General features: G+C 42.4%; 1 protein-coding gene across 1 annotated transcript; it reads left to right on the top strand.

Moving 5' to 3' along the window:
- The first annotated feature begins 36155 nt into the window (after positions 1–36155).
- Positions 36156–60213, top strand: LOC147900563 (protein ROOT HAIR SPECIFIC 17-like). The gene is made up of 11 exons (XM_087376853.1): positions 36156–36186; positions 36317–37161; positions 37297–37347; positions 37460–37550; positions 40055–40131; positions 40282–40370; positions 54200–54389; positions 56014–56195; positions 56441–56543; positions 56625–56956; positions 59114–60213. Exons 2-11 carry the CDS (start codon positions 36991–36993, stop codon positions 59541–59543), a joined length of 1716 nt encoding a protein of 571 aa, XP_087232979.1. The 5' UTR covers positions 36156–36186; positions 36317–36990; the 3' UTR covers positions 59544–60213.
- The last annotated feature ends 11876 nt before the right edge of the window (positions 60214–72089 follow it).

Below are 72089 nucleotides of genomic sequence, written 5' to 3'. Positions count from 1 at the left end.
TAACCAGTGTTAAAATTATATCGTTTGCACACTAATGAACTAGTATCATTAATCGTGATGTCTCAGTCAAATGAGACATCAGCACCATATTGTTGTAGAATGAACGTGTGTTTTTGTTTTGCACCTGATGCTGTTAGCCTGTTTGCTCTTGCAAGGACACTTGATTGTGGTGGTTTCATTCTGGAAGGAACCCTTGGAAGGGGCTTTGAACGGTGCAGATGTGGGTTTTGGTCAGAAGCTTTGGTTTATAACTGTTTGAATCTCCTGTTTCCTTTTTAATTTCTGTGAATCTCAGTGCTGCTTTGGTTCCTTGTATTTGTATCTTTTCATCGGTACATAGGTTTTATCTCTTCTGAATAATTTTAAAACTTATTTCAACACCTGTGAATATTCTATTAGCATTTGTAAATCCTCTCTTATGTTTCTCCAAAGGGTAATGACCCTGAACTGCTATGCAAGGGCTGCCTAATGGAGGAAGATGGAAAGAGAGAATTGGGGAGAGAGTTTTTTGGTTTGACTCCTGGGGTTAATGCAACTGTAAACTTCGTTTTTTACCATGGTTACATGTCAAGGTTGGGCCATGCATATATATAAGATGGATCTTACATAACACCAAACTAAAGGTTGCTACTGAAGATGTAATCATAGAATTCACTTTTGTGGATAGTTCTCTAGATTTTTCTATGACAATCATTTTGCTTGCCCACAGCATTGTTGATGCTTGAAGATGCAACCTGCTCAATCTGGGTGACGAGAAGGTTTATAGTAGGTCTTGCCAGTTGGCCTGGCCCCTCAAAGTGTATCATGAATCCACCTGCAGCTGAACAGTGTGACTTATCTCATATCTGGCCTCAAGCAAGTGGGAAGGCTTCGGGTGGAAGCTGCCGTGAGGAGCTGCTGTGCAAGAGTCCTTGGCGTGGCGCTACTGTAGAAGTCAAGCGCTGCTTATTGTGAGCCCGTGTGCTCAATTGGTGCCGCTAGTGAGAGGAGTGTTGCCGTTGTAGAGGTCACAGGAGAGTTTTGGAGAGGTGGCTTGATAGAAGCACTTGTTGGAGACGGCCGTTGTGCATGTGTCCGCATATGGAGAGACAATAATCTTGGTCGTGGAAGCAGAAGTGTGGCGCCGCAAGTCGTTATAGAAGGTTTAGCTTAGGAGCTTCATCCCGTGACATAGATGGGCAGTGACCGGTTGGAGCTTTGAGGAGCTTTCGAGTTTACAGGTCATTTCTTTGTTATTGATACGAAGAGATAGATGGGCTACCGTGACCTTTAGACTATTGGAGAGGCCAATCGTCGGGCGTGTTGTTGATGGCAACTGCTGTATGGGGTTATGCCCAGACCCACAGCATCAATGGTTCACTTTACTACTTAACTTTCATCGATGACTACAACAGATATTGTTGGGTCTACTTTCTGAAAGAGAAATTTGAAGTGTTTTTCAGATTTCAAGAATTCAAAGCCATGGTAGAAAACCAGACAGACAGAAAGATCAACGTCATGAGATCAGATAGAGGTGAATACATGTCTTCAACATTCATGAACTTTTGCAGAAGCCACGGCATTCGAAGACATTTCACTTGTGCAGATAGTCCTCAGCAGAATGCAAGAGCAGAAAGGAAGAATGGGACTTTAGCAGACAGTGCTAGAGCAATGCTTAGTGAAAAGCATCTTTCGAATCAGTATTGGATAGAAGCAATAGCCACGGCAAACTATTTGCTTAATCAGCTTTCTACCGAACCGATATAGGGTATGACTCCTTATGAAGCAATCACTGGACATAAGCCACACATTGGGCATCTCCGCATATTTGGTTGCATAGCATATGCCCACATACATGATGATCATCCCAGGAAATTTTATGCGAAGTCACGCAAATGCATCATGGTTGGTTACAGTGAAGAAAGCAAAGCATACAAGTTGTATGATCCCATTAACCGCAAAGTCATTATCTCCAGAAATGTAATCTTTGATGAGGAATAAGAATGGAAAACCTCACCTACACAAGAGATAGAAGCATCGACTTCACAGTCATCTACAGAATAGGTTAATGAAGAAGAGCAAGAATTGCCAGCCAACACCCCAAGCAGAGCCACAGTAGCTCAGACGGTCTACTAGGGAAAGCAAACCTCCAACCAGATTGACATATGCTCAGAAAGGCAAAGCAATTCAGTAATAAGAGCATAGTTGGTTATTTCCACCTACCATCATGGCTACAGAAGAGCCAATGTACTTCGAAGACGCAGTAGACAAGCCAGAATGGCAAACTGCTATGAATGAAGAAATGGATGCTTTGTATAAGAATAATACTTGGGAATTATGCAACCTTCCACTAGGAAAGAAGGCCATAGCAAACAAATGGGTATACAAAGTGAAGTACAATCCAGATGGAAGTATTCAGAGATACAAAGCCAGACTAGTTGCAAAAGCATTTCCACAGCAATATGGTCAGGATTATGATGAGACTTATGCTCTAGTAGCAAAGATGGATTCCATACAGTCCTTGATATCACTAGCAACACTCAGTAGATGGAATGTGTATCAGCTCGATGTCAAGAATGCATTTCTCAATGGTTATCTAGACGAGGAAGTATAAATGCAACAACCAGTAGGTTATGTTGAACCATGAAAAGAGAATAAGGTTTGCCATCTCAAGAAAAGTCTCTACGGCTTAAAGCAAGCCCCTAGAAGTTAATACAGCAGAATCAACAAGTATTTTACTTATCTGGGATACATGAAGTCCAATGCAGATCATACTCTCTACTACAAAGTTCAAGGGGAAGACATTACTATTGCACTTTTATACATAGATGATCTGATTGTGACAGGAAGCAAGGATAACTTCATCAGAAAACTAAAACAAGACTTATCTGCAGAGTTTGGCATGAAAGATGTTGGACTTATGCACTATTGTCTTGGAATTGAGTTCTGAAGAGATTCAGACTATACCTTCATGAGTCAGCTGAAATATGGTGATAGTCTCCTGAAGAAGTTTCTTATGGCAGATTGCAAGATTGCAGCCACTCCCATGGAACAGAGTTTGAAACTTGCTAAAGATTTAAAAAAGCCTACAGTCAATGACAGATACTACAAGCAACTCATCAGATCTCTTATATATCTGACTATCACTCGACCAGATATTTGTTATGCAGTAAGCTCACTAGCACAGTTTATGGCAAATACAAAACAGTCTCACTGGAATGCAGCCAAAAGAGTATTGAGATACATAAGAGGTACAAGACAGTTTGGAATAGAATTCAGAGGAAGTCATCCACGATTGCATGGATACTGTGACAATGACTATGTCGAAGATCATGAGACCAAGAGATCGACACAAGGATATGCATTTTCCCTTGGTCAAGATGCCATATCATGGTTTTATCAAACAAACAGCCAACTATTTCTTTATCTTTGACTGAAGTAGAATCTAGGGCACTCACTACAAGTGCATGTGAAGCTATATGGCTCAGAAGACTATTGTTAGAAACAAATTACTTTGACGAGTCAAAGCCAACAACAATATACTGGTCAAAGGAACTAGGGATGGGCTAAGTGGGAGATGACACATGGCATCATTTCATGTGCCTAGGAGGGATGCTTTCCAATCTGAAAAATAAGGTGATCCCATTCTACTTCCTAGGGTCTTGTGGCTATTACCCATCCTAGTAATAATGACAAATAGATTCCTAAAGGATGTGAGGGAAAAGATGTATTATAAACAGTGCATCCCTTGAAATCGTTGATGGCCTTTGCGACGAAGAGTAAGATGTAGAACAAAGGAGAGAAATGCTCAATGTCAAAATTGAGAGTTGCATATTAAACCAATATTATGTGTGCATTTCACGATTTGTACGATACAATATGAGCTTGTAGCTTTCATTGCCACAAGAGAAGGAGAATCATTGGAGGCTTTCAACAACAACAAGAGAGAGGACGAGATGATTGCAACACAAGTGTGTATAGTTCAAGAGTGCTCCTACAATTATTTGTGTGTGGTTATTCATACACTTCATGTGTTTATATAGAGGGAGTCCATATGCTTTTGCATCGCTTAGGCCATAAGATTTTTACCAAATCCACCCTCTAGCCTAAGATGCATACTTGAAAGTGGGTACACCAAGTGCCCAAAATCTATCCAAGGCTAGGGCATTTAGAAAGATTTAGCCATCTCATAAGGGCGACCCTTTGCCTAGCACTTTCCACTTGCCCAATTTCTATATAATATAGTCATGCATGTAATATCCCTCTTTGGCATTAATGGTCATACATACAATAATAATCCATGCACTAGGGACCATTTGCCCAGTAGCAATCCAACCAACATAAAAGTTGAGGGTACTTGATGAACAAAAATTTGATAGCATCCTTTCCACCTTAGAACAAGGTTCTTATCTAGCCTTTTAGAAATCGGGGTATCGAATTTCAAGACCAAGTCCCTTTCTTTTTTCTCTTCTTTCTTCCCACTCCATTGCTGTAGCCAAGATTACCTTCGTTGATGATGAGCCTTCAAATTTTTGAGTGCCTGTTTTTAATCTTCGTGCATCTTCTCTAGATGTTGTTGTACCCTTTCCTTACAACTTGTTTCTTCATCTCTCCCCTTGACATCACTTGTTCTCAAAGTCCGTACTTCCAATTCAATAGGCCAAAGGACATCAATTTCATACACCAACTGGAATGGTAAAGGACCTCTATGTTAATAGGTAAACGACCTCTATTTCATACACCAACTAGAAAATGGAGGTGACTTGTGAAGACTTTGAAGGATGTGTTCAATAAGCTTATAAAGGAATTCATAGTTCCTTACCCCACTTCCTCTTCTGAGATGAAACCATCTTCCCAAATGCCCTGCATAACATCCCATTAACACTTTCTACCAATCCATTACACGGTGGGGATAATAAAACCTGGACTGTGTTAAGTTGATTTTGAGCTTGGTTTTCGAGCTTCCATCCTTCACTATCAAGCTCGTTCGTTGGCTGGTGGGTACCTCCAAAGGCACTCCAAATCTTGCATAAATGGTTCTAAAAAATGCCACCATAAATCCCTTATAGTTTGATGTTGCCTTCAATTCTTCCCATCAAGCGACATAGTTAGTAGCTAACAAGATGTATGTTTACCCACTAGAACTCTTAGGTAAATGCCCCACAAAATCAATTCCTCAATGCTTGAAGGCCTTGCAAAAGATTAAACCTTTTAAAGTGTTGACATTTTATGCATGTTTTACACTACTCACACACATTTTTATGAAATTCGGGTCACTAATACTGTGCTTGACAAATTTTTCTTGTAGTAAGGTCCCTAGAACATGACCCATACACTCATGACATGACTTCAAAATCCATGTTACCTCTTCGTGCTAGACTATTGTCTCACAATACAACACCAATATACAATACACCATCAATACCCACCCTATAGAGCCACTCCCCAACCAAAGTGAATGGTTTGACATTCCAGGCGAGCTTTTGTCTGCCATTTGTCTTCATGTCCAACATCTTCAAAGTAATGCCATTTGGACTAAAGAACGGGCCACCAACATTCCACAGGTATATGCATATGAGCATAGTCTTTGAACCTTATTGTCAAAGGTTCATTATAGTTTTTTTTGGTTGATGTTTTTTGCACATTCTTCTCTCGAGAGGGCCATGCCAATAAGCTAGTGTTAACCCTTGAGCGGGTAATGGGAGTTTGAATCCTGAAAAATGCCACATTGGAGTAGAGAAAAATCTTGCATAGCCATTGCATACTGGATACATGTTGTGACTAGATACTTGGTCCAATATTTCATCCTAAAAGGGAAGAGAAAAGGGATCTTTCTTGGTACAATTATTAAGAGCCTTGAAGTCATCCTCCACTTGTTTCCCTTTTTGAGACTGATCATGAGTAGGGAAACCCATTTTAAATTCTCTACTGGAAATATGAACCCAAGAGGTAGCAAATTTGGTAACTCCTTCTCTAAGACATTTGCACTAACCTTTCACAACTCCTCAATTTTTGTGCCACTCTGGCTTGCTCCGTAGTTCCAAATCTATCTTATGTTTCACAACTATCATTGCTCTCATGTCTCCATATCTTGGGAATATGTTTAGTATATCCATGATTTTTTCCTTGTCACCTTCTGTGAAGATTGGTCCAAGCATATGGGTATTCCTTCTCATTCTCTCTTGCATTTTTTCATCTAGTATTGCAACCTATTTGGCTATGTCATTTGAAGGTCCAACCTTCATCTTCTTCCTCCTCAAATTCATAATTTGTAGTTATATTACTATCGGTGGATCTAGTCAAAGAAGGCTATTCATCGCTACTAGCTTTTTCTTTCTTTGAGACTCTTTGGCTTTGGCTAGAAATGTTATAGTGAATCCATCTTCCTTGATCTTCTAATGTGAGGTTTCCAATCTTGCAATCTTGAGCAACACCTACCCTTTGAATTGATGGTCCACCAAAAATAATAGGATATCCACTTTGGTCTACCTTTGTAGGAATAACTTGAAAAGTAGAAGCAACAATGACATCATAAACATTTACCTCTCTGGATCTATGATTCTCCTCAATGCCTTGACATGAGCATTGTTAGCCAATTTTATCAAATGGAGACGACACCACATAGTTGCCCAAGCCCATTGCTCGTACCACATGCTCTTTGATGACATCTACTAAACCACCTCCATCAATATAGGCATCAATGTATGCCTTCAACAAATAGTCTAGAAACGTAAGTGCATGTGAACCACACATGATCAAGCTCATGACTTCTAGTGTAGCTGCATATCTTTACCCAATGTCTCCACCAAAAAGTATGTGTGGGAAAGTTGTACTATGAAGCATGCATCACTTGAAAGTGAAGCATGGGCCTTGAGACCAAGAGCAAGATGAAGAATAAGGAGAGAAACACTTAACGTCAAAAATTGAGAGTAGCAAAACACCACTTACATATCAACTAATATGTATGTGCACTTTCTTAACGTAAAAAATTGAGAGTAGCAAAACACCACTTACATATCAATTAATATGTGTGTGCTCTTCCATGATCAATCACTATGATTTGAGCTCGTAGCTTTCGGGTTCAAGTGGCATTTCACCTTCTTTCTTGTGGTTAGTGAAATATATGGTACTCTTTGATCCCGAAATATAATGTCCACCTTGTCCGTGTTGCTTGCCCCCCCACACCTCTCTCCAATCCCTCACCTCCTTTCCTTCTTAGCCCATTCCTTTCAGCTCGCCCATCCCTCTTACCACTTATCAATGCATTAGCCACTAGTGTACCAACTCAACAAAGGTCACATTATGCGTTCTTGATTTGCATTAGCCGCCATTTGCTCAACAAAGTTTGTGTAGCACCTTACAAAGTTTGTGCCGCTAGGAGGTTTTATGCCACAAAATCTAAGGCTAGCTCACACAGATTGACCACGTTCAATTCAATTTAATTTAGTTCAAGGTCAACCAATATTGTTCAATTCGAGCTCAACCAGAAGTATCCACTTGTATCACCCCCATCTTGACAAGGGAAAAACCCTTTGCACAACTTGGGGGTTACTTCTAGTAGTGAGGTACATAGTGTATGTTGGCCAAGGTCATGGAGTTCCCAAATTTGTTATCTCAACCATGACTAGTAGGATTTCTTATTCAACTAGTGGAGCTACTCAGATTCCCAATTCCCTATGCAAAGATGTATCATAAGGAAGGGATTGTTGCAGACCCACAAGAGAAAATGTATTACTTGCAATAGGAAATACAAGAGCTCAAGCTCCAACTTGTAGCTCTTGGAAGGAAGTTACACAACATGGAAAGTAGTGGAAAACAATAATTTATGCCAGAAGTATTATAGAAGCACAACATATCTCCACCAACACCACAATTTGTCTCTAAAATAAAGGAAATGATCACTAATTCAATAGGTTCTATCAAAGAAGATATAATTGTGGATGCTAGGAAAAAAGTAAATAAAGCTAATCCTTATATGGAGATAAAAGAATAGGAATCTAGAGTGAACAATAGAATGATCTTGCCCATTCGGAGTTTAAAATATGGCTACCTTCACGATGAAAAGGAGAAAGAAATAGATGACATAATCATGCAATATAATAGGTAGTCTTTGGCTGGAATCATGTGATTATTTCATGATTGGCTTTTGAGTTACCTTGAGTGCATGGAGTACACATGGAATTTCATGGCAAGGTGACACCACAACAGGTCATCCCTTCTACAAAGTTGATGGGCAGTGATAATTTTTGTCCTTTTGTCCATGGCCTGAGCCTATGTAGTCTTGAGAATTGGTTGAAGTCTAGTCTATTTAGTTGTAAAGTAGCTACTCAAAAGATTCACAGGAGTCCATAGATGAGTCCTGTGTCTCTTTGTAACCTGTGACAAGGCTACTAAGCATGAGCAAAGATCCATGCCATGTGATAGTTTCTAAGCAATATAGTGTCATTTTGGATACTTCGTAGTGTCGGTTCTACATTTCTATTTCATGAGACCGTTCAGGATACAACAATTCATTTTATATGTGTGAAATATCTATCACTCTCCTTGAGAGCCTATATTTCCAAGGGAAAGACTTGCTTCCACGACTTGATTTTCAGGGGGTGTATTCCTGAGTCGGTGGAAGTCTTGCCACTTTTGCAAGAACGTATAAATCGAATCTTTATTACACTCCTTTTCTTCCCCATTGAAAATTGGCAGTTTTAAGTCCTTAAGAATGTTCGATGTTTCTCTCAGTCAAGAGGTAGCCCTCTCAACTTGATTAGGAGGAATCGGTGACTTTTCAATAATAGATACCGATTGAGAATCGGCTATCTTAGTTATAGCTTCAGCTAGGGTTTTTAATGTTTCACTAATAACTCCTAACCATGTTTCTATATTTTGCGTTCGAGTTTCAAGTTTAGTGAATTCTGTATACGGAATTCCATAATCACCGTAATCAAGATCCTCCATTTCCACATTATCCTCTTGATTTTCAGTTTGCACCTCCTCATGTGTTTCCTCTCCAATTATTGCTTTTTCCTTTCTAGCCCTTTCCTCGGCCTCTCTACTCTTACCATTCCTTTTTGGAGTGGTCATTATAGAGATGTATAGTTTCCAAAAATTATAAAGTAAAGCACTTTATAACAGATAGAAAAATGTAATGCCCACGATATGGTTCTATGTACTACAGAGGCTTCCTAATGAAGCTTCCATGCCTCCTGGAGACATGGGGTGGCCTCTTATTGGAGAGATGTTGGACTTCATGAGAATATACAAAAATGATCCAGAGGCCTTCATAGAGAAACGAATCAGAAAGCATGGCCGTTCAACTAGAATGTTCGAGAGCCACTTGTTTGGCAGACCGCATATCATATCTTTCTCGCTAGAGATGAACAAGTTCGTGCTTGGACCCCGACACCGATGTATTTTCGCAAGGCTCGCCTTCACCAACTCTCATCATGCAATCATTTGTGACATATGCACAAGGGCAGCTACATAAAAACTTGAGGCGACGCTAATTTGAGGTTCTCACCCATCTTGTCGCCCTCAGGAAATGTCTTGAGTGGATGAGAGAATAGACAACAACAACTCTCAAACCCTGGGCAAAAGAAGGAACGGTGACACTTTGGCATGAGACTAAGCAAATGGCATTCAAGACAATTTGCGGTATGTTTTTGAGTATCGAACCAGTTCCTGTGATAGAGCAAATGGAGAAGGATATGGACGGGCTGATGAAGGGAATTTAAGCATATCCAATGAATCTTTTGGGCTTCAGCCACACCACAAATCAAGACAGTGTAAGAGGAGATTGACTACTGTGGTGCTTGAGTAAACTCAGTGCCACCCAAGTACTTAGCCCCTGCTAGGCACACTTTGTATTCTGCATGTGAATCCCTATGCCACATCATCAAGGGCCATTTCTTGATCAAAACTTCAACAAGCCATAACTTGGAATCCAGAAAGAATTTGCACTCGCTCCAAAAAGGAAAAGTGCTCTCTCTTTTAGCTCTACATGCTTATCATGTCAGAATCATTGTATGCAATAAGGCACTGCCATTGAAGCAAAGTAAGACCTTTGCAATGAATGCAAGTAGGCACTGCCATTGAAGCTCATGGTAAGAACTTTGCAATGAATGGTAAAGCAAAGTATGAATGCAAAAATCATGCCAAATGCACAAGTGCCTGAGATGACCATATCACAGAACATGGCATCCACACATAAAGCATTAAGGCACATGGAAGAACAAAGCATCATGCATCAAGCAAATAGAAGCAACAACCTTTCCACCTTTAGCCTATATTATTGTAATCAAACCTGACCACCTACAAGTAGCCATGCAAGCACTCAGGGGAGGTATTGACATGCAAAAACCACACTTGACCACCTTAAGTAACAAGGTATACACTAAGGGGAGGTGATGGATTTGTAACTCACATCTGACCACCTTGTAGTAGCCAATGTATCATGGCACCAAGGGGAGGTGTTGAAGAATATGGTGCCATGAGCACATGAATTAGAGACTAAGGTATGGTGCAAGAATATATTAAAGTAGCCACCTTGGGATGTGGACTACATGATGTGAAGATGTGGAGCAAGGAAATCCACTAGGAGAGATGTGGATCAGAGGAGCCCACAAGTGTTGACTATTCCAAAGGCTCTCTCTATATAAGAAGCCTATCATGTATTGTTGATATGTATATACACTCAAGATTCTCTTTATAAGTTCAAGCTAATCTATCTTGGAACCTAATTGACTTGAGTTGCATGTCATGAGCACTCTCTCCATCATGTTTACACATAGGTTCCATTCACCTTAGAGCGCTCCATCATGTACAATATCACTCTTTTGCACTAGTGGCAATGATACTCAGGACCATGTGCCAAAAAGTTTCACACACACTATGCTAAATCCATCCTAGTCCCAGGACCATGTGCCCAAAAGTTTCACACATGCTATGCCAAATCCATCCTAGTCCATCCATGCACTATGGCACTAAATAGGCTATGGCTATTAAGAAATCTATGTACAGAACTCCCATAGCCTCCACATTAGATGATTCTCTACAATACACTTCTCCTCAATTGACTAAGACTATGGATTTTGGAAGAGTTACCTCCCCAAATGAGTGGGAAAAGATATGGGTGAAGATTTTGGCAAAGTTTGAATCCAAACTAAGTCCAAACATGATGAACTTTGGAGAGGTGTTGAGCCTCATCCCTCATGACATGTGGCGATGAAGGACTAATTTTTTGACCTACATTGTTGTGATTTTGTGTGAGTGGCATATAAAATGGTGTGCCCCTTTCCCCTCTTTCCCCCTTCACCCCCCATGTGGCTTTTGGATGCTATGGGATGTGCATGGCTATGCGATAGTGTGTGGGACCCTTCTACTCAGTGCATTGTGTGTACATAGACATGTGGATTTTTGGGGTCCTAACATTGTATTAGAGCCACTCGCATCTTCCCACAACCAATATCTAATGGGAACTTGATTGTGTGGACTGTGCAATCATCAATCTATGTGTCATGCAATGTGATTCATGATGGTGCTCATTCGATGTGGCTCCTCATGGGTGCAATGTGTCTCTTTGTGATATAGCTTCACTCATGCAAATTATGGAAGTGGCTGTCCATGTGATGATTTGTGGCAAGATTAAACTTACCTTGTGATTTGTGTAGCTATGAGTGAGTGGTTTTGTGTGCTATGATGACAACAATTGTGCTCTCATTGTTGATGTTGAGTTACCACTGCTTGAAGGAATTTGGATCATGTGGTAGCATGCTTCTAGCTAGATGTATTGGTCCCACAAAATCAATTCCCCATTTTTCAAATGGTTGTTGAGTAGTAATTGTTAATAGGGGGTTGAAATCCTTGTGCTAGGGTTTGATTGTTCTTTGGCATACATCACATGATTCTACATACTTGTAAGCATCTACCCAAAGGGTTGGCCACCAATATCCTATTACAAGGATTTTTATTCCCCTACAAGAGTCCTCTTGCTATGCCTTCATGAACTTCTCTTAAGATTGGCATGATTTCATGTAGCATAACACATCTTTTGAGAATCTAATCACTGTCCATCTTGTATAGCCAACCTGCAATTAGAAAGGTTTTAAGACCTCCTAAAGAAGACTTTATCCTAAGGCCTTTTAAAGATTATGGAGGAAGAAAGAAAGAGGGGGGCCTTTTTAAAAGAATTTCAATGAAGATTCCCACGATGACTTCAGAGTCACACAAGAAGTACGCAGACTCCTCAACAAAGTATTTTCTAAATAAAGGCAAAAAGCATAGTCAGATCTAGAGACTAAGATCAAGAAGAGATTTTTGAGCCATAAAGCTACCAAGTGATGAATTGGAAAGCGCTTAGGCACAAAGGCTATTCAAGCGATACAAATTGATGACCAATGTCTTACTATGTCTGATTTCCATCTAATCAAGAGTGAGCTAAGTGATTTCTTTTCCTTATTATTTCTCATACACTTATTATCATTCACCATCCTTTGATCAAACACCTAAAGTGCATATACATCTTTTATCCATTTATATTTTCTTACATTTAGTATCATTACTCGCCTTCATCTCGCTTTATTTATACTCATTGCATCATTGAGATCAACCATAACCACCCATGCTCCAAGAGCAATTAGATGCACTTCAGGCATAATTAGTACACAAGCATGAGCATAGGGAAAGATTGGAAAGGAAACTCAAGAATAAGAAGAGGAAAGGGCATTCATTTGGTGATGAGTCATATGACTCTGATTGTGACAATGATTGTATTCTAAAAATAGTAAAAGCCACAATTAAAGCACAAAAGAAAGGGAGTAAAATAAGCAGAAAAGCTTTCACATTTCAAAAATTTGATGGCAAAAAAGATGCATGTACTGTTTTGTCCTGGATTTGTAGTTAGGTGAGGGGAGAAATTCTCTAAAAAAGGCAAAATTAAAGGTGCTACAAATCATCTAGTTGAGAGTATTGAACTTTGGTAGAATGTCACTAAACATAGGAAAAGATAACCAGACACCTGGAAGTCTTTTCAAAGGCTTATTAAGAAAGATTTCCTTCCCGTGCATTTCAAGGCAAAATCTAGGCAACAATGGGACATTTTAAAAAAATTGACAAAGAAACGATTTGTACATACACTGATAGGTTTTGGCAAACCTTGCTTCAATGACAGTCCTTAGAAAAGTGAGTGAGCAAGATCAACAAAGAAAATATGTAGCGGGTTTCAAATCCAAATTGACAGCAGCTAAGATGAATATGTTCCGCCCCCATTCACTAAACCCTACCATTTCACCTACCATGAGCTGTATGCACATGGAATTCAATGTCCCAATTCAAAGCCATCAGAATGGGAATTGTGATCAATCTCCACTTGAGAGTTTCAAAAGCGTGTTCACATTCTTTTATTGAGATGAAAGTCACCAGTAGCTTATAGAGAGGTCTTCCAATCATGGCACACCTAAGTATGAATCTTCTATAGTATTTAGCATGGCCCATGAATACTTGGACACCCTTAGCATTCTGTGGAGGGTAAAGCTCCGTGATGATCTTGATTTTGTCCATTTAGTAGCAATCTCATGTCAAGAGACTATGTGTCCCAAGACTACTCCATGTGTGATCATTTGAGAGGGTTTAAGGATATTCCATACTCCTTGGATTTCTTTAGTACATTTTCAAGGCATTTCAAGTGATCCTTTTGCCTAAGTGTATGCACAAGTCATTAAGGAAGACTTGTAGAAACTTGTTGAGAAATTCCTTGAAGGCAGTGTACATGACCCTTTGAAAAGTGGGGCATTGAATAAGCCAAATGGCATGATTTTGTATGTAAAAATTCCCCATTCTATGGAAAGGTTGAATTCGTATAATCTTGAGGTGCAATTTGTACTGCTAAACCCATCCAAGAATCTGTATGCTTATGACCCCGGTACCCATTGCAAATTTGTCTTTGTCAATGGTAGGGGGTAGTCATCTTTGATTGTGGCTGCATTAAAGTTTTTGAGATTCACAAATATTCTCAACTTCTTTTTTTTCTTTGGGATAATCACAATTTGTGATACCCAGACGGTGTGCTTGATTCATAAATGAAACCAACATCCAATAATTTTGCTAGTTCTTCACAGACATGGGTGCCATACTTTGGATTTGTCCTATAGGGTCTACATACCTTAGGCTTGGATCCTTTCCTAATTGGTATACAACTTCAGAGGAGATCCCTTTCATATCCTTATAGGATCAAGCCATGCAATCCCTATATTCCATAAACAATGCTTTTAGTTCTTTTTCTTCCACTTTAGTGAGTTGCTCACCGATGTACACAGGCTTTTCCTCTTCTCCTTCTAAGGCAAGATCCAATTTTCTAGTCTTGGCTGGTCTCTCATAAACTAGGGTTTCCCCTTATCCTTTTGTTTCCTTGATCTCTAATTTCTTGATTGGTCTAGGCATGGCTATTGTTGCATTTCCCCTTGTATAATTTTTGAAATAGTCATTCCTTAAGGCTTTGATAGCATTGTGAGGTGCTACCATGACTATTCATGCTACTGCTTGGTGTGGAGGAGTCTTGATCTATTAAATCAATACTAAGGTTGCTTTTCTTTTTTGTGTGTACTATCCAGCTCAGTCTTCATCCACACATTAGGTTTGAACTTACGAAACTTCTTGCTTTAGGAGACTGGCACTGGATTCTCAATGGGCATTTTGTTTTCATATAGTGGTGCCATGCATACACCCTCAAGGCTCTTTGCATCCCATTGTATTTTTGGTGATTCTTGCAATTGGGTGGGCTTGGTTAAGTATAAATCCACCACTCTAGCTTGCATCCTCTCAAACTCATTGAAGTGCTCCACCTTTAATAATATCCTTCTGGCATTGCACACCCTATTTCTTCTTCCTTGACCGTCTTTTGTTTGTTTTTGCTGGAGGTTTTAACTTGGGATATTCTATTGCCATTAATGTGTGAAGGATCACCAAGTCATTATCAAAGATTTGACCTTCTAATGTGGCGTTCTCCACTTCTGTTTCTAGATCCCAATCAAAATCTTCACTATAGCCTTCAATGATGGCCTCTTCAAGATCACTATCCCAATCTATGCCCGCCATGAAGATAGGTACATCCATCACCTCTAATTCTTCATCCAAAATTGGTGGTTCTAGTTGCATCATTTGTGCATCCACATCTGGCAACATTGGATGTGTTGTTTTGCAGTTGTTGATTATGGCCAATGCTTGTATCCAATTGTTGATGTCAATTTGGCTATCACCTTCTGTGGGTTTGAGTCTAAGTGATGCATGACTAGTGGCTGTGGTGGAAGAAGTGTCATCAATATTCCTGGGTATAGTGGGCTTGATTTTCCCAGTTCCCAGGTTGATTTTCACAACAATATCTCGATTCTATATTGTGATCCTATACGTACCCCAATCATGGAGTACTGATGTCTCCCGAAGCCATGGTCTTCCTAATAATATCTGGTATGCACTTGATCCTTGGAGATGATCCACCAGTATGGTGAACTTGACTCCCTCAAATTTTTTTTCCACATTGTCAACAATTCCCAATGGCTTCATTTTAGTGTAGTCGGCAAGGTGTATGTTGAATGTGGCATTCCTCATTGGTGGGAGGCCCCATTCTTCATAGAAATCCCTTGCAGGAATGCCGACTCCTGTGACTTTGTCCACTATTGCAAGCTATTCGCCAAACGCTTTATGCTCTAGGGGAATGGTTACATTTTTTATGTCATGCTAAGCACCAAATTTCATTGATATAGCCTTTTCTTCCTCTTCAGGTGGTGGGAAACACTGTACTGATTCTATCCAACCCTTGAAATTTTCCCACATGGTTAGACAATTTCTCAATGAGGTTCCAATTGGCATCGTGATGGGACAACTGATTAAAATGGCTAGGGTGGCTCCATCGAGTTGGTAATGAGTTGCATGTAGTTTCATTACTCAGGTTGGTGGTGGCTAGAGGAGTGCTTTCGATTGCTCCCTTGGCTCTTATAGCCTTGGTGACTAGTGTGTGGTAGATAGTGCACTCATTAGAGGAGTGCTTCCTATTGCTCCCTTGGCTCTTGTCGCTATTTGGAATAGAGACATGGGTCGCTTTACCATGCCACCCTTGAAAACTTTATTTAATTGTGTGGGCGTCAAATCAAGAATGGAAGCTCACAATGCTTGGTGCCCAACGAGGCTTGGGCTCACACATGGATAGGCCCTGTATGAAGTAAGACATATCATTATGATCCAATTAAAAGCATATTTTTGGTATGTATAAAGTGACATACGGATATACAAAGTGCCTAATTCCACAAATCTCTTCACAAATTCATGATGCCCGAAAGTTGATAACGATGCTAGGTTACAAAAACATATGCCCACGTGCATAAAATTGAAATGAGCATCACGTTCCCCCTAAATTTGATTGTTTGTTGATGTCACAAATGCTATGTAGTCTCCCATCATTCTTGCAATGTCGTTCTCCTTAACATCACTAATAACTATGAGGTCATTTGTTGTTTCCTTAGGTGCCCAACCACCATTGGTTCCATCCTTGTTGTGCAATGGCACCTCAATCGAAGTAGTTATTATAGCTATAATAGATATGCCAATTGTGCAATCAGCCCTCACATTTAGTGGTGATCCAATGTGGCTGAGCAATAGTCATGACTTGCATGCATGTACACAATCACCAAAACTAGCAATCGAATAGGGAGTGATATTAAATGTAGCTTCATCTTCCACGTGCACAAGAACCTATAATATTCCACCTTGCTCCATAGTATTTGCTACATTTCTAGCCTCCTAACAAAAAATATAGGACTATCCACCTTCAACTCATGGACTTCAGCATTATAAACATGTACATGTGGATTAAGAGAATAGGATGGATCAAGAGTAGTGGAGGGTTTAGGCAAGAACTCAAAATAGTGAGGCAACAATAGACAACCCAAACGATTTATGCATGTGTCTTATTTAGCATCATCTTCAACCTTTGGCTTATTTAGCATTGTCTTGTGCCTTTGCCTTTTGCTTTAATTCTTCACCTCTTCCCCTCTCACCTCAACTAATGGTAATGGGATTTTCCATATTTTTTGTTGGTAGCTTTTGGAAAGATGTAAAAGAATGGGCTCTTATGAAGCACATGAAAATGGAAATATGACAATTATAGAGTAGGATAAAGAGCAATTGGTTCACACTATGTTGTATTTCAATTGGTTCACACTATGTTGTATTTCAATATATGGTATGACGCATCCTAAGCACTGGTGATAGCTCCTTGATTTTTTAATGTTGAAATTGGTGCTTGGAATAGGTCATCACTCAAACCATGTGGAGAAGTATTTGAGTCAATCAAGCTCCCTTTCTATCTTCAGCAACTTTTTTCGTCCCTTAAATTTGGAACCCTATTCTCATATCATTTTGTTGAAGTGATCATTTACCCCATGGTATGAAGCTTTTAAAGAAGTTTTGAGGGGATGTCGCCACCTACAAGGCTTTAATATAGTATCATTCTATTGGCATGTTGAGAATATTGCTTTTGATATCCTTTCCTCTCAAACATATTACTTTAATTGACAGCAAATAAATTAGAGAAAATTAATATTATATAGTCAAATTAGTTTATAAACTTTAAATTCAAACATGCTTGTAGTAGCAAAGCTGTTTCCAATTGAGATTTGTAACTAAAACATGAGGTAAATTCATTCCTAGGAGGAAGATGATGTTGAAAGAACACCTTTCATAATTATTGATCGTACATTGTGAATTTAAATATATTATGTAAGCCTAGTTTTGCAAAGCACCTTCTTCATATGTTTTGTACTTTGAAGAGAATATCAAAATTATCTTAAGAGAATGGCTTTGTTAAGAAACATCTTTGATATTTGAATCACCAACCATGATTTATTAATACAATGATATTACATGCCTATTACATGTTAAAGCTCATACTCACAAAACAACTCCTCTCTTGCATGGATATCTCTAATGGATTGTACAATAATATACCCAAACATATCAGTGCTCAAAACATGTCGTTTGTCTTTTATCAAAAGTGGTAAACCAAGGACATAGACATACATAACATTTGTCCTATCCTTACTTAATAGAGCTATTGATGTATTCAGCCAGGTTCCCATACAACATATCTCCCATGATGTATTGCATATCCTATAACTATTGGATCTTTGAGGAGGCTATATGTCCTCAACCTTGGAAAGTAAGAGCAAATAGTAATCCAAGTATCATAACCATACTTTGGGCCAATTATACCAATAATTCATTGTTTGCTTCTATGTTTGTATGTTCAAAGAAGCCATATTAATTTGATCTTGAAATTCTAAATCTCTTCATTTCAAATTGAACACCTTTGAAGTCAAATGCAAAATCGATTGGTATTGAGAGCTTATGCTCCACAAGCCATTCATCGTCACAAGATCAAATTCAAGAATCAAACTATTCCTTACTTCTTTTGGCCAGCCATCAAACCCTGCTCATAAAGAGTTATATAAGGTTTAGAGTTAATATTTTCCAGTTATATATGGACTATCCTTGGGCAGACAAACAAGCTAGCATAATACTCAAAGAATGGCCACCTTACAAGCTTTTGCCCTTGACATTTTTTGGATTTTTCCTTATCTAGCTCACAAGCATCTCTACTTTCATTTTTGTGGTGGGAAATCCTGAAATTGCTTGAAGTAGATGAGCTAAATACTAGATTTAGAGGATAGATTCTCCACTCACTATTTGATGTAATTAGTAGGAAACTCCTCCCACTGCAAAATCTTTGAAATACCTATACTAATGATGATTCTCATATGTATCGATTCATTGCCATGATGATTATGCTGATAATGTTCCTTATGCCTCACACTTTTATCAACCAAATGAGATAAGGTAGAAGATGATATTGTTGGTCTCATTTGTCATAATCAAGATATTTGCAAATTTTTACAAGAGCGATACACCCCATACACAGACTCCCATCAATAAGCAATGTGTTAGTAGGTGTGAACTCCTTATCATTTGCCCAAATAGCAAGCAAAGGCTTAAACATGCACTCACACCTGTCTTGTCTGGTCTATATAATTTATTAAGTAAGGTGTGGAGCATTGCTCTTGGACCTTAGTTTTGTAGGATGGATATTCTTTTTGTGCAAATTACTCAACAATTCTTCTCATCTTACACACATTCTTACATAATGTGCTTGACCAAATGCCCACATGAACATGCTCAAATAATGTATCCTAGAATCAAACGCATCCATTACACAGAACGACCATTTTGTCCTTCCAACTTGTATACTCCAATGACTGCTAAAAGCTCTATTAATCAAGGAGTGAAGTTCCATTCAATTGAAGCATAAGTACTATGTTGTCACCATTGGAGAACCATGCAAGCATTCTACTGACTTGCTAGGTTTCCTCTGTGCGGTATTTCTAGATGCAATGGATTTCTTTTGTGTCATGGCATGAAAAAGTTCCATTAATTGGTGAACAGTACATATAGTCTAGGCTTAGATTTACAAACATGAGCTTAAATCTAGTCTATATCAACCACATTCACTTGCACAGTATAAGAACTTAATTTGAGCATAGATTACAAATATGAACTTAAATTTGGCTTGCTCTTTTTGTTATAAATTTTTTGTTAAAACCCGAGGGTTTTGGAACTACAATGCCACACACACATTTGGAAATAATTTATAAACTTATGATTTGGCAAGTTACTCTTATGAGAATAAGTTGTTGTTGAGATATCGAGCTCCACTCGTGATATGCCAGGGTGACCGTTGTGCATTTATGTCACCGACTTGTTAGCTGCAGATTCGGTTGGTACACCGCCCATGAATAATAGCTGGATGACAGCTATCCTTACGTACTCTAGTTCGTGGCTCAGTTAGTATGCCACCTTAGTTAGCTGAGTTTGGTTTGAGACCCACATATAGGGTTCTTCTATTTCTTTGTACTAGAGTTCTTTTGGCTTACACAACTAAGAAGAGGAAAACTATTTTCAGCCTCCACCTTTGTGTGTATTCCCCCATTGTGTATGTGAGAAAGTAGCAAGTGAGACTCCTTCCTTTTCTCCCACTATCTTCACATGGTATCAGAGCTTGGTTTGTGGTAAGGAGCTCAAGAAAGCAAACCAAGTTCGCAGTGTCCTGGTAAGAGGACCAGTGTTGCTTTCTGTTTTTCGAGTTTGGGAGCAGATCTCTGCAGGTAGCACAGCCGAAAAGTGCAAGAGTGCATTGTCTCAGATTGAGATGCCCTTTGCGGTGTGGCGAGAGGGCAATATATGCTGCAGGAAATAAGGGCAAAGCCCTTGGTGTCTTTATTTTTCTGATTTGAGGCCATTTGGGGGCCCGTTTCGGAGGCGGAAGTTCTCTGCAAGCACTGAGAAAAAGGCTCTGTTTTTGCTGTGCGAGCACTGTTCTGCAGGTCGGTGAAAAGTTGCCGCAGAAATTGCATCGTATGCATGTGTGCAGAGATATTGGGAGTTACAGAATCATCCTTGTTGCCTGTTGATGCAAAATCGTCACTAGGAAGTGACTGTGTGGTCAAATACCACTTTCGTCAATTTTGCAAATTTGCCCTTGTGAGACAGAAGCTGTGTTTTTTGTAGTGATAGAATATTTTGCAGTGTTCTGTAATGGCGTCTAATTCTCTTTCACAGATTGTCACTGAAAAGCTTGACAAGAACAACTTCCAAGCATGGAAGTTTAGAATGACGAATTTCCTTATGGGAAAATGCTATTGGGAGCTCATTACAGGAAATGAAGAAGAACCAGTTCTTCCCAATGTTCCCAATCAACAGGAAATGCAAGCATTTAAAGGATGGCATGAGAGAGCCAGAAAAGTTATGTACTGGCTGTCTATTAGTATTTCAAATTCTAAGATTGTGCATATTCAGGATGCAAGTACGCCAAAGGAGGCATGGGATACTTTGGCAAAAATGTACAGCACAAACTCGGGAGGGTCACTCATCATATGTAACCCTATCACGTGAGTTCAACAGAAGGATATTCTTTATTTCTAAAATTTACAGAAATAAATATACATAAGGGACTATTTAAAATAGTTTTAAGAAAAATTTACAGATTTGTATAGAAAAGGGGTACATTTTATTAATGAAAAATTTACAAATAAGGGATTTTAGAAATAGGCCTTGAACGCATGTGGTATAGAGGGTTTATACATAGTGACCCCCCCGAGAGCACAAATACGCAAGCCAGGAAAATGCAGCTCAAGCAGGAGTTGCACAATGTGCAGAGAGAAAATATGCGCATCAATGACTACCACATGAACGTGAAGAAAATTGCAGATGCACTTGCTTCCATTGGGTCGCCACTGGAAGATGATGATTTAGTTTCTGTGACCTTGAATGGTCTAGGAAAGGATTATGCATAGTTCCGGACATCCACTGCCATCCGTGAAAAATTTCCTGATTTTGAGGAGTTGTTTGCTCTTCTAATTTTTGAAGAGCAGAGAAATGGTGGTGCATCTTCTTCAGGAGGAACTTCAAAAGAAACTGTCTTCTACTCAAATGCTGGAAGAGGTAGAGGCAGAGGTAGAGAAGGCCGATCTGGAGGCCGTGGTAGAAATCAAAATAGAAAGCAAACTCAAGAAAACCAATCCTATGGAGGAGGACATGGTAACTCTAGAGGCAGGGGGAGCCAAAGAGGTCGTGGTGGATGGCAGAGAGGCCAAAATGCAAACAACAATGTTGAATGCTACTATTGTGGTAAAATGGGTCATATGGCTAAAGACTACTATAAAAAGCAGAATGACATTATGAATGGAAAATTGCAGCAAGGCAATTATACATCCTCTAGTAGACAAGGTGATGACAGAAATGAGCATTTATTTATGGTGCAGCACATGACCAATTCTGTGACAAGTGTAGAAGAAAGCAATGATGTGTGGTATGTTGACTCAGGTGCATCAAACCAGATGACAGGTCATGCAGAGTGGATGCCGGATGCAAGGAAAATGGAAAAACCAGGATTTGTGGAGACTGGTGATGATACTGCACATCCTATTGTGCAGATTGGTAAAATTCCTTTGTCTATGCAGGATGGGAAAAAGAAATACATGTCTGATGTATTTCATGTCCCGAATATCACCAAGAACCTGGAACCTGTTGGTCAAATGGTTGAGCAGGGCTTGCAGGTCAAATTTAATCCTCATGGATGCTTTGTTCAGGATATGAAAAATAACGGTCGCTTGATAGCAAAAGGAAAGAAGAAGGGCAAGATGTTTACGTTGGATGTGGACATGCCTAAATTGAGTGCAACAATGTTTGCACATGGGACCGGTGTAGTTGCAGATATTGATATCTGGCATAAACGCATTGGTCATGTTAATGTACAGCGACTTAAATCAATGCAAGCCCAAAATATTGTTGCAGGATTGCCTAAATTCAAGGTTGCAGAAATGCATAAGGTATGTGAAGCCTGTCAATTTGGAAAACAGGCAAGGAAACCATTTCCTAGACATGTTCAAGAGAGTAAGAAGCCATTGGAATTAATCCACTCTGATGTGTGGACTACTAAAGCTGCATCTATTGGAGACTGTCGTTATTTTTTCACTTTTATTGATGACTATAGCATAAAAGTTTGGGTGTATTTTATGAAAAAGTAAAGTGAAGTGTTTGGGCATTTCAAAGCTTTTAAAGCTATGGTTGAAAAAGAAACAGGTGTGCAAATAAAATGCCTAAGGTCAGATGGAGGGGGAGAGTACCTCTCAAATGAGTTTGCAAGGTTCCTGCAGGAGCATGGCATAAAGCAGGAATATTCATGCAGTCATACCCCACAGCAAAATGGACTTGCAGAAAGGAAAAACAGGCATATTGGAGAGGTATCTCGGGCCATGCTAAATGAAAAAGACCTACCAGATTATTATTGGGTTGAAGTAGTCGCTACAGCAGTTTACATAATGAACAAGACTCCCAGTGCAGCAATACATGGCATGATGCCAGAGGAGATGTAAAATGGTAGGAAACCAGATATTTCTCATTTGAAAATTTTTAGTTGCATTGCCTATGTTCATGTGCCAGATGAGTTGAGGTCCAAGTTGGATCCAAAAGCTGAGAAGTGCATCTTTATTGGTTATTGTTTGCAGCAGAAAGGGTATAGATGCTATAACCCCTCTACTCGTAAGTTTACAGTGAGCAGAGATGTTATTTTTGATGAGATGAGCAGTTGGGACAAACCAGTAAATGTGATTGATGATGTAGATGCACAAAATGGTAATGCTGCACAAAATTCACAGCAGCAATCACAGAATATATGTGGACCTGCAGTGTCCTCTAGCAGTGGTTCACATACTTCGCCATGGACAGGCAGATTGAGATCAGGAGAACCTCCTCAAAGCAATGCAGATAGTGGTATGCAGGTATCACAAAAAGGAAAAGAGAAGGTAGATCAGCCCATGTTTGATGTGAATGCAGGTCACTCTTATGTGGATGGTGAATCCAGTGGCTCAGAACAGGGCATTGATGATGAGTTGGGTATTCCTTCTGTTGTTACACCTGGAGTAAGGAAGACCAGGGATGTTTTGAGAGCACCTGGAAGTGAGCCTATTTTGCGTAGGTCTACTAGAGCTAGGTATCCTGTGGATAGGCTGAAATATGATGGATTTATAGCCATTCACTATGCCTATATGGTCAAAGTGATACAGGAATCAGAACCCACTTCTTTTGAGCAAGCCATGGGAAAAGCAAAATGGGAGAAAGCCATGGATGAAGAAATGGATGCCTTGGAAGCATATGCTACATGGGAATTGGTGCCTTTGCCTAAAGACAAGAATGCAATTGGCTGTAAGTGGGTTTATAAGGTGAAGCACAATGCAGATGGTTCTGTGAACAGATACAAGGCAAGATTAGTTGTCAAGGGGTATGCATAGACATATGGCATTGATTATGAAGAAACATTCAGTCCGGTTGCAAGGATGGCAACCGTAAGAGCAGTCATTGCTATGGCTGCATCAAATGGATGGTCTTTACATCAGATGGATGTAAAGAATGCCTTCTTGCATGTGGTGATTTGCAAGAAGAGGTCTTTATGGAGCAGCCACCAGGTTATGTTCATGCTGTTCATCTTGAGTTTGTTTGCAGGTTGAAGAAAGCCTTGTATGGCTTGAAGCAAGCACCTAGAGCATGGTCTGACAAGATAGGACAGTATCTTGTCACTATTGGCTTTCAGATTTTCAAGGCAGATTTCTCACTTTATGTGAGAAAAACAGAGAAAGGTATTATGATGCTTGTCATTTATGTTGATGATTTGATCATCACAGGTGATAGTGATGAAGATATCCTTCATGTGAAAATGCTATTGAAGTAGAAGTTTGAGATGAAGGATTTGGGAGAGCTGCGTTATTTCTTGGGCATTGAGGTGATTAGATCACCAAGTGGGATACGGCTCTTGCAGAGGCAGTATGGATTGGACATGCTGTCCAAATATGGGATGACAGGTTGTAAGCCTATTTCAGTTCCTTTGGAGCAGAATGTGAAGCTGAGCACAGATGCAGGTGAGCTTCTGGAAGACCCTACTATGTACAGACGCATAGTAGGAAGTTTGATTTATATGACTATTACCAGGCCAGATTTGAGCTATGCTATTGGATTGGTAAGTTAGTTTATGCAGGCTCCAAGGAAACCGCATTTGGATGCGGCTAGACGCATACTCAGGTATGTGAAGTCCACATTGCAGTATGGACTATTTTATGAGACTGGGGTTCAGATACAGTTGCATGGATACACTGATGCTGATTGGGCTGGTAGTATTTCTGATAGACGATCTACCAGTGGATATGTGTTCTCTTTTGGGAGTGCTGCAGTCACTTGGAGCAGCAAGAAACAGCCTCCTACAGTTGCCTTGTCAAGCACAGAGGCTGAGTACAGGGGTGCAGCAATGGCTGCATGTGAGGTAGCTTGGTTGCATAAGCTACTTTATGATATGCATCAGCCTACAAATGGGCCAATTGTCATTTATTGTGACAACATGAGCAGTATACACTTGGCAAATAACCCAATCTATCATGCTAGAACGAAGCACATTGAGGTGCATTATCACTATGTGCGGGAGAAGATTTTACTAGGTCTTATTGATCTAGTTTATGTCAGCACAGAGGATCAGGTAGCTGACATATTCACGAAGGCATTGGGCGCAAAGAAGCTGCGCAAGTTTAGAGACCTGCTTGGTGTGTAGGAATTGGGATGGAGCTCGAGGGGGAGTGTTGAGATATCGAGCTCCACTCATGATATGCGAGGGTGACCGTTGTGTATTTATGTCACCGACTTGTTAGCTGCAGATGCGGTTGGTACACCGCCCATGAATAATAGCTGGATGACAGCTTTCCTTATGTACTCTAGTTCGTGGCTCAATTAGTATGCCACCTTAGTTAGCTGAGTTTGGTTTGAGACCCACATATAGGGTTCTTCTATTTCTTTGTACTAGAGTTCTTTTGGCTTACACAACTAAGAAGAGGAAAGCTGTTTTCAGCCTCCACCTTTGTGTGTATTCCCCCATTGTGTATGTGAGAAAGTAGCAAGTGAGACTCCTTCCTTCTCTCCCACTATCTTCACAGTTGTATGGTTCAATTTTGTTATGTCTTACACTCTTGGATAGAAGCCAAAGAGGTCGTGGTGGATGGCAGAGAGGCCAAAATGCAAACAACAATGTTGAATGCTACTATTGTGGTAAAATGGGTCATATGGCTAAAGACTACTATAAAAAGCAGAATGACATTATGAATGGAAAATTGCAGCAAGGCAATTATGCATCCTCTAGTAGACAAGGTGATGACAGAAATGAGCATTTATTTATGGTGCAGCACATGACCAATTCTGTGACAAGTGTAGAAGAAAGCAATGATGTGTGGTATGTTGACTCAGGTGCATCAAACCAAATGACAGGTCATGCAGAGTGGATGCCGGATGCAAGGAAAATGGAAAAACCAGGATTTGTGGAGACTGGTGATGATACTGCACATCCTATTGTGCAGATTGGTAAAATTCCTTTGTCTATGCAGGATGGGAAAAAGAAATACATGTCTGATGTATTTCATGTCCCGAATATCACCAAGAACCTGGAACCTGTTGGTCAAATGGTTGAGCAGGGCTTGCAGGTCAAATTTAATCCTCATGGATGCTTTGTTCAGGATATGAAAAATAACGGTCGCTTGATAGCAAAAGGAAAGAAGAAGGGCAAGATGTTTACGTTGGATGTGGACATGCCTAAATTGAGTGCAACAATGTTTGCACATGGGACCGGTGTAGTTGCAGATATTGATATCTGGCATAAACGCATTGGTCATGTTAATGTACAGCGACTTAAATCAATGCAGGCCCAAAATATTGTTGCAGGATTGCCTAAATTCAAGGTTGCAGAAATGCATAAGGTATGTGAAGCCTGTCAATTTGGAAAACAGGCAAGGAAACCATTTCCTAGACATGTTCAAGAGAGTAAGAAGCCATTGGAATTAATCCACTCTGATGTGTGGACTACTAAAGCTGCATCTATTGGAGGCTATCGTTATTTTTTCACTTTTATTGATGACTACAGCATAAAAGTTTGGGTGTATTTTATGAAAAAGTAAAGTGAAGTGTTTGGGCATTTCAAAGCTTTTAAAGCTATGGTTGAAAAAGAAACAGGCGTGCAAATAAAATGCCTAAGGTCAGATGGAGGGGGAGAGTACCTCTCAAATGAGTTTGCAAGGTTCCTGCAGGAGCATGGCATAAAGCAGGAATATTCATGCAGTCATACCCCACAGCAAAATGGACTTGCAGAAAGGAAAAACAGGCATATTGGAGAGGTATCTCGGGCCATGCTAAATGAAAAAGACCTACCAGATTATTATTGGGTTGAAGTAGTCGCTACAGCAGTTTACATAATGAACAAGACTCCCATTGCAACAATACATGGCATGATGCCAGAGGAGATGTAAAATGGTAGGAAACCAGATATTTCTCATTTGAAAATTTTTGGTCGCATTGCCTATGTTCATGTGCCAGATGAGTTGAGGTCCAAGTTGGATCCAAAAGTTGAGAAGTGCATCTTTATTGGTTATTGTTTGCAGCAGAAAGGGTATAGATGCTATAACCCCTCTACTCGTAAGTTTACAGTGAGCAGAGATGTTATTTTTGATGAGATGAGCAGCTGGGACAAACTAGTAAATGTGATTGATGATGTAGATGCACAAAATGGTAATGCTGCACAGAATTCACAGCAGCAATCACAGAATATATGTGGACCTGCAGTGTCCTCTAGCAGTGGTTCACATACTTCGCCATGGACAGGCAGATTGAGATCAGGAGAACCTCCTCAAAGCAATGCAGATAGTGGTATGCAGGTATCACAAAAAGGAAAAGAGAAGGTAGATCAGCCCATGTTTGATGTGAATGCAGGTCACTCTTATGTGGATGGTGAATCCAGTGGCTCAGAACAGGGCATTGATGATGAGTTGGGTATTCCTTCTGTTGTTACACCTGGAGTAAGGAAGACCAGGGATGTTTTGAGAGCACCTGGAAGTGAGCCAATTTTGCGTAGGTCTACTAGAGCTAGGTATCCTGTGGATAGGCTGAAATATGATGGATTTATAGCCATTCACTATGCCTATATGGTCAAAGTGATACAGGAATCAGAACCCACTTCTTTTGAGCAAGCCATGGGAAAAGCAAAATGGGAGAAAGCCATGGATGAAGAAATGGATGCCTTGGAAGCATATGCTACATGGGAATTGGTGCCTTTGCCTAAAGACAAGAATGCAATTGGCTGTAAGTGGGTTTATAAGGTGAAGCACAATGCAGATGGTTCTGTGAACAGATACAAGGCAAGATTAGTTGTCAAGGGGTATGCATAGACATATGGCATTGATTATGAAGAAACATTCAGTCCGGTTGCAAGGATGGCAACCGTAAGAGCAGTCATTACTATGGCTGCATCAAATGGATGCTCTTTATATCAGATGGATGTAAAGAATGCCTTCTTGCATGGTGATTTGCAAGAAGAGGTCTTTATGGAGCAGCCACCAGGTTATGTTCATGCTGTTCATCTTGAGTTTGTTTGCAGGTTGAAGAAAGCCTTGTATGGCTTGAAGCAAGCACCTAGAGCATGGTCTGACAAGATAGGACAGTATCTTGTCACTATTGGCTTTCAGATTTCCAAGGCAGATTTCTCACTTTATGTGAGAAAAACAGAGAAAGGTATTATGATGCTTGTCATTTATGTTGATGATTTGATCATCACAGGTGATAGTGATGAAGATATCCTTCATGTGAAAATGCTATTGAAGTAGAAGTTTGAGATGAAGGATTTGGGAGAGCTGCGTTATTTCTTGGGCATTGAGGTGATTAGATCACCAAGTGGGATACGGCTCTTGCAGAGGCAGTATGGATTGGACATGCTGTCCAAACATGGGATGACAGGTTTTAAGCCTATTTCAGTTCCTTTGGAGCAGAATGTGAAGCTGAGCACAGATGCAGGTGAGCTTCTGGAAGACCCTACTATGTACAGACGCATAGTAGGAAGTTTGATTTATATGACTATTACCAGGCCAGATTTGAGCTATGCTATTGGATTGGTAAGTTAGTTTATGCAGGCTCCAAGGAAACCGCATTTGGATGCGGCTAGACGCATACTCAGGTATGTGAAGTCCACATTGCAGTATGGACTATTTTATGAGACTGGGGTTCAGATACAGTTGCATGGATACACTGATGCTGATTGGGCTGGTAGTATTTCTGATAGCCGATCTACCAGTGGATATGTGTTCTCTTTTGGGAGTGCTGCAGTCACTTGGAGCAGCAAGAAACAGCCTACAGTTGCCTTGTCAAGCACAGAGGCTGAGTACAGGGGTGCAGCAATGGCTGCATGTGAGGTAGCTTGGTTGCATAAGCTACTTTATGATATGCATCAGCCTACAAATGGGCCAATTGTCATTTATTGTGACAACATGAGCAGTATACACTTGGCAAATAACCCAATCTATCATGCTAGAACGAAGCACATTGAAGTGCATTATCACTATGTGCGGGAGAAGATTTTACTAGGTCTTATTGATCTAGTTTATGTCAGCACAGAGGATCAGGTAGCTGACATATTCACGAAGGCATTGGGCGCAAAGAAGCTGCGCAAGTTTAGAGACCTGCTTGGTGTGCAGGAATTGGGATGGAGCTCAAGGGGGAGTGTTGAGATATCGAGCTCCACTCGTGATATGCGAGGGTGACCGTTGTGTATTTATGTCACCGACTTGTTAGCTGCAGATGCGGTTGGTACACCGCCCATGAATAATAGCTGGATGACAGCTTTCCTTATGTACTCTAGTTCGTGGCTCAATTAGTATGCCACCTTAGTTAGCTGAGTTTGGTTTGAGACCCACATATAGGGTTCTTCTATTTCTTTGTACTAGAGTTCTTTTGGCTTACACAACTAAGAAGAGGAAAACTGTTTTCAGCCTCCACCTTTGTGTGTATTCCCCCATTGTGTATGTGAGAAAGTAGCACGTGAGACTCCTTCCTTCTCTCCCACTATCTTCACAGTTGTATGGTTCAATTTTGTTATGTCTTACACTCTTGGATAGAAGCCAAAGAGGTCGTGGTGGATGGCAGAGAGGCCAAAATGCAAACAACAATGTTGAATGCTACTATTGTGGTAAAATGGGTCATATGGCTAAAGACTACTATAAAAAGCAGAATGACATTATGAATGGAAAATTGCAGCAAGGCAATTATGCATCCTCTAGTAGACAAGGTGATGACAGAAATGAGCATTTATTTATGGTGCAGCACATGACCAATTCTGTGACAAGTGTAGAAGAAAGCAATGATGTGTGGTATGTTGACTCAGGTGCATCAAACCAAATGACAGGTCATGCAGAGTGGATGCCGGATGCAAGGAAAATGGAAAAACCAGGATTTGTGGAGACTGGTGATGATACTGCACATCCTATTGTGCAGATTGGTAAAATTCCTTTGTCTATGCAGGATGGGAAAAAGAAATACATGTCTGATGTATTTCATGTCCCGAATATCACCAAGAACCTGGAACCTGTTGGTCAAATGGTTGAGCAGGGCTTGCAGGTCAAATTTAATCCTCATGGATGCTTTGTTCAGGATATGAAAAATAACGGTCGCTTGATAGCAAAAGGAAAGAAGAAGGGCAAGATGTTTACGTTGGATGTGGACATGCCTAAATTGAGTGCAACAATGTTTGCACATGGGACCGGTGTAGTTGCAGATATTGATATTTGGCATAAACGCATTGGTCATGTTAATGTACAGCGACTTAAATCAATGCAGGCCCAAAATATTGTTGCAGGATTGCCTAAATTCAAGGTTGCAGAAATGCATAAGGTATGTGAAGCCTGTCAATTTGGAAAACAGGCAAGGAAACCATTTCCTAGACATGTTCAAGAGAGTAAGAAGCCATTGGAATTAATCCACTCTGATGTGTGGACTACTAAAGCTGCATCTATTGGAGGCTGTCGTTATTTTTTCACTTTTATTGATGACTACAGCATAAAAGTTTGGGTGTATTTTATGAAAAAGTAAAGTGAAGTGTTTGGGCATTTCAAAGCTTTTAAAGCTATGGTTGAAAAAGAAACAGGCGTGCAAATAAAATGCCTAACGTCAGATGGAGGGGGAGAGTACCTCTCAAATGAGTTTGCAAGGTTCCTGCAGGAGCATGGCATAAAGCAGGAATATTCATGCAGTCATACCCCACAGCAAAATGGACTTGCAAAAAGGAAAAACAGGCATATTGGAGAGGTATCTCGGGCCATGCTAAATGAAAAAGACCTACCAGATTATTATTGGGTTGAAGTAGTCGCTACAGCAGTTTACATAATGAACAAGACTCCCAGTGCAGCAATACATGGCATGATGCCAGAGGAGATGTAAACTGGTAGGAAACCAGATATTTCTCATTTGAAAATTTTTGGTTGCATTGCCTATGTTCATGTGCCAGATGAGTTGAGGTCCAAGTTGGATCCAAAAGCTGAGAAGTGCATCTTTATTGGTTATTGTTTGCAGCAGAAAGGGTATAGATGCTATAACCCCTCTACTCGTAAGTTTACAGTGAGCAGAGATGTTATTTTTGATGAGATGAGCAGCTGGGACAAACTAGTAAATGTGATTGATGATGTAGATGCACAAAATGGTAATGCTGCACAGAATTCACAGCAGCAATCACAGAATATATGTGGACCTACAGTGTCCTCTAGCAGTGGTTCACATACTTCGCCATGGACAGGCAGATTGAGATCAGGAGAACCTCCTCAAAGCAATGCAGATAGTGGTATGCAGGTATCACAAAAAGGAAAAGAGAAGGTAGATCAGCCCATGTTTGATGTGAATGCAGGTCACTCTTATGTAGATGGTGAATCCAGTGGCTCAGAACAGGGCATTGATGATGAGTTGGGTATTCCTTCTGTTGTTACACCTGGAGTAAGGAAGACCAGGGATGTTTTGAGAGCACCTGGAAGTGAGCCTATTTTGCGTAGGTCTACTAGAGCTAGGTATCCTGTGGATAGGCTGAAATATGATGGATTTATAGCCATTCACTATGCCTATATGGTCAAAGTGATACAGGAATCAGAACCCACTTCTTTTGAGCAAGCCATGGGAAAAGCAAAATGGGAGAAAGCCATGGATGAAGAAATGGATGCCTTGGAAGCATATGCTACATGGGAATTGGTGCCTTTGCCTAAAGACAAGAATGCAATTGGCTGTAAGTGGGTTTATAAGGTGAAGCACAATGCAGATGGTTCTGTGAACAGATACAAGGCAAGATTAGTTGTCAAGGGGTATGCATAGACATATGGCATTGATTATGAAGAAACATTCAGTCCGGTTGCAAGGATGGCAACCGTAAGAGCAGTCATTGCTATGGCTGCATCAAATGGATGGTCTTTACATCAGATGGATGTAAAGAATGCCTTCTTGCATGGTGATTTGCAAGAAGAGGTCTTTATGGAGCAGCCACCAGGTTATGTTCATGCTGTTCATCTTGAGTTTGTTTGCAGGTTGAAGAAAGCCTTGTATGGCTTGAAGCAAGCACCTAGAGCATGGTCTGACAAGATAGGACAGTATCTTGTCACTATTGGCTTTCAGATTTTCAAGGCAGATTTCTCACTTTATGTGAGAAAAACAGAGAAAGGTATTATGATGCTTGTCATTTATGTTGATGATTTGATCATCACAGGTGATAGTGATGAAGATATCCTTCATGTGAAAATGCTATTGAAGTAGAAGTTTGAGATGAAGGATTTGGGAGAGCTGCGTTATTTCTTGGGCATTGAGGTGATTAGATCACCAAGTGGGATACGGCTCTTGCAGAGGCAGTATGCAGAGGCAGTATGGATTGGACATGCTGTCCAAATATGGGATGACAGGTTGTAAGCCTATTTCAGTTCCTTTGGAGCAGAATGTGAAGCTGAGCATAGATGCAGGTGAGCTTCTGGAAGACCCTACTATGTACAGACGCATAGTAGGAAGTTTGATTTATATGACTATTACCAGGCCAGATTTGAGCTATGCTATTGGATTGGTAAGTTAGTTTATGCAGGCTCCAAGGAAACCGCATTTGGATGCGGCTAGACGCATACTCAGGTATGTGAAGTCCACATTGCAGTATGGACTATTTTATGAGACTGGGGTTCAGATACAGTTGCATGGATACACTGATGCTGATTGGGCTGGTAGTATTTCTGATAGACGATCTACCAGTGGATATGTGTTCTCTTTTGGGAGTGCTGCAGTCACTTGGAGCAGCAAGAAACAGCCTACAGTTGCCTTGTCAAGCACAGAGGCTGAGTACAGGGGTGCAGCAATGGCTGCATGTGAGGTAGCTTGGTTGCATAAGCTACTTTATGATATGCATCAGCCTACAAATGGGCCAATTGTCATTTATTGTGACAACATGAGCAGTATACACTTGGCAAATAACCCAATCTATCATGCTAGAACGAAGCACATTGAGGTGCATTATCACTATGTGCGGGAGAAGATTTTACTAGGTCTTATTGATCTAGTTTATGTCAGCACAGAGGATCAGGTAGCTGACATATTCACGAAGGCATTGGGCGCAAAGAAGCTGCGCAAGTTTAGAGACCTGCTTGGTGTGTAGGAATTGGGATGGAGCTCGAGGGGGAGTGTTGAGATATCGAGCTCCACTCGTGATATGCGAGGGTGACCGTTGTGTATTTATGTCACCGACTTGTTATAGCTGCAGATGCGGTTGGTACACCGCCCATGAATAATAGCTAAATGACAGCTTTCCTTATGTACTCTAGTTCGTGGCTCAATTAGTATGCCACCTTAGTTAGCTGAGTTTGGTTTGAGACCCACATATAGGGTTCTTCTATTTCTTTGTACTAGAGTTCTTTTGGCTTACACAACTAAGAAGAGGAAAACTGTTTTCAGCCTCCACCTTTGTGTGTATTCCCCCATTGTGTATGTGAGAAAGTAGCAAGTGAGACTCCTTCCTTCTCTTCCACTATCTTCACAGTTGTATGGTTCAATTTTGTTATGTCTTACACTCTTCGATAGAAGCTCGATATTGAGAGAGAGAGAGAGAGAGAGAGAGAGAGAGAGAGAGAGAGAGAGAGAGGAATACATACTTTGAAGTAAGAATATATGATGTAAAAGTCCAAGTTCTCTAAAATGCAAAATGTTCCCTTTAGAAGATGGATTTTAAAAAAGAATCCCCCAAAAATTAAGGTAGTTTTATTATCCTCTCTCTTTCTATCCCACATCACATGGTTGCAAAATCATAAAATGTTAAAGTAGGCTTCAAACCATGCCCCCCCTACAAGATCGCTTTTTTAACCCACCTCCCACAGCTTGTTCCCCCCCTATATATATATATATATATATATATATATATACACTTAACATGGTAGGTCACTTGTAGGTTTGACAAGCAATTAGCTATAAGGTCCAAGACAAAAATCAGTGATTAGAGAAGGAGGAATAAAAGATTGGATAAGGGAAAAAATAAAGCCAAAACAATACCTTCCTTACTTTGATTATTTGTTGCTTCCTTGTGCGTTAGAGCCAAGCCATACACATGTCTAAATTGCCCAAGGCTACATGGCATGAATAAAGGCCTTGATGGCCAATTGAAACAGTTAAAAATTTACGAACCAAGACTCCTACAAAACAAAGGGGTCGTGAGGGTTGCGATGAGCAATCACCCTTAAAACTAGCTTTTTGCTAGCTTGTCCTACCTTGGTGACTGTTGTGTGGTAGATTTAGAGGAGTACGTCCTATTACTCCCTTGGCTCTTACCGCCTTGGCAACTAGTGTGTGGTAGATAGTGAGGAGTGCCTCCTATTGTTCCCTTGGCTCTTGTTGCTATTGGAAATAGAGGACATAGGTCGGTTTACCATGCCACCCTCAAAACTTTATTTAAGTGTGTGGGCCTCAAATCAAGAATGGAAGCTCATAACCCTTGGTGTCCAGCGTGGCTTGGCCCTTAAACTTGACTTGGAAAAGTTACCATGCAATTGAATGCCTCTATTTATTGACTATCCATAAACAAAACCAAATGTAGGTGTCTCATTAATATTTGATAATGTGCATGTGCTAGAGAGAATTTGTTCATTCCTCATCAACTTCTCCATATATATGCAAAGGATGACCCACCATAAGTGTACTTATTTGTTTCTACTTTGGACTTACTTTACAATACTTAATGCTTTTGCTTTGGGCAACTTTGAGTCTCAATTACGTAAAGAGCTAGGCAAAATAGCTTGTTTTGACATGCGGTACTCAACTTATGCTATCATGTCCTCCCATAAAGACATTTTGATCCACTATAGAGTATTTGAGAAGGGAACTCTTTGAACGTCATAAGAAGATGTCATCAAAAGGGGGCTTTTGTTTATAGTGATGTCATTAATGACAAGGTAGGAGGGGGTGGAGATAAAAGTTGCTATGGTATGCTTTTGGCCTTGTACTAGCTAGGTGGAATTTAGGTGGGGTGGTGGGAAGCTGAAATAATAAATTCTTAAAGGGTATTATTTGCAACGTGATGGGAGATCAAGGCAAATGTGCGAATTTTGTTCAATGGTTGCTATTAGCTAAATGGATGAAGAACCCTTTGTAACTACGAAATGCATAGGTTCCAAAATAAGCGGCGCACGGACTCAATCGTCTTCTCGTACAGCGAGCAGTAGGGATCGACTTGACCGGTAACGGCGGAAGTCTAGCACAATTTGGAACAAGCTGTGCCAGAATCGAGCCTAATGTCCAAGTTCAACATGCGCGGTCGATGGAAGGTTCCCCTAGTGGGAGATGCCTCTTGAATGCCCTCAACCTTGGTAGCAGTTCTACTTGTGATATGGGAGACCTATAACTCGCAAGTGTTTATAAAAAAGTATGCTAGGGGGGGGCGAGTTCAAGCCATCAAACAGCTTGTGGGGGCGAACCTCAGTGTTGCACAACAGAGAAGTTAGGTGGTTTTTTAATAGGAAGTAGGCTGCTTGCAGCGTAGGCCTCGGACGAGCTGTCCACTCTGGGCCAAATTTTGTAAAGGTCTTTTTTTTGCCGGGCTGACCACCCTCTTTAATATGTCTGGCACCTTTTAGGAAAAAAATAAAAAGAAAGAAAGAAATAAATTCATAGGTGAACTTCAAAGAAGGCAAAGATTGGACTTTATGGGCATTGGTCTTTAATGCTCATGTCTTAGGTTCAAGGTGTACTTCCATGGGTTCTATACTGGTTCAAGTACATTTACTTGCTCTTAGAAGAGAGAATGAGTGTTGGGTGCTTGCTTGCTTGAATTTGAAGCATTGGAGCGAGCGTGATTCGTTGGGTTGGTTGTGCGACATTCATGGAGTATGCCTCTTCCACCTCCAAGCATTCAAAATTGCATTGCTTCGGGGCGGTGCTTTTGCCGTCGAGATTTTGCAGAGTGAAGTTGATATTTGCACACTCAAATGCAAGAAATGCAAACAAAATTTTGGGTGGAAAGTTACTAGATTCACAATATAAGCATGGATATGAACTTACTGGTTGATGAGTCAGCAGCGCCAGCGTGGCTTGGTGAGTCAGCGACCCAGCGTGCGACCCCGGAATCAAAAATTTGCCGGCCGTCGTCAATTCAATCATACGGTTGTGCAATCACGGCAACCGCCGTTCAATCCATCTTCCCCCTCTGCCTTCGCCTACACTCATTTGATTTGTGTCCAGATTTTGCATCGGTTGCATCTCTGCAGACAGATTCGCGAGGTAGAAGACATTGGAATCGCTATCACCCCGTTGCTTCGATTTTGAATCCATCGAGGCCGATTCAGATAATCTTTGTTTTTGTGCACGAAATTTCTTGCAACGGAGAATGATTTGGGTTTCGTTTTCGTAGAGCATTAGTTCTGTTGACTTGGACGTAGCGAAGGCACATTGACGGGGTGCTTGTAGATCGGATCGCCAGCGAGGTTAACGCGTCGGGCGGAGCTTGAACTTGCCGTTTTTGCAGAGCACAAGCGGAGGAGGGGAGAGAGAATCCTTAGAAGCGAAATGCGCAGGTCAATCCAGTGTAGGATCGAAGCTCATAGCTGCATCTCGATGGCGTACATTATAACTTTGTAACGGAAACGGAGAGCCTCGCTGCTATCGAAGATATGCCTGGCCGAATAGCACCTCGTGCTTTGCGAAACTGACACGAGTTGCCCTCTGAGCTCAGATGGAAAAGACGCCATCAGTGCTTACTGCCAACCGTCGCTGTCTCATAAGGGCTGCAAATTCCAAGGGAGACCAGGATTTCGAAATCAGAAGCGTTAGCGGGGACGTTATTGCACAAACTCCTCTCCACGCCAGGGCGATAGTGTATTGAAGAATCAGACATCAAGCCAGAGAGAGAGAGAGAGAGAGCCAGAGAGGGAGAGAGTTTTCTGCTAACAGGCTATCACGGCTGTTTCCGTGCGCTACTTGAGAAGCATCCATCTTCTTGACCAAAGCAAGGGCGGAATTCGCAGTGGTGGAGCTGGGCCATGGACTTGGCGATATGGGAAGCTCAGGGGAGTAACTCCGGTGGCCATGGGGCAACGCGGGCGATTGCAAACGAGAACCATGTTGGCGTCCAGAATGCCTCTGGTGTGTGGATCCATGTTAGTTGTGCTTGCCCTCGTTTCCTTGACGATTGGGCCGCTGCTAGACCTAGATAACTCTTCTCGGCCTCATCTGCCACCTCCAGTCCCCATACCTGAGGTACTGATACAAAATATTGACAAAACTTCGAGAACTCCTTCACTCGTGGGTTCGTCGTCCAGCGACTGTAAAGTTAATGCGTTGTTGTTTAAGTCGAGTTGTCAGTCGGAAATTAACTTCTTGTCACATTTCCAGCGGCGGGACCCCGTTGAACCAATTAAAGTCACTCATGGAAGGGGTGTACCAGTAAGCTGCTGCCACCTTATGGTTTGCGCTCTGTTTTGTTTCTAGTCTGTACAGTATTTTAAGCGAAACCATCTCACCCTGTCTAACGTGATTGATTGGGTGGTTGCTGTAGGCCTTGTTGAGAACATCATCCGAGACCATCTGGACCTCTAAGCTAGCTGAACACTATTTTGGCTGCAGTGGTGCGAGTAACTCCTTTCCAAGTAAGGGGGCAACGAAGCTCGTTTTGGACATGTTTCAAGTTCCTCATGTGACGTTTGTATAGACCTGCCACGTAAGCTGGATAGAAGTATGTTGCAACGGAGACACAATTGAAATCGTCTGTCTGTTCTGCAAAGCTTCAAAGAAAGTTGCCTAAACGAGATATTCCAAATGGAGAGTTCTAAGCACCCAGAAGTGCTCAAGGTCACTGCACACGAAAGTTTCTGCTAGGCAAGACTACAACATTCTGCTGAGGACTTTGGCCTTGCGTGGTAAAAAATGGGGACCCATCCCTGGCCCACTTCTTCAAGATACTAAGGATAATTGGTAGAAATGGACAAGCAAGGTTTGCAGCCCGGCCTAGCACAAGACCTTGTGTTTATTCACTACCATCTTAGTCTTGCATTGGGGGATTGGGGAAAAGTTTATGTAGGTTGTGGCCGATTTCAGTACCTCCCTCATTAATCCACTCTAATTAGTAATTGCAACTGAGCAGCGTGTAGATTGGTCCATATTAATAGGTTATGATTTTTTATAGGATGCTTCTCATATTATGTACAAATATTTCGAGTTGTGAAACAATGCCTAGGACTGTAATAAAATTTATAGGACAGATTGGTTAGCTTTTGGCTTGGTCTTGGTAGCACCATGGTTGGATTCCATCCCCGCGTTGGCAGCAGCACCTCAACAGAATTTCATCCATAGGTTGGTAGCAATATCTTGGTGGAGCACAATTTGGGTAGAACTGTTGTTTCGCTCAGATCTTTGTAATGTAACATTGCCAGGGCAAGGCTCAACCCTAAAGGTTACAAGTTGTCCCTTTTCGAACCTTGGTCCGAGCATAATTTGTGCCCCTCCAGAATTGCACCCAATACCTTGAAGTGTGTGCTAAATCAATCATTGAGTAGCTGGTAGAGTGAGATTAAGCTCCGCTAGCTGTTAAAGAATCGTTCTTGATTTTCTGTCACAAATCAGAAATCGAACAGCAGACATCAGAAACAAAACATATCCATGGCACAATGCGCGTCTTTGCGAATATCTCCCACCTTGAAGAAATCGTCCTGCTTCTTCCTAAAACCCTACTTCCGGGCCTCAAATGTACTGGCCAAATGAAGGGCTTCAACCATTTTTCTACGTTGAATGGCATATATTGTCAAGACAAATTCTCAATCTGCATAGATTTCTGAATGCATCGGAGAAGCAAAAGCAACTAGTTTTTTTTGCTTCCAGCAAAACAACAGCATTTAGTTTTGGAAGGAAGATGAATATGAATTTGAAGATCAATCCTTTGTTTGGTCAAACTGGTCCCATTGCTGTTGAAGTTGTCTCTTGACTTCAATAAGTATGAATTATTGAAGTCCTGCCTTGGCATGTCCACCAAAGAAGGGACATGATGAGTTTGTCAGCCCAATAATATTTATTCTTATTCCCCAAGTAGTAACCATCTCTATATCCATTATGCCATAAAGCTTGGGCTTTTCATTATTTCAAGTGTTGTGTTGAAATTCAGAGCAGCTTCTTTACTATGGGCCCGGAAAATTGCAAGGGGCATCAGCGAATCTCTGATATAGCAAAGTTGCTCAAACTCTTGGAAAGACAACTCAATGCAAACCCTTTTTATGCTTGTTTACGATGATTCATGATTACATCGTTCTGTTGACATTATACATGATATGTTCGAATTCGGAATTCGAGGCTGATCTTTGGGATTGAATCAACGACCCGATATCTTTAGGCTTAAAAGTCAACCCATATTCAACGTCAAACTTTAGAAGATGAAATATAGACTGGGGTGTTTTATTAACACACAATCACCAGGGTTACCTGAGGAGGTGCTGTTTTGGGGCTTTATTGTCTTAGGAGGCTTTGGTGACATGTTGGACTTTTTTAATATGGTGGTGGCCTTGACAGAGGGCATGGCTAACGCCTTTGGTAATATTTAACACACAATAGTCTCCATGCAGCTGCCACCCCCTTCTCTTTGGAGGGACCAGTCTGGGGGGAAGACCTAGGCTTTGACTGTTAGAGGATCTTCTCTGTACATTTTGTAACATAACTGTTAGATTTTTGTGTTTATGTAGTGAGATCATTTCACATACTTGGAGATGATATATAGTTATCTTACTGTTGGAACAGGTGCATGGGTAGAGCATGAGATATAGAATATCTAGAATTACGAAATCTTTGCATTTCTTTGTTGTTTATGTGTCTGGTATATAGTGCCTTGTAGCCTTACAAGTCCTTCACTGGTGATATCGGATATCCCTTAAGGATATGCATAGCTGGCTTAAACGAATCTAGCACTTCCTGCCTTTAGGCTACTAGTTCCTGCCTCTATGCTCCAGGTTCAAGAACCTGAGTTGATGGGAAGCGTTACTTCCTCGGTGGAGCTTCAAGGATGTGGATGATGCTATTCTTTTTTGCTATGATAGACTTGGTGTTTGAATATGTGCTAGTGTGGAAAAAAGATATTGAAACCTGATCTTTTAAATTCTGGTTGTCACAGAACGAGTCTCCGAGTCTGAATCAAATGGTTATTTGCTGATTGAGGCAAGTGGGGGACTAAATCAGCAAAGGACAGGGGTATTTAATCTTACTCAGTAAACTGGTCGAGTCCTGTATCACTGGTCTTTAAAGTTGTTTCTCCATGCAGTTCCTATATTTCATTCGGCTAGTTTGGTCTGCATGAGCTGCTAACAAGTTTGATGGTTGGTTATTTTCTTTGACCAACAGATAACTGATGCTGTTGTGGTTGCACGAATTTTGAATGCTACACTGGTAGTGCCTCATTTAGACCACAAATCCTTTTGGAAGGATAGCAGGTTGGTTCCAGTCAAAAGACTACTTGAAATATTTCAGTCAGTACAGCTGGGCAGAGTCTTGGTGATGAAAGAAAAGAAAATTAGAAGATTTGAGTTTGATTTTTCTGTCAAAGATCGCAGCTTTCAGACTAAATGCCTGTTGAAAGGGGTAATTATCTGAGAGATGAATAAAATCTACCAAAAGAACCTCGGAGTCAAGAGAAGGGGATGCTGAGATGACATCCCTTTTAGTGGTTTTTACAAAATCCAACAGAAAACGTCACATTTGAAATAAAGATAAAACATTATTTACATGAGTGAGGAAAACCTTGTGGCACTTGCATGTAATTCCAGGGGCTCAGATGCCAAAACTCTACCCATAGAGGATGGCCTGGGTTCAGAGACGTAGAAAACCCTGGCTCTGAGATAAAGCCATAGAAGAGGAGGGCAAGCTGGAACCTAGGGGATGGGAGCCACTGGCGCTGCGGGGGAGGGGACTGTGAAAGGCATTTTGGTGGGCGGTTTAGTGACATGAGTATGAAGGAGGGGAGCAGAAGTGGAGGGCCCAGGGGGGGCTGTGAGAAGTTCAGCGGATCTGGACAGAAATGGAGAGAGAGAGAGAGAGAGAGAGAGAGAGAGAGAGAGAGAGCAAACCTCACACACACAAAACTGAGAAGCAGAGGAGAAACCACAAGAGACTGCAAGGGATCTCTGGACAAAACCCCAAAAACTGCTGGGGAAAACCTCTGCTATATATGGCACAAACTGCTCCACAATGAGATGCAAACAAGTGTGGGAGGGGGGCAGACAACCCCCCCCTCTCCTCTAGCATGCTGGTGAAACCAAACCTTAAGATACTTGAAAATTTTTTAGCAATAAAACCACTGCTATTATGACACTTTTGAGCAGTTTGCAACACACACAACAGCTTCTGGAACAAATCTCAATATGGCTCTACTCTCTGGAATAGCTTGTAGAGGATCCTGGGCACCCTTAGACCCAATCGCAGCAGTGCTAGGCTCCTTGGAATAAATTCGCAGCAGGTCTGGGTGCTTTGGAGTCAATTCGCAGCATCTCTGAGCACCAGGTAGGGGTGGTAACCCTAATCGCAGCAAGTACATGATCTTCCAGACAGCTGGGAACTGGCTCGTTGCAGCTGCACTCTTTCCGGGCACTTGTAGGCGTCAGAGAGTTGAAGATATGATTCTGGAATGAATCGCAACTCAGCATGGGAGGAGTAGAAGTGAATTGCAGCAATAGAAAGAGGGGTTTGGGAGAGACAAAGAATACAAGACACCACACTAGGGCCCAGAAATAAGGGCTGGACCCCCCCGAAGGTCTTTATTGCAATAGAAAAATCTTTGTACAACTGGCTCATGAAAGAGCATAAGTCTGAGTACAATCTGGGAGACCAGGGGCCTTTCTTTTATAGACTAGGCCTAGCAAAAAGCTAGGGCCTGCTTTCTAAAAGCTACTTTTACAAAAAGCCAAGTTTTTAGTCTTTTTCCTTCTAAATCCGGTGCTTTGGAGCTTTTAGGTGCCTTTTAATCTTGTGGGCCCTCCTTTTAATGAGGCGCCCCCTTGTCTTTACTTTTTGAGCCTTGTGGACTTGCTTTTTACACTTTTCTCCCCACTCTTGGGTCCTTTTTGCACTCTCTTAGGTCCTACACATGGCACAAGCAAATTGCAACACTTTAACCCATTAAAGGTTAGTGAAATGCATGTATTCCTAGTTCTTGGACTAATCCTAGTCCCTTGTGAGCGTCCCTGTCACGATCTGTGACGTATTCCTTTCTCTATTTCTAGACTTATGGATGGTTTGATGAATGGACACTTGTGGAAGGGTATGCCATTTTGACGGGACACTTCCTATGAGGCACAACCCTTGCCCTTTCGACATGACACTTCCTAATGAGGCACAACCCTTCACAAGAGACATTCTATTGAAGAGACATTTCTATTGTAATGTACCCTCTCATCAAGGGTCACACCCTTCACAAGGGGTACACACCTCTTCATGCACATACCCTTTGGAGTACACACCTTTTCATGTGTGACTCTTCACTCTCTATATAAGAGAGGCCCAATTGTATGGATGACACGACATCTACACTACAGACATTCAAGCAATACAAATATTCCTTGTTCTCTGCTATCTCAGTCTCCTTTCTGTTCCTTAGGACATTTCTAAATATAGTAAATCTAGGATTTCTTACAGTGGTATCAGAGCAAAATTCACTCCTGCCTGTAGGAAATGCCCCCCACCTTCTAGCGCCGATCTGATACATCTTCTCCGCTAGAAGGACATCCGTGCACATTGTGCATGGAAGAGATGGAGAGGATGAGTGTAAAAATTTTGCGCGCCAACCCTGCCTAAAGTCATCTATGGCCTCTCCATCTCACACACATCACGAGTTGATGTGAATGGACACGACAAAAATCGTGTCTTTTCAGGTGCTTGGACTGTCCCAAAACCAAGGGACGCACCTTTTCCACCATCGGACACACCTTTTGATGACGAGTCTTGACTCCTCACTCAAGGGACACACCCCATCGTGGACAAAAGGACACACCTACTCATGTAGGGACACCCCTTTTAAAAACAGGGACACATCCCTTCATGAAAAGGTGCACCTATTCCAAGGGTCACACCCCTTTGAATAGGCACACCTTTTAGGCACCCAGCACCTATAAAAGGGTACCTAGAGGGGTTAAAATGGGAAAAAAAAACCCAGCCCCTAACCTTAGGTTTACCCTAGCTACCCTATGGTTAAATAAACCCCCCAATTAATTTTTGGGCAACTACCCAACCTTTTGGCAGCCCCAACGAAAAAGAGGCGCACCTCTTTGACGTTCCGTACGGATCTGCACCGTACGGATCTCCACGCAGCAGCAGCCGCTTCAGCCACGCCATTTCGCTGGCAGCCCACGAAGGTCTGCCCACCTCAGCCTTCTCCATCACGCTGCCAGCCGCGCAGGTTTGCTGCCGCTCCCAGCCCACGCCATATTGCTGCCAACCCGCTCCGATTCACTGCCGCCTTGACCTCGCCATCTCGCTGCCAGCAGCCTGGTATCGCTGCCCGCCTTGGCCTCGCCAACTCGCTGCCAGCCCACGCCACCTGTTGTAGCCTTCACGCGCCATCACGCTGCCAGCCCTTTGCCTTTTTCGCTGCCAGACTTTACCTTTTTGGCTGCCAGCCTTTGCCTTTTTCGCTGCCAGTTTCCTTGCCCTTTGCAGCCCCGCTGGTATTGCAGCCCTGCTCCTTTCCAGCCTGCAACGGGAGCACAGCATCAGCCAGCCTTTCGGTCGCAAAACAGCCTGCAAACAGATTTTCACCATGACAGTAGTAGCCTGGTGTGCCAGCCTCTTTTGCGATCCAGAATCGGGTACCTGCAGCCTGTTGCGCCATTGATAGCTTGCTCTCATTGCCAGGTGGAGTCTTTCCATTCTGCTTTTAAGGATTCTCTTGTCATTATCAAATTACAGCAAATGAAAGAATCTCCCCTAAAGCATGGAAACCCCTGGTAATTCACCCGGCATTTCAAGGACACCTCAGGCATCATCTACCACACAATATCGTGTTCAGATTGCACAACCAGCCCATTTCGGAGCTTTTGCATCATGGGTCTTCTGTGTCACGTGCCCTCCTAGTGATTTGGACCACATCCTATATCTTTTGCGTGAGGCACCTCAGTTACATTACTTCCTCAGAACAGTACAGGTTGTGTTCCACGAGACACGAAGATATCCAGAACCCGATATTCCTCAAGAGTTTGCTGTCCATCATTGGAGAGAATTTTACCCCTCACCTTCGGCATCTCTAGGGTACTCTCCACCTGCTTTAGCTCCCAGATATCCTCCTATACACGTTGTACCTTCTCCAAGACAGTATTTACACTGTGAAGGCACCCCTTCTCCTGGATATCCTCCACTTCCGACAGCAGCTCCTTATCCCTTCTCAGATCTGTGGACTCTGCAACCTACTCCTGTACTCTCACGAGCAGTAACACCACTTTCGGCATCACCAGTGTTACCTCAGACAGGACCTCCATTACCAGACTTCCACGGGTGGTTCCATCCTGCCTCGCTTTAGAGCGCAAGTTCGCGCTTTTCTCACAGGGATCTCCGATATGTTGCAACGGAGATTCAAGTCCATTAAAGACCCCTGAAGTCAACGTACAAGGCGAATCCCTACTGCAACTTCAAATTTCCTAGCTTCAGGACAGCATCTCCGACTTGGTCCAAAAAGTTCAACAACTTCAAGAGTCTCGCAGTACCACACATACAGAGGACGACGCGAAGCAACCAGACGACTATGCGTGACATCAAACTTCCGGAAGCCTACACTGGTCAACGCAATCGCCGAACAGTTGACCAATGGCTCACAAAAATGCGCATGTATTTTGATACTGTTGACCTCACTGAAGGCAAAAAGATCGCCTTGGCAGCCTCCCTCCTCAAGGATACAGCTTTTCTATGGTGGCAAAGATGCTTGAAGGACGGCAAAAGTGTGTTAACATGGGAACGTTCTGAACACGTGCTCTGTAAGCAGTTCATATTTGCCAATGCGGACTTCCAAGCACGTTCAAAACTCCGGCAGTTGGAGCCAACGGGCTCCCTGTCTTCTTACATCTCTCAGTTCACCACATTGGTGCTGGAGATTGATGGTTTAACTGAGGATGATCGTCTTCATGCTTTCATCTCAGGCCTAAATCCCTCGTTACGCATTGATGTCCTTAAAGCAAACATCACCACCACAGCTGGCGCTATTGCTTACGCAGAGCGCATTACAGATTTCCAAAACACAGGGAAGCAGAGTGCTAATCGCACACAGAACTCTCCTCTGGCCAAAGGTGCTCGCCCTCAAGATAACACCAGGTTTCGAAAAAACTTCGGTAATCAAGGTCAGCGACAGTCTCAAGATCCCCAGAAGCCTCAGAAATCATTTGCTGGATTCCAACAGAAGCACTCCTCCAAGGATCGCGCTTTTTCTTCTTCACAAAGTCATTACCGACATCCCCAACATAAAGGTGCGGCCACTGACAAGAAGAACAGCTCCAGCACAAAAGGACTTTGTACCATCTGTACAGGCGACCATAGATGGTTCGATTGTCCCAAGCGACCAAAGCAAAATTCCAATATGGAACCTAGCACTTCCCAAAGAGAAGATGCTACCCCAGCACAAGACAAGAAAGGCAAAGCTGTTCGAATGGCGAATACCATCCACCTGAGCCTTGCCCGCAACCCCGAACCTTCCCTGGCCACTCAAGTACTTTGTGTTCAAGGATCGATTCGTGGAACAACGGTCACTATCCTCATCGACAGTGGCTGTTCTCATAACTTCCTAGCTAGTTCTATGGTCGACAAACTTCGGTTGACCACCAGTCCTAGTCTCATGGACTATCAGATTGAACTCGCAAATGGAACGACTTTCTTGTGCAACACCAGGATCAAAAACTTGTCTTTTTGCATCCAACATTATACGGACAAGTTGAACTTCGACATCATGCCTCTTTCTCGGTATGATGTCATACTCGGACAACAGTGGCTCTACGACTATGATCCATCAATCAGTTTTCGCAGCCATACTATCTAGTTTGTCCACCAGGGAAAACTTATTGAGCTAACTGGTTCTCGGGACTCTCCTTCAACCCCAGTTGCCTCTGCCCTACAAGTAAAGAAGTGGGTTCGTAAACGCCAAGTAAAGACTTCACTTTTGTTGGTTACGGCAGTAGAGGAGACACCAACTAAGGATCCTCCTGAATACCTCAACCAACCTTTTTTCCAACCCTACCTGGATATTTTTCCACAGGAATTGCCAAAGCAGTTACCACCTCGACGACCAGTGGATCATCCAATCGAACTTATTCCCGGCAGTAATCCACCGTCGAAACCTCCTTATCGGGTTTCTTACACTCAAAATGAAGAAATCCAAAGACAGGTGACCGAGCTACTCGACAAAGGTCACATTCGGCCCAGTCGTAGCCCTTTCGGATCTCCTGTACTACTTGTGGAAAAAAAGAATAAGTAAATGCGCCTCTGCATCGACTACCGAGCCCTCAACAAGCTCACTATCAAAACCAAGTATCCATTGCCTCGCATCGATGACCTCTTCGATCAACTTCTACATGCAACACAATTCTCAAAGATTGATCTTCGTTCAGGTTATCATCAAATTCGCATACGAGAAGGCGATGAGTACAAGACAACTTTTCGAACAAAGTATGGACACTATGAATGTTTGGTCATGCCCTTTGGGTTAAACAATGCCCCGGCCACATTCATGACACTAATGAACGACATCTTCAGGCCTTTCCTCGATAAGTTCATCATCGTTTACCTCGATGACATCCTCGTTTTCCGCAGATCCCTACATGAGCACAAACAACATCTTCACCAAGTTTTTGAAGTTCTCCGCGCAAATTCTCTCTACATCAACATTGAGAAGAGTGAGTTCCTCAAAACCCAACTCGAATATTTGGGACATGTTATTTCAGCTCAAGGCATCTCTGTGGATCCCAAGAAGGTCGAGGTAATCAGAAACTGGTCTACTCCTAAGAATGTTCATGATGTCCGCTCTTTTCTCGGATTGGCAAACTTCTAGCATACAAAGGTCTATCAGTTTTCCGAAATTGCAGCTCCTATGTCCGAATTATTGAAAAGCACAGCAATTTTTCAGTGGCTTCCCGAAACAGAGTATAGTTTCCAACAACTCAAGCAAGCACTCACTACCACACCAGTTATGGCTATTGCTGACCCAAACCTTCCATTTGAGGTCATGACCGACGCTTCCGACATCGCTACAGGAGCAGTCTTGATGCAAGAAGGCAGAGTTATTGCTTTTGACAGCCATAAACATTCTGATATCCAAACCCGATACCCGGTTTATGATAAGGAGTTTCTTGCCGTTGTACATGCTTATCGCTCTTGGAAACATTATCTCATGGGAGCCGACTCTGTGGTCAAGACAGATCATCACTCTTTAAAGTATATCTTTACTCAGCCAGTCATGAACGCTCGAGATCTGGACGACTCCGACGCTACTTGGCAATCTGATGAAGACTTATAGCAATACCCTGACATTTTACAGCAGTATTTTCAGAATTTACAGTGATATTTTCTACATCAGTTCATTATCTCCACCAGGGTCTTATTTTGAGTGGGAGGGGATGTCACGATCTGTGACGTATTCCTTTCTCTATTTCTAGACTTATGGATGGTTTGATGAATGGACACTTGTGGAAGGGTATGCCCTTTCGACGGGACACTTCCTATGAGGCACAACCCTTGCCCTTTCGACGGGACACTTCCTAATGAGGCACAACCCTTCACAAGAGACATTCCATTGAAGAGACATTTCTATTGTAATGTACCCTCTCATCAAGGGTCACACCCTTCACAAAGGGTACACACCTCTTCATGCACATACCCTTTGGAGTACACACCTTTTCATGTGTGACTCTTCACTCTCTATATAAGAGAGGCCCAATTGTATGGATGACACGACATCTACACTACAGACATTCAAGCAATAATTATTCCTTGTTCTCTGCTATCTCAGTCTCCTTTCTGTTCCTTAGGACATTTCTAAATATAGTAAATCTAGGATTTCTTACAGTCCCCACAGTTCTCTTTTACCGATGCAAAGCAAAAGTAGTAAAACTTATTCTAGTGAACCAAAGTCAGTATTCTTTGACCATAGTCAATCTGATAAAGACTCATTTCTTTTGTTCTTGGGAGAAATACTAATTGGTGATACCTGGTTTGTGGGGCGACCCCTGCTGAAGGTGGGTCGACTCCTCTTGGACTAATCCTAGTCCCTTGTGGGCATCCCCACAATTCTCTTTTACTAATGCAAAGCAAAAGTAGTAAAACTTATTCTAGTGAACCAAAGTCAGTATTCTTTGACCATAGTCAATCTGATAAAGACTCGTCTTTATTTCTTGGGAGAAATACCAATTGGTGACAGCTGGTCTGTGGAGCGACCCCTGCTGTAGGTGGGTCGACCCCCTACCTGCCCATGGGGGACTGCCACACAAGGGCTGGCACTCAGCCCTATAAGAGGGGCTGCTCCCCTACCCTTGGCAGGCCGAGTGAGGGCTCTACAAGGCCGACCCAGCAGCCATGGGGGTGACCCCCTCAGCCCTACAAAAGGGGCCACCACGCAGCCCTCTAGGGGCCTCTACCCGTCCAACCACTGGCCGACCAGGCCGCCTCAGCTTGCAGTCCTACATGCAGCCTACAACACCCCCCCGGCATCCTCTAGCCAACTGGCCTGCCCAGCCTCCTACCCTGGTATGGACTGCCACGCAGCCATAAAAAGGGGCGGGCACACCCACACGCAAGGCCCTCTCTCTCTACAATGTGACATCAGGGGATGTTGACCTCCAGCAAACATCTCCTCCAACAGGGGCCTGGGTGGAGGGTGCTGATGAAGGGGCAGTTGGGGCAGGCTGTTCTTGTGGAAGAGTGGTGGAGGGCTGAAGCGGAACAGGGGATGGGTGAGTGTGATGCCCCCCCATCCCCCCCTCCGGAGGCCCACTGCATGGGCAAGGGGCTTGGTCAGAAGGAGCCTGTCTGGAAACTGGGAGATCTAGAGGGGTTGGAAAAGAGACTGGGCTCACTCTGGGACGGGGTGCAGCCACTTTGGGATTGGAAAAGAGACTGGGCTCACTCTGGGACGGGGTGCAGCCACTTTGGGGTGGCTGCTCCAGAGACTCGCTGCGTGTTTGGCCGGGATTTGCCTTTGGAGGGGAGGGGAGGGTGAGCAGCAGCCACCTGTGGGTTCTGGGCAGCGAGACTCATTAGAAAAAATGTACACTTGCCTGTAGCATAGCATAGCTAATACATGTAGATAGATTAATATTCTTGCAATCACCAACTGATAATACAAGGCATCTAGAGCGGAAGATAGGCCAAGGTACAACACCCACTGTATCTCACTTCAAGGCATGCACGCACACATAAGAAGATAGAAAACACTTGTAGATCAGGGAGAGAGAGCACTCAGGTGTTCAGTCCAATACATCTCATAAATAGACATGGAAATCTGTACAAAAGGAGCTCCAAAGACCATGGTCCACCACCTGCAGCAAACTTTGCTGAGGTGAGGCACCACCATGAGCCTCGTATGCAGCACCCTCTGTAGAGGATCTTTTGAATGGCCGTGTGCCTCCTCTCAGGCTTCATTAACTTGCTCTAGAGTGAGCTCCTCCTTTTGCTCTCCTTCCTACTGAACATATGACTGCCCTAGATGGATGAGGGACTTCTCCTGACTGAAATAAGAAACAACTGCCCCCCTCCCCCCCACCCGCCTCACCCCCCGCCCCCCCCAAAGGACGGTAGGAGCTCCCAAAGACTGCCAACTGGCTGGTCTGTAAAACCACAGAATAGGCTCTGCCGACCCAGTCTGTAAATGACCAGACCAGCAGCCAGGTCTGCCAACTTGCTGCTCCTTTGTTCTGGCCATATATATGCCCTTCTGCTGGCTGGCTGTATGCCAGCTCATCTGCCCACTACATGGGCCTGTACAAGGGCCTGTCTGTACAGCAGCCGAAATGATACTACTTTCAATCCCCTTCTTCTTCTTCTTGTTTCTTCTTCTCTAGGTATGTGTGTGTGTGGATATGAGCTTCGCGGTATCTTGAGAGATATCATGTAGGCTTTCCTTTTTCTTGAAGAAATTATTTCATCTCAATTTTTGTTATACCTTTTATACAAGCTTTTTAGTGCCATGTGTCATCATGGAGAGGCTTGATTTTCTTGTAGATCTAGAAACTTGCAAGTATGATTCTTATTTTGTATCCTTAATGATCATCTGTACGGTTTACACCTTGTGAAGTTTGTGAGTTATGGGCGAGAACACACAATGTTGGGGAAAGCTTGAGAAGCTGAAATGAATGGCACACGACCCTGAAATGATTTTGTAGGAAACCGTAATCCTAGAATAGATCAAGTCCTAGATTGACATGTGGAAATGCCACATTTACAGTGCTGCCAAAAATTATTATTGCACCATACTCTGTGCACCTTAGACTTCTTCATTGAATCGAAGTCAGATTCTTAATCTGAACTTGTTTACAACCTATGAGGGCATTATTCTATCCATGGTTAGCATAAGCTCAACAATACCCCCCATAATTCAAAATGGTTGAATTGATGGTTGCAGGAGTCTGACTTGATTCTTAGAGATTGCATCTTCATGCATCATCAATCCCTCTTTGAAGAAGCAAATTATATTGTATACCAAGGAGGTGCTTGCATAGGAAAAAATTCTTCTTTGGTAGATCCATGTTGAATATATATGATGGATTGTCCTTGGTACAACAATAGATCATTTGGACCTATCGATTTCCCACTTTCTGACGTATGAAGTGATATCTAATATCAATGTGCTTAGTCTCAGAATTCTCCACAGGTTTTTTGGCCAAAGCAATGCATGATTGGTTTTACAACCAGTAGGCACTCAATGCTCCTGTGCTCTGCTAAGATCACCAAGTAATCTTTGAAACCAAATCGCTTCGTATATTGCTGCATTCTCTCCCATATACTCAGATGGAGTGGAAGAGAGAGCTATAGTATTTTGCTTTTTGCTCACCCATGAAAGTCATGCTGAGTGAAAAGGTGTAGCCTGTAGTAGGGTTTTTGTCTTTGCTACCTGCCCAATCATTGTCATGAAACCCTTGGAAGGGTACCCGCTAACCGTATGTATAATGTGGCATCCATCCAGTGTCTAATTCCAATCGTGTTTCCATTGGAGTTGAAAATTTGGTCACTGTCCAGCATGTGAAGGTTTTCCAGCAAGCCTTTAGCATACTTTGTTTGACTTACAAAAATGCCATTTGTGTGTAGCCATACTTCTATGCCAACATGATCATTGCCTGTAATGATGAATTCTCCACATACAGAATGACAAGTACAAAGCTGTCATTGTTCTGTAGCGAGAAGTTATCTATCTTTGTGCATCACAACATAGGTGCTTGCTTAATCCCGTAAGGTGACTTGTGTAGCTTGCAAGCATTTTACTCTTGCCCCTTTTGCACAAACCCAGGTAGAGGTTCATATGGAACCTCCTCATCCAAATCACCATTCTCAAAGTGGTGGTTTTGACATCCATCTGCCATAGAGGCTATGAGAAATGTGCTGCCATGGAAGGCACTGTTCTCATTGTAGTAGACCTTGCAACTGGTGCAAAAGTGTCTGTGAAGTCTACCTGCTCTTCTTGGGAGTGCCTCAGTTAGTCTTGCCTTGTACTTGTCAATGGTTTCATTTTCGTTGAATTTCTTCTTGTACACCCACTTGCATTACTTCATTTTTTTCAGTTGGAAGGGGCACAAGTTCCCGAGTGTCATTTTGACAGTAGTAAAACTCTGAGGGTCATCTTTATCCAACACATGCATCATGAGGGTTGCTTTCTTGCACTCTCCCTTGGCTGCTGTGATTTAGGTGGTTGCCGCCTCCTGCTACGCTTGGGAATGCCCAAATCACCATTCTCAAAATGGTGGTTTTGACATTCATCTGCCATAGAGGCTATGAGAAATGTGCTGCCATGGAAGGCACTGTTCTCATTGTAGTAGACCTTGCAACTGGTGCAAAAGTGTCTGTGAAGTCTACCTCCTCTTCTTGGGAGTACCTTAGTTAGTCTTGCCTTGTACTGGTTTCATTTTCGTTGAATTTCTTCTTGTACACCCACTTGCATCTACCACATTTTTTCCAGTTGGAAGGGGCACAAGTTCCCAAGTGTCATTCTTGACAGTAGTAGAACTCTGAGGGTCATCTTTATCCAACACATGCATCATGAGGGTTGCTTTTTTGCACCCTCCCTTGGCTGCTGTGATTTAGCTGGTTGCTGCCTCCTGCTACGCTTAGGAATGCCCAAATCACCATTCTCAAAATGGTGGTTTTGACATCCATCTGCCATAAAGGCTATTAGAAATGTGCTGCCACGGAAGGCACTGTTCTCATTGTAGTAGACCTTGCAACTGGTGCAAAAGTGTCTGTGAAGTCTATCTCCTCTTCTTGGGAGTACCTTAGTTAGTCTTGCCTTGTATTTGTCAATGGTTTCATTTTTGTCGAATTTCTTCTTGTACACCCACTTGCATCTACCACATTTTTTCCAGTTGGAAGGGGCACAAGTTCCCAAGTGTCATTCTTGACAGTAGTAAAACTCTGAGGGTCATCTTTATCCAACACATGCATCATGAGGGTTGCTTTTTTGCACTCTCCTTTGGCTGCTGTGATTTAGGTGGTTGCCGCCTCCTGCTACACTTAGGAATGCCTTGCATTTTTGACAATGGATGTGGGTTTGCTGAAATCACAAAAAAAGGACCTAGATCACTTTATTTACTGTCAAAACTGTCATATATGCATAGAAAGACCTTGTGTCTTCCAAATTGCATTGAAAGGTTAAACTTCACTGCTGAAACTGAAATAGACTATCAGAAAACTGAGGCCCATGCAAGAATGCTGTTGTTGCAGATTTGAGTCGGTTTTGAAGTCACTTTTGCTTGCTATTGCTATTGTCATATGTTGGATGTGCAAGAATGGAGCACAGATTGAACAGATACTGTTTCGTCAGTTGAAATAGTTTTAACCCTAGTGGTCCCTTCATTAAATGGGTACCCCTTTCTAGGAGCTGCTGGTGCTTTTTGCCTTGTGGGACCTGCTTTTTGGCACTTTCCCCATTAATTATGGCACTCTTCCAAGTCCTACACATCAATTAAACACACACCAACACTTTAACCCATGATAAGGTTAGTCAAATGCATGCATTCTAGTTCTTGGACTAATTCTAGTCCCTTGTGGGCGTCCCCACAGTATCAATGCAAAGCAAAGTAAAAACTTACCAAGAGACTCCGTGGGTCCTTAGAAACCCAGTATAGCTGCTTATGCTTGGGCATTGATGACGACATAAGTGTTGCTTTGCTTGCTAAGAAATAACTTTGTACAATTGGCTTAGAGAAGAGCATGAAGCTGAGTATAATACTTCTTGATGCCTGGAGCTATGAGGCTCTTCTTTTATAGACTTGACCTAGCAAAAAGCTAGACTACCTGCTTTCTAAAAGCTACTTTTGACAAAAAGCTGGTTTTTCTGCTCTTGCCCATTTGTAGGACACTTTATTGGCCTTTTTAAGCCTAGTGGCCCCTTCTTTAAATGGGGTACCCCTTTCTAGGAGCTCTAGGTGCTTTTGCCTTGTGGGGCCTGCTTTTTGGCACTCTCATCACTGATTCTTGGCCTTTTTGCACTCTTCCAAGTCCTACACATCAATTAAACAAACACCAACACTTTAACCCATGATAAGGTTAGTCAAATGCATGCATTCTAGTTCTTGGACTACTAGTAGTCCCTTGTGGGCATCCCCACAGTTCTCTTTTACCAATGCAAAGCAAAGTAAAAACTTATTCTAGTTAACCAAATTCAACTTTCTTTGACCAAAGTCAATCTAATAAATATTGCTCTTTATTTCTTGGGAGAAGCACCACCCGGTGACATTGTGAAAGTAGAGAGAGAACACACAACATCAGACAAATCTGAGAAGCTGAAATGAATTGCATACAACTCTAAAATACAAAGAAGCTGTGGGTTTTGTAGGAAACTCTAAACCCTAATACTCAGATAAATTTTCTAAAGTGGTTTTTCTAGAATGTGACATTAAAAGGGTGCCAATGATGAAGCTTGTTCACCTAAAATTATTTTTGTTTTGGGCTTTATGTTGCCTGAAAAGTGGGATGCTCGTGTGACTACATCGTATACCTAATACACAGGGTGGCTCTTGTCTTCTTTATGCTGCAAATGTCAACACTGGGATGATGCTTACTATTTTTATTGTTTTGATGTTGGGTTGTGCAGCAATTTTAGTGACATCTTTGATGTAAACTGGTTCATTGCTACACTTGAGCCAGATGTAATGATTTTGAAAGATTTACCAGCACGATTGAAACTCCCAAAGGGAGGAAGGATTTACTCAACGCGTGTACCAAGAAAATGCACACCAGAATATTATAGGAACAAAGTATTGCCAGTTTTACGAAAGAAAAAGGTTTGGAGTCAGAGATTAAAATATGGTCGTTTTTACCTGTAGGCTTTTGTGATATTTCTTGCATTTAAGAAAGGTACATGCCTAATCTGAAGTTTGCATTCAGTATTTTTTGTTATCATGGAGTATGCAAAGTTTGTGTAATGTGGTGTTGAGTTGACAGTTTTATCAGAGCATCATGTAGAGTATTTGGAGTGTCAAAATGTAGCATTTAGCAGTTTATCAGGGATTTTACTTTTGTTACAGCTTAAAGAAAGAAAATTTAATGCTCTTTTCGGGTAATTCCATTGCGATTATTGACATCCCAATAGTATGGCTTAAGCTTGTGCACGTGTGGCTGCTTGGTGCACTAGTGATCCTTAGTAGAGGGTTTGTACCATCCCAGGCTGGGGAGTTTTGTACTTGATGCTCTCATCCCGTTTTTTTGCCATACCTTTTGTTATGTCTTCTTGAATTTTCACTATTTATAGGCTTCCCTTTAAGAGATTTTCAAAAACTGAGCATCATAATTTGAAGCTAACTTGATAAACATGTGTCCAGGCTTCTTGATATTCTTAAGAATCTTGATGCAGATATTTGAAGATTCTGAGATTATGCAATCTTCATTATTCATGATTCAAAACAAAGATTAGAAAAATCACAATTCAGATAAAATTTACAGTCTTGGGATTAGGGCTTCCTTTGAGAAGCAGCTCCTCTTTTGAAGTTCGTGCCTCCACAGTGCTCCGTTGTTTCTTTTGTGTCACCCACATAAAAAGCTTCGGAATAGGTGCCTTTAGTCATCTTCTAATATGCCAATATTTGAGTTTCTAGTAGGTGTGTTGACCATTAATTCGGCTGGAGCTAGCTCGGAGGTTACAGCTAATGCTGGTTTCAGAATTCCAAGCCTCGAAGTATGTGCAGCAACTGCCTTGAGCTCCTCCCAACCACAAGTCAGAGTTGACTCAGGTTTTTATGACAAAGATGCCACAAAGGCCTATTGTGGCACATGAAAAATGCTTTAGAGTTACAGTTAGGTTGACCTAGTCTCCTCTCCTTGCACCAACTTGTGATCTTCTGAGAATCTCCTTGCATCAAACAATCAAATTATTGAGAATGTTCTTATAAAGTTTTGGCATTAGGCCTGTAAGTCCATCGTCGTTATTGCATTACCTGTTAAAAGCATTTGGGAATATGTCCTTATAAAGATTTGGCATTAGGCCTGTAAGTCCTTCATTGTTATTGCATTACCTGTTAAAAGACATCAAAAGTGAATATTGGAGTGCTGCACTGCAGCTTCAAGTATTTTGAATAGTGGGTGTCTCACGAAGGCTTTTTCCAATTATCGTCCATATTTATTACTTACATTTTTAAGTGCCATGCTGAGTCCAGCTCTTCCCTTAAGTTTAAACCAGAAAAGTATTAAACTGGCACAATCTGACATGTCCTGCTAAGCTCAAGTTCTTAAACTGGCACATTCTTGCATGAACCTTTTTTAAAGGTTCAGTTTTCTTGTGCATTTATTTAATGAGCCAATGACTTGTTTCCTTTGTGTGTCTGTGACTGTTTTGGCTGAAGTTGAAGCTTTTGTTTGGAAGAATTTGACAGTCTAGTGAAAGTAAAATGTGTCTAACTTCATGCTTTGCAGGCAATGCGTTTAACCAAATTTGATTATAGGCTTTCAAATAAGCTGGAGCAGGATCTGCAAAAGCTTCGGTGCAGGGTAAATTATCATGCCCTTCGTTTTACTACAACTATCAAAACCATGGGTGAGACATTGGTGGAGCGGTTGCGGCAACAGAGTGGTCGATATATAGCTGTTCATCTCAGGTCTGCCATAGTTACAACATTAATTTGGCGTCATTAAATTTCAAGTTATGAGCATGGCTGAAATTGAATCTCAAGACGCTTTGCTTGGACATAAATGAAAATGCACTTTTTGTTGGTCTCAAGGTGCCTGACTAAGGTGACTTTCATTCTTTTGGTTAATGACATCTCTTTCAATCGAGCGTTTCTGCTTTTGTTGTCACTATATGCCCTAAATATCTGTATATCTTATAAACCTTGACTTGCAGATTCGAGCCTGACATGCTAGCCTTTTCTGGTTGTTACTATGGAGGTGGAGAAAAGGAAACAATGGAGCTAGGTTTGATTCGCAAGCGGTGGAAGACATTACATGTATGCAATTCTGCTTGTAATTAGTTTGGAAGCTGCAGCCCAATTTTCATTAATAAACTAATTTTTCTTTGGAATCTCCAGCAACGAAATCCAGATAAGGCACGGAGAAATGGAAAGTGCCCACTTACTCCAGAGGAGGTTGGACTTATGTTACGTGCACTGGGCTTTGGCAGTGATTGTTACCTCTACGTTGCATCAGGAGAGGTCTATGGTGGCGAGAACACTTTGGCTCCTCTGAAAAAGCTGTTTCCAAACTTCTATACAAAAGATTCACTAGCAACTAAAGAAGAGCTGCAACCCTTTTCTACATACTCTTCACGAATGGCAGCAATCGACTTTATTGTGTGTGATGAAAGCGATGTTTTTGTCACAAACAACAATGGCAATATGGCACGTATCATCGCAGGCCGCAGGTTATTTTTAAATTCCCTCTTGCCATATCCCAAGCCAAAATTTTAAGTCCCTAATCGTATTTCTTCCTGAAACCTGATATTCTGTTTTGCCGCTCCTGCTACCATGTCTGCTTGTCATCATTTATTGATGTGTAAGAAAATGAGGATATCTTTCTTATAAAGCCTCTATTGAGAAAAAACCCAAAATGTAGTACCTCTTTGAAAACTAAATGCAGACGTTGGGAAAGACTCCCAATCCCGCACAAACTAAATTGATTGAGGAAATATTAAGTGAACTCAATCTGAACATGAGAGAATCTTGAGCAAGTGTGTACAATAGATAAGAGAACAAGAATGATTGTCCATATCCTGGTCAACCCATGAAGAAATAGAAAGGTGATGTGTAAGGCAGCAGTCCACATCATTCCTTCAGGTTACTTGAGAAGTACATACCCTCACTCTACATCTGGTGGTGTGGGCAATTTTCCTCGTTTTCCTACCTTCAGATCTTTCATTCTTGCAGATACAGGTTTTGGACTATTGATCTGAGCCTTTTAGGATGGCATTGGTCATCCTTTGTGGAAGTTTTGGCTTTAGGAGGGTTGTCCTTCGGTGGGCATCATGGTGAGGGGACATGGCATCGCCTTCCTCTATTCCGTCTACCTCTCTGCAATATTTTCGCAGCATTGGTTGGCAGATCCAGGAGTCAACCTTAAATATTTTTCCCATAGGGCGGCACAAATAATATCTTCTGTTGATTGCGTGGTCCTTTGACATCTTCTTCACAGTAGTCTATGATCCACAGTAGTCTTCACAGTCGTCCATGATCCATATGTATCTTTGCCTGTTTTTTTGTTCGACTGTCCATGATGCCATTCATGACTGGAGAGTTTTAAATAATGTCTCTTGGAGCTTTCTGCTACATTCCGTTTGGCTGGGTGTCTCTCATCTCCTTTGATAGTTCAGTCAGGTCCTTTTTTATTTCTATGGCTTAGCTAGCCCAGGATGGCCTTGCTTGTTTCTGTGACCAGGTTCTTTGAGGAGTTGCTTCCTTTTTTGCTCCAATCTGAGCTTCCATCCTGGGAGGTTTTCAGGACTTTGCTTCCTGGCACATTTTAAAAGATGTGCTGTTCTCATGTTCTTGATCATAATTAGGCATCTCTTTCAGGTGTTTTTGGGGGGCGTTTGGTTGGATTTTGATACATACACTCCGTGGCATTTGAGATTGCTGCCAGGGCAGATCTTTGGCTGCTTGGGATTGCTGTTATCTTTTCTTATGGACTTGAAGATATGATTTCCGTTTCCCCCTGGTTTGGTTTCTTGTACATATATTTGGTGATTCGTTTTGCTATGTGTAACCATGGATATAAATTTTCTGTGCTTTAGGTTGTGTTTATTCCTTGAGACTAGTGCAACCATGGTGTGTGTTGCCATAAAAAATGAAAGAAGATCATATGCAATGCTTTGCACGCTATGGCACATCGAAGCAAACTAACCAACTGGGGATGTGCTCATCCTTCAAATCCAAGCACCCACTGTGACACCACTGTATTGTGAAAGCAAGGGAAGGTCTGATTGATGTTAGGTCGACCAATTGTTCAAGTTATTCGTGCTGATATGGAAGTGGAAAATCAGAAAGTACTTACTCGCTATCTTGGTACAACCAGTCGTTCTGGGCCTAGCAATAAAAGCATGGAAATCAATTGAATTTTCTTAGGCACATAGTAGCACAGGTGTGCCGTTTAGCATACCTTCAGTCAAGGTTTTTTCTGATTTATGCTAGAAATAATAATTTTCTCAAAGTTATACTGCATCTATGTAAAGGATTGATATGGCATGGCTCACTGCTGCTTGGCTTCTTGATCCCTATGCTGTCCATGTTTTTTAGTGAACGTTTGATCCATGATTTGCAGTCATTTTCTGTTCAGGTCTTCTTATTATTATATTGATGTGCTTTTATGTCCAGATATGTGATTTAGTCTGAGCTCCTCGAGAGTGCAATTATCTTCTACTGCAAGACACACATATTTGCTCTAATTATCAAATTACTGTTATCATCATCATTACTATAATAATTTTGACTTTTTATTTTTTTTGGGGGGGGGGGGGGGGGTGTACAAATTTCTTTGGTGGCAGCTTCGGATAGTTATATTTTTTTGTATTTGCTGAAATTTGCAGGCGCTATTTTGGTCATAGACGAACAATACGGCCGAATCCAAAGAGGCTAGGGACTCTTTTTCTCGCTAAGCCCAACATGACGTGGGATACTTTTGCCTCAAAGTTGCGGAGAGTGCAGAAGGGATTCATGGGAGAACCAAATGAGTCGAGGCCGGGGAGAGGACAATTTTTTGAAAATCCTGCTGCTTGCATCTGTCAAAACCCAAAATCAAAAGACAGGTTGAAGGAGCTTCAGCAGCATGGGCAGGATGAAGAGCAACGATTGGAGTTTGCAAGCGAACATGAAGATGAGGACGATGCAGATCAAGAGGATACTGATCCTGATTTGGAGGAGAATGCTTTCATTGAGCAGGACATAGAAAAGGAAGAGAATGAATTGGGCAAGGTAGAAGACATGGAGCCAGAGGACATTCCGTGGCTGTCTGACTAAGCAAGCTTCTCCACCTTTCGAGGATCCAAGGTGGACATCTAATTTCTAGTAGTCGGGGTGTTTTTTGAAATGGGGTGAGCGTTGGGTAATTCAAGAAGACATAGGAGAGGGATATTTTACTCTGATATTCAAATTTTAGGGTGGATACATTTCCATTGCTGAGATAGGTAGCGGCTTGCATGAAGGGTTTGTGGCATGCAGCTAAGATACTGGTGAACTGGCTGGTCGTTCCCAGAATTTTAAAAGAAGGCGTAAAAGATACTTCAGCGGCTTTGCATGAAGCGTTTGTGGCATGCAGGTGAACTGGCTGGTTTTGCCCAGAATTTTAAACGAAGGCATAAAAGATAATCAAATTTACTTCAGATCCCCACAAATGGAACTGTCATCCACTTGGGAGGTACCTTGCCTCACCTCATAATATATGTTATATATGAAAGGGCTTATTTATTCATTCTGGTTGTAGCATCAGGCTATAATATTTTTTTGTAGATGAACAAATTTGGTCTGAGCATTTGATATGCAATTACTGGTTTTTTATCTCTTGTAGAAATGCAGTAGTATTGTACCATTGATTGCTGTCAGGATTCGTCTGACTGTACATAAACAATTTTGAACATCCTGATCCTTCGAATAAGACCATTAAGGGGCTTGTGAGAACCACCTTGTTAAAGGATATTGCCTCTTGGAATCAGCCAATGTGATTTTCGCATGTTTTTGTTCTTTGGAAAGTCTCTGTTAATTTCTTTTATGAGTGTTAATGAATGGCCTTTATTCCTCTCTCAAAATGCGTGTTTAGAATAGTCTTTTTAAGGGGGGCTCTCTCCCCCCCCACCACACACACACACAGAGACGTGCCTTCGCTTCTCTCAACCCTTGCACTGATGTGACTTATTGCTCCCGACTATATTCTTGCTGCCAACAAATTAACGATAAACTGTGGAGTAGGGTCGTTTTCTAAGCAAATTCTGGTTCATATCAAGCATGGAGAGAAGGCCATCAACCACCTTGATCACATGCAAACTCAAATTTGTTGGGACATTCAATTGAGACCAGAGTTAAGTTTCGATATTTTGGGATTTCACTAGGAATCCTCCAATTAGGGCTGCTGCTGAACCAATAACTTGCAAATCTTAGTTCTACTTTCTTATCGTGAATCTTATGAAAATATGTAATCTTGAGGTTGCATAGAGAATTAAGTGATATATTTGTAGTGCAAAACTAGGTTGCGGCAGGCAGCCTTTCCGTCGAGCACGTAACTATTAACTTGAAATTGAACTTGAATCCTAGTATTTTATCAAAATTATAAAGCAAAAAAGCGAACGAGTAAAAATGTGGATAGGAGACACAACACAAGGTCTGTATGGACTCAATCCTTCTTACAAATGTTAGGGGTGGTGATTTATTTGTGTATTTTGGAAATTGAAGCCCAACAAATATATGAATAAGACGATGCTCACAAGAGCTCTTAATTGATTTTCATTGCGGTCTATACAATATTATCACATGCACTACAATCGTATGAATAAAGGTGTCGATATCTTTCGATCTTGTATCTAGCTTGGATTTCCTTGCTTCCTCGCATCGAGAACATGCATCGAAAGAGAGGAATGTTGTAGTAAGAATTCAAATTGAAAACAATCAATTTTGAATGGACTAGCAATTGAAAATATTGGTATGATAATATATAGTATATAATTATTATAACCACACATAGGGTGTGTGGGGAGGTGGTGTGCTTCTTTTCCCAAAGAGTTATAATCCAAGGGAATGGGTTCTTTCCCATGTGTCGAGAATATAAGTATCGAGAATAAGTCTTGCGAATGGGTAAGATACTAGCATATTATGTGATATTACTTGAATGTCAATAGTTGTAATCGTAGTCGAACGCTAGGAAAAATCACCACGAGCAATTGCTAATACTTTTTTTGCTCTAGCTTTTGCTACAAACAAATTGGAACCAGTTAGTCGTACAAGGAAGCCTTCATTAACATGCATGTCTATCACCAAATTATATACCATTCGTCATTGCCACGTTAAATACAATTCAGTTAGACTTTGTACCCTTGCTACTCGATGGCGTTATAGATTGAGGTGCTTTCATGTATTGAACAAAAGTACATTGTTGATTCTAAAAAGAGGCATTCTTTAACATTTTGTAGAGCTCCACATGCATAGAAACTTGGACAGATTTAGCACCATTCTTTTGTAAGGCTTACCATACCTACTCACATGATTGATGTGCAGGGGGATTTTCATACTTGTTATGCTCCCCGCTCCACACAAGCGGGGGTTCAAGACTTTATTTCAGCGGTCAAGGCTAGATCACCTATTGCTACATTGCCATGGACTTTCACTCTCTTGAAAGGCTTTGAAGCTTGATCAAGGAAATTCCCTTTTTCAATAAACCCATTCTTGTCTTCCTCATCTTTGGGAAAGAGCCTTCATGAGACTAAAATCAATCCAGTCATGTCAGATGCCAACGTTCTCTCACCATGATTCTCCTCACTTGGAAAGAGGCTTTTAGCGTCTAAAAGCTTAGTGAATTTGCCCAGGTAGATTGAAAATCGAAAGAAATTGTTGGAACAATACTTGCCTTTAAACCTGTTGCATTAGAGACACTCCCAAGCAATTGTTATGCCATTAGGTGTTGATCACATCTTGTCAGGTGTTGACCACATGTCGACCATGTGTTAACACATGTCAACCACATGTCGTCAGGCGTTGACCACATGTGTCGATACATGTCAACCACAGGTTCACCCAATACCCAAGGTGACCATGCGTCGACACATGTCAACCACAGGTTCACCCAAGAGTACCATGCCCAAGGTGATCTCATCTAGAGGTGCGCACATGGAGCAATCAAGGGAATGAACAGTTGCACTTAGCGAAGACGTATACAGTGGTTTCGTGGTGCAGTGGTCTAGCTCACATGCACATGGAGTATTTACACCACTTGGACTAGAAGAGGTTGGCGAGTTAGAAAGTCGCCCAAGCCATCAAGAGAGCCAACGGCACAACAGCTATCCTCAACAGCTATAGAGATACGAGGATCACCAATCATGAGAAAGGGGGAAAATTCTTAGTGAGGGGAGGGACCCTCCAAGGCACAGGGATGAGGATGAAGGAGAAGGGGAGTATGGGGGCATTCGGCATTGATGAAGGAGCATTCGGCGTTCGGCATTGGAGAGGGAAAGAGGAGAGTGTGAGGAGAGATAGAGGCTGGAGCTACGAGCTTGTCAAGAGGAGAGAGTGTGGAGAAGATAGGGGCTTGAGTTGTGAGCTCACTTGTTGTACCTCTCTGTCCACTATGGGGATAGACCTGTGTATCTTGGCTCTTGTGACTTGTGACGATGTTCCAGAGATGTGTACTTCGGCCAATCTGATCACTCTCTCATTCTTTCTGTTTCCTTAGTATATGGGGATTGTTCACTCGTGCATGATGACTGTCTCTTCTTGCACTCATGTTGTGGATTTCTCATCTGGCATAGTGCACTCATGTGACGCGATTCACTGCATTACAGCCTACAACACCTGCACATCACTGCACGTTTCACTCCGCGCGATGCACTGCATTAGAGCTTACAACACTCTTGCTTCTCACAACAGTGGCCTTTGGCCTCCAGTAACACCTTCGAAAGGAATAGGACTCCCCCCCCCCCTTAAACAATTTATGGCGATCACAGCGGGACATTGCTAGTGTTGAGTAGCAAGAGGGAAGTGGAGTTCTAGGGTCCTAGAGGAGAGAGTTCTTATGCCAATTAGTTTTGATACCCTTGAAGGAGCTAGTGAGAGAACTAGGAGGTATTTGAGGAGAGTGGAGAGGAGACTTCTGGTTGACCAAACTCGATACAAAAAGCATTATGCAAGACGGAAGTTCGCGAAGTCTTCAGGGTGAGCACAAAGTGAACCTATTGGAGTAGTAGCTAGAGCAAGTAACTTCATTGAAACTCTCATCGATCTGGATTCTGGACCAACAGGATCCTTGGTGGTCTGATCGGGACTTTGGAGAAGAAGTACAAAGTGAAGAACGGGGAAAGAGGAAAGTACTAAGGACGAGGGCTCCTCAAAATTGCATCAAGGTCAAGAAAGCCCCTCTTCTCGTGTTGCAACGATGTCTTCATCAGTAGTAGCCACTTCAACGGGAGTAGTTCCTACTTCACTGCTGGACTTTCACTACTGGACTTGACATCCAGTGGTCAAGCTACTATTTCGTCTGCTATGCATAACCCCAATCCTTCGAGTCTAGTTTCTACATTTGTGACACCCATGGGTTCACCTTTTGCTCCGGTCATGTCCCTACCCTCTACGCTGCCATTTTCATTATCTCTACCCTTTCCTACTGTTACTTATCCATCATACATGGCTTGACCTCTTCCTTCTCCTTCCCAATTGCCTTTGCATCCTCATTGACCCCCACGTTCCCTATGTCTTCACCATCTACTTTCGCAACGGTAGTGTCTGCAACATATGCAGTACCATCTATCTCCACTATGGCTACATTAGTAGTAACTTCACCAGTGTGGTCTCCTGCATGGGGTGTTGTCTCATCAGCCGCTCCACCATATGTCTCCATGGTACCCACATTGAGTACTGCTCCGTCGGGAGGCCCTTCAGCTCTTCCACCCGCTTCAACTTCTGGGGTGGGTACAATGGTTCTCAGTCCTGGAGAAAAAGCCATACTTCTTGAGTTACTCAACAAGGTCCATGTGAATACTCAGAAGTTTAAAGGTCACCTACATGAGGATGTGGAAGCTCATGTGAGGGAATTTTTCATGGCATGCAAAGCCAAAGGTGTGGAGAACGAGCATGCCTTTCTACACATATTTCCCTTGTCATTGGAAGACGCAACTGATGTATGATATATGCAATTTTTCGCTGACCATTTTCAAACTTGGACTCTAAGGGAGGAGTTTTAACAGACTTTCAAATTAGAGAAGTTTGAACATATGATTGTCTAGGAGTTGTCTACTGACACCATGAAGCTTGGGGAAAGCATCTCTAAGATGTACACAAGGATGAGGGTCTTGGTGGCAAAGATGTCTGTGCCACCTAATGATGCTGTCATGAAGGGATGGTTTTTGAAAGCATTACACCCTTACATTGGTATAGGGTTGGTTGACAAACTCCCTGAACATGCCTCAGTCCAAGACTTCCTAAAGGAAGCAGTCAAGATGGAACAGTCATAGTTAAGTTTTGCCTCATCATCAACTACGACCACCCAGCTCCCCATAGAGGAGGGCTCATACGCATGGAAGCAACTCAAGAAGGAGTTAGAAGAAATCAAATAATGTTTGAAGGATAGAACAAAGGTGGATGGTCAGTCGTCCTTTGAGGCCTAGATTAGAAGTAGTCTTTGGTGCACAGAATGCAAGGGTTCTGGCCATGGTCACTAGGAGTGTCCCTGCAAGTGTAAGGTACCTACTTCTACCTCATTTTGTACATTTTGTGGATCCATGGACATGATGCCTCTGAGTGTAGGTACCTCAAAGGATTAAGGAAGCTTTTCCAGAGTATTCTTCGGGGGAACCTCTAGTTGCTGCAATCAATAAAGTTGCACCGATAACTTATAGTCTGGCACCCGTACCTCCTGCTCCTCCTCTTGGAAAAGCATATGAGCCACCTTCTCCTCCTATCATTCCGCCTCCATTACTTCCTACCCCCCTTTGCTCCACGCTCCTGCACGCAATCCGGTTGGTGCCCCATATTTCTATCCTCAGCCTTACTATGCAGCATACCAACCACCTATGTTAGGAGGTGGATATGGACACCGTTATCAGCGTGGTCAATGGGGTGGTTTTTGAAGTGGACGTGGAGGTGTAGGAAGAGGTACCAAATTTCAAAGACCCATCATGTGTTACAAATGTGGAGAGTACGGCCGCTACCAAGATGATTGTACATAACCGTTCGGGAGACCCTCTTGTACAGAATACAACACAAACGGCCACTACACCAGAGATTGTCCCAATGGAAGAGTGGAACCTGCATCCCAAGTGAACATGGTTGATGTAGTAGTGGCGGGGGAGGGCAACAACCCCCATTTGATTAGCGCAGTGTTGGGAGCTGTGGCACAGTCACAAACAAAAGGTGACAAATGTAAGGACGACTCAGAATCAATCATCACCAGAGACCTCATCACCGACCAGTCCGGCAAGTGTTACCCCACCAAAGTCATTCTCTCCCTCCAAGGTGCATGGTATGCTGAGGAATAGGACCACCCTTGCTTGCTCTTGATAGTGGTTCAGAACCTATTCTGAAGGAGGCTCAGCTGTCAAAGGCTACCATTAGTTCCAGAAGTGCCTCATCTTTGGGTGGTTACTCTATGCCTTTAAGGTATTAGGAAGTAATTAAGAGTGTCGCGAGAGATCTTCAATCCAGTTCTGAGGATGAAGGTAGCACACCTCAGCTTCTATTCCGCAAGTCCAGAATCGTGAGGTTTGCAACCGAAGTGACAACCCTCGGACAACATAGAGAGAATGCGGCACAAGTAGGTCCGCCGTCCAATTTTTCCCCAAGCCACGCACTCAACAAAGAGAAGGAGATGGGGGTAAGACCTAGTTGTGCCCAAGAAAAGGGGAAAGGGGTGATGGAAGAGACACCACAGGAGACAATAAATGACAGTTCATAAGGACATCCTCAACCTCACATAAGCATCGACCCTCAGCCAGAAGCTAGAAGGATGAGGTCACACATGGCTACTACTAGTGTCCAACACTACTCCTTGTTTGAAGATCTTATGGGGTTTAAGCCCAACATCAATCTACAACAAATTTGTTTGTTGTCTCCCCAAATCAAGCATCAAACCATTACATTTCTCAACCACGTGCCAAGAGGTCGACATAGGGGATCCACTCGAGAGATGCCCACACTAGAGACAATACCGGCTCAGCATGGGTCCACACCAGATCTTTGCCCCGCCTATGCTACCCTCACTTGTGAACAAAGTACCAAGTTCATGGTGGATATTCATGGAGTGGAGCTAAAGGACGTCTTCCTAGATGGTGGGGCAGCCGTGAACATCATGCTGAAAGGTACACTCCAAAAACTCAGTTTGAAGTTGACAAGTGATGTTCACTTTCAAGTGTGCATGGCTGATTAGCATAGAGTGAACCAATGGGCGTAGTCAAAGGTGTTCACATGAAGATTGGTGGAGTAACTTTCTATCTAATTTTGTTGTCCTCGATATGACCAAGAATGAGCAAACTTATCCTCTACTTCTTGGTAGACCATGGTTGCGGTCCGCAAAGGCCATTCAAGATTGGTCGAATGATCAAGTTTGGTTACCCTTGGGATCCACATCCCTCGAAACAGATATGGTCACAGGATAGGCACATCATATCCAATAGAACTGGGAAAAGAGGATTTTGAAGAACATGCAGGAGTAGAAGAGGAGCATTGGGCTTGTGGGGACTGGCCCATGGGTGGTGACCAAGATGACCGAGAGGAGACGAGGGTGTTGGAAGGATTCAAAAGCTTGACCTACTTGTTGGATTGGGTTGATCAAGAAGAGGAGGAAGCTGCCATTTTGGATTGGATGGGAGCCCTGGGCTCCTTGGCAAACATTGTGGAACTATGCCAACAAGAAGATTTTGAGGAACAGCTTAGCGCTTCAAGTAGGGTATTGGAAGTCAACCAAGAAGCATGTGCACAAGGTCTAGTTGAACTAGTTTACGAAAGGATGCCTTTTGGTCTTTCCAATAGTCCACACATGTATCAGGGAATGGTGACTAGAAATACAGGATAAGGTAGTAAAGAGGACATGAATATGCCTCAGAGACAGGGGGCAGAGGGTGCTGCAGTGGACACCAATGATCATACCAAGGCCAGTGATGGTACTATAGTAAACACTGATGGTAATACACTGGCCAACATTGATGACATTGGTCAAGCTAATGCTTATGGTGCTCTAGCATACAATGATGGTACTACTGTATACGATGATGATGGTATTGCAGAGGACACCAATGGTACTCCACATACAATGATGGTACTATGGAGTATAACGATGGTAATTTAGATGACAGTAGCAGTAGTGGAGAAGACATTGATGGTGATGGTGACACTGACACATACATGGTTGATCTTGAGTGGGATCAACACCAAGAGCTTGATGTCTTGGGGAGACATAGGGTGCACACTGGATATGGAGATGAGGACATGGTTGACCTTAATCTACTTGATCTTTACATATCCGAGGCCAACCGCCCCTCCATTGATGACCTTCCTGGAACCAGTTATGAGGTGAAAGGCTTACCTTACAAGGGAATTCTCAAACAGGCACCGAGGCATCGGAGGAACATAACACCTACTGACTCTACATCTTAGTCAGTCCAAGAGAAAGAACTAGTTACTTTTCCCCCATCTTGTTTAAGAGAAGTGGAGGGGAAATTTCCCCTAGAGGATATTCTTGCACATATAGGACTCGACATGGGTGAGCCAAGTACCTCCACATCCCAATGCACTGCCTCCATTGATGAGGCACAGAACTGGCAGTACCTCAACATTGGGACAGAGGACCATCCTCGGCATTTGAAGGTAGCCACTTGGGTTTGGAAACATGATTATCTTCTAGCAACAATGAGACAGATCTTTTCAAATAGTTTGTTGATGTCTTTGCCTGGTCCTACAAGGACTTGAAGGGGGTGCCAATTGATTTCATGGAGCATCGCATTGACTTATTCCTGAATGCAGACCTTGTGATTAAAGGTCCATACCGCATGAATCCCAACTACGCAAGGCAGTCCAAATAGATATACAAAAAATGGAGCAAGGGGGGTTAATCTACCCAGTAGATTACTCTAATTAAATCAACAAAATTGTCATTGTACCCAAAAGAGAGATTGGCAAACTCAGTGTATGTGTTGACTACAGGAGTTTGAATGCTGCGATAAGACTTGTCAAGTTTCCCCTTCCCTTCAATGGTAGATTGTTGGAGATGGTGGTAGGACATGCTTTATACTCATTCATGGACGAATATAGCAGGTACACCCAAGTTCGAGTGAGAGAACAGGATCAATCCAAAACCACATTTGTTACTCAATGGGGGATGTACACTTACAGAATGATGCCCTTTGGGTTATGTAATGCACCTGCAACATTTCAACGACTTGTCACCAAACTATTCCAGAAGAATATAGGCAAGTTTCTTGAGGTATTTCTAGATGACTTCTCTGTTTTTAATGGGGTAATGCCACCTCCCATCAGAGCCGGCCATACAAAATGATCATCTACACAAGTTAAGATGGGTATTTGATAAGTGTAGAGAACTGTGCTTGTGCTTGAACCTTGACAAATGCTTCTTTCTCGCACTCTGAGGTGTTCTCCTTGGTCATATTGTTTCTACTAAGGGGATCACGACCGACCCCACCAAGGTAGAGGTGATCATCTCATTGCCTATTCCTCATACACCCAAAGAGGTGAAGTCCTTCTTAGGGCATGTGGAATATTACAGGAGATTCATACATTTTTATGCAGACATTGCTGTTTCACTGACATAGCCCCAATTCTCAGACAACTGAATTGGGATCTTATTTTTCAAGTTCATGTGGATGCTAGCGGATGGGAAGTTGGTGCTATACTGGCTCAACCTAACTAGGACTACATGATTGATTTGCCAATCTACTTTGCAAGCCAACAACTCAATGGAGTTGAATGCAGTTATAGTACCAGAGAAAGGGAGGGTCTTGGCATGGTTTATGCCATGACAAAGTATCATCATTACCTCTTAGGAAACAAGTTTGTAATCATCACTGATCATCAAGCACTTAAATATTTACTGAATAAACCTACTCTTGGTGGGACCGGTTAAGCAGATGGATTCTTCTTTTTCAAGAATTTGAATTTGACATTGTGGTGAGGGCTGGAAGACTACATCAACCTACAAACCACTTGTCTAGGTTAAGTTATGAGGAACCAACCAGTGGCATTATAGGTGAATTACCTAATGCGAACCTTTTTGGGTTGATGGCACTACATGATGAATTCTTGTTTTTGGTGGGCTGCTTCCCACCATGGTATGCCAACATAGTACAATTATTGTCAACAAGTGGCTTCCCTCTAGGTTTGACTCCAACAGAGAAACGAAAGAGAATACTTTAAGCCACTCCTTTCAAGTTGATTGCAAGTCAATTTTACAAACTCGAAAAGGACCACATCTTGAGATGGTGTGTGCTTCTCCACGAGACACAATCTATTCTCAAAGAGGCACACACTAGCATCGGTGGAGGGCATATGGCCGTGGATGCTACTGCTTGGAAGATCATGCATGTTGGGTTCTGGTGGCCCAAGCTCTTCCGTGACTGCTATACTCATGTGGCCCGATGTGACTCATGTTAAAGAGCAGGCCCCAAGCCTACAAGGTGGAGTACCTTCCTCTTAAACCATTCACTCTAGTGTCCCCTTTCTATTAATGGGGATTGGATTTCATAGGGCCCATCTCTCCTGCCACATGCCGAGGGAGTATGCTCTACTCGCCACTGCCTATGGAACCAAATGGGTAGAAGCCAAGGTAGTCAAAACTTGCACAGCCTAGGCTGTGGCCACATTTTTATATGACCAGATCATCTCCAGGTTTGGCTATCCTGCCAAATTGATGATTGATTAAGGAACTCATTTCCTAAATGACACCATTGCTGCCTCGGTCAACATGTTACAAATAGTTCACAAATTTTCATCTTCCTATTACCCACGTGCCAATGGTCTAGCTGAGAGCTCCAATCAAACTATGTGTGGGATCATGCATCATCTTTGCATCATTTGTTTAGCAGATTGGGATGGCATACTTCTAGCTGCTTTATTTTCCTACAAGATGGCATATAAGGCGAGTACTGGGTATTTACCCTTCAAGTTGGTGGAGGCCGTTATGCTATATGAATTTCATCTTCATACCCACCGAGTGCTTCCAGATAAGGACGACAACTTTGAACCTTGTACAATGGAATGATTATGGGATCTAGAGGCACTGATAGAGCATTGACATGAAGCAATCTTTGGTCAAGAAGTGTGGCACAAACAATAGAAAGCATGGCAGCATGATCGAAACCTCAAGAAGAGGGAATTCAAAGTTGGTCATTGGTATTGTTGTATTCGAGTAAGTTTCTCAAACACAAACCTAAGTTTGTGTGGTTGGACGAGACCATTTTTCATAGCCAGGCTTATCTCAAGTGGAGGCATTTACTTGGCCACTTTGGAAGGCAGACTCCTACTTGGACCAGTGAATGGGTCACGAGTAAAGAGGTACCATGTTCAATGAGGAAATACCCTCCTCACGCTTGTTAATGCCATGTTGTTTTGTCACCACCTCTCTCTCTACAAAAGGACTCCTCTCTCCACTTGGTGTCACCTTCTCTCTCTAAATTGCACCTTCTCTCTCCACCTTGGTGTCACCTTCTCTTTCTACCTGAGTGCCACTTTCTCTCTCTAAATGTGACCTCCTCTTTCCACCGGGTGCCTCTACATGGGACCTCCTCTTTACACCCGCTGTCACTTTCACTCTCTAAATCAGACCTCCTCTTTACACCGGGTGTCACTCTCTCTTTAAATGGGACCTCCTCTTTCCACCTTGCTGTCACCTTCTCGCTCTCTCTCAATGGCACCTCCTCTTTCTAGCCAGTGTCACCTTCTCTCTCCACCCTGGTGTCACCTTATCTCTAAATGGGACCTCCCCTTTCCACCCCCATGCCACATTCTCTCTCTTAATGAGACCTTCTCTTTCTGCCCGATGTCACTTTCTCTCTCCGAAGGGGACCTTATCTTTCCACCCTTTGTCACTCCCCCACCCCCTCTTACACAAACACCTCTTTCCACCTTGTCACTCCCCCAACTCTCTCTTACAAACACCTTCTCTTTCCACACTCTATCACTCCCCCACCTCTCTCTTACAAACACCTTCTCTTTCCACCCTTTGTTCCCACCCCCACCTCTCTCTTACAAACACCTTCTCTTTCCACACTGTCACTCCCTCACCTCCCTCTTACAAACACCTTCTCTTTCCACCCTATGTCCTATATCCACCTCTCTCTTACAAACACCTTCTCTTTCCACCCTGTGTTACTCCCCCACGTCCCTCTTACAAACACCTTCTCTTTCCACCCTATGTCACTCCCCCACCTCTCTCTTACAAACACTTCTCTTTCCACCCTATGTCCATCCCCCACCTCTCTCTTACAAACACCTTCTCTTTCCACCTTGTGCCACCTCTCTCTTCCACACACCTTCTCTTTCCACCCTATGTCCCACCCCACCTCTCTCTTCCAAACATCTTCTCTTTCCACCCTGTGTCCCACCCCCACCTCTCTCTTACACGCACCTTCTCTTTCCATGCTCTGTCCCACCCCCACCTCTCTCTTACAAATACCTTCTCTTTCCACCCTCTCCACCTCCCTCTTACAAACACCTTCTCTTTCCACCCTCTGTCACTCCCCCACCTCTCTCTTACAAACACCTTCTCTTTCCACCTTGTGTCCCACCCCCACCTCTCTCTTACAAATACTTCTTTTCCCACCTTGTGTCACTCCCCCACCTTCCTCTTACAAGCACTTTCCACCC

The sequence above is a fragment of the Dipteris shenzhenensis genome, chromosome 7 (assembly GCF_047967505.1).
Source record: "Dipteris shenzhenensis isolate YYH24624 ecotype China chromosome 7, Dip_SZ_1.0, whole genome shotgun sequence".
Taxonomy (NCBI): domain Eukaryota; kingdom Viridiplantae; phylum Streptophyta; class Polypodiopsida; order Gleicheniales; family Dipteridaceae; genus Dipteris; species Dipteris shenzhenensis.
Note: the sequence above shows the minus strand (reverse complement) of the source record. Positions and strands in the feature narration are given on the sequence as shown.

Bases quoted from the DNA above. Each gene is read 5' to 3' on its own strand.
- LOC147900563 (XM_087376853.1), top strand. From the start codon at position 36,991: ATGGGGCAACGCGGGCGATTGCAAACGAGAACCATGTTGGCGTCCAGA. The intron at 37,162-37,296 runs GTACTGATACAA...TCACATTTCCAG, and splicing joins CTCCAGTCCCCATACCTGAG to CGGCGGGACCCCGTTGAACC. The intron at 37,348-37,459 runs GTAAGCTGCTGC...TGGTTGCTGTAG, and splicing joins CTCATGGAAGGGGTGTACCA to GCCTTGTTGAGAACATCATC.